This window comes from Takifugu flavidus, chromosome 16 (assembly GCF_003711565.1).
Source record: "Takifugu flavidus isolate HTHZ2018 chromosome 16, ASM371156v2, whole genome shotgun sequence".
Lineage (NCBI taxonomy): Eukaryota > Metazoa > Chordata > Actinopteri > Tetraodontiformes > Tetraodontidae > Takifugu > Takifugu flavidus.
The window spans coordinates 5,540,742-5,612,830 of NC_079535.1; the positions used below are offsets into that span (position 1 = coordinate 5,540,742).

The window sequence follows — 72,089 nt, forward strand, 5'->3', positions numbered from 1 at the left end:
TTCGGAGAAATCCTCACAAGTGCAGAGCGTGACTGCAGAAGTAGGACATGTGTGAAAGCATACCTTCAGGAAGGCTCCTCCGTCTTCCTTGTACGGGCCCAAACTCATGAGGGACCGAGCCCATTGTCTTCTGCGTGTGTGGGAAAACTCAGAGATGGCTCCTCCCAGTCGTGGAATTCTTCAGACCCCATGAGAGGATGGGGGGAAGGGGTTAGAGAAGCCTTGATGTGACAGGGAAGAAATCACCAGAGGAAGCTCCAGGATGACATTTGCAGATCGAGCCATGTGAAAACAATTAGAACGCAGGAAGTCTAAACATGAAAGCAGCTCTTGTCGCCGTGTAGCCCCCCCGGCTCAGATTCAGAGGTGGGCTTAAGTCCCGGTTGACGTCAGCCCTCTCAAGGAAAGTCGAACTCTTACTTGCTGCAGACGTCAGCCACGACGGTGCAGGTGAGGATTAAACAGTTTCAGGTAAGCAGGAGTTTGTAGTTTGTACTTTTAGGATCCCGTCTATCCCGACTTTACTTTTGGCTTTTTTTTCCAAGGCCAAAAGTTTATTGGTTCCACATGAATGCATTAATAAAACTGTCCCATGCTTTATTGCCACTGTCTGGCAAAATTTACATGTGTTTCCATGGAAACAGCCCAGTCACGGCTTAACACGGAAGACTGCCAAGACTCTTGTCTCACCAGTTTCTTAAAAAATTTTCCCAGGAGTTAAACAGGTTCATTTTCCTGGAGTTGCCGCATTATTGGTCACATTCAACTGTACTTCCATCATCCGTGGCCTTGTCTTCACATCCTCAGCGCGTCATTAAATCCTCATCCTCCGCTGATGAGGTCATGCCACGAGATGAGCCTGACGTCTGCATCGCCACTTCCTGAAGCGCGCCAGAGGTTGCTGGCACATCCAGGACGTGTGAGAGGTAGCAGATGTTGTGTATCGCAGCGCGATCACATTTGAGTCATGCGTCTCCTCTTCAGTGTAATCCTCTTTTCTCTAATTGACCTTTTTTGGGGGGCTTTTAGCACAAAATTGGGTGATTTGCTTCCCTCACGCGCTTCAATCTGCTTTGTTTGGCTTCGTCGTTGCTGCACATCTGGAAGAAGAAAACCATTTGATTGTCTCTTTTCTGGTTTCCGGCAGGGGTGGGGGAGTCTATCTTTGCCCAGGGCATGATGGGAGCACGGCTGACAGGCTGGGTTTTTTTGTAAAAGGAAGGCTGAATTTAGAAGAAGAGGAGGAGCAGATTCCTAGAAACCAAAGCTTTTGTGAAAAACACAGTGTTTTTAAACACATTCCCATTAGAGAGTGCTTTTATCATCCACTATTTCCATTACCTATCTTCCTTTAATTGCTCCCAGATGTCAACACATAACTGGACACATCTGTGAGTCTCAGTGACCTGCGTCCACGCCGCAGGGAGAGGAAGGGTAATGATGAGAGGAACGCCTCTGGGCCCCCTGACACTTCTGACCACGCGTTTTGCTCTTTATACGTCCATCTGTATTTACGGAATGCTCCACACCTCTGCAGCTGCACGGTCTCAGCCATCATTCAGCCGCCAGCAGACGGCCGTGTCCAGCGGTGCAGGGTCCATTATGGAGGCTTCTGCCTGGAAATCTGGCCTGAGCTGCACCCAAGAGTGTCAGCATTGATTCAAAAAGCCAAAACAACCTTTTCCACTCCTGAGTTAAGCTGCTGCCTGTGGGCAAAGTCAGATGAAATGTTTCTCCGGTATTGCTGGAATGTTACTATGATAGCATTAGCACGTGGGAAGAGAGGGTTCAGAGAAACACACACTAAGGTCTTTCTTTTATTAATCCACTCTAGGCTTTGAAGTTCCTCTCTTGTAAAGCAGCCGTCATCTCCCAGTAAGTGATTTCACTTCCCTAATTACGTTTTCTAGTTTCTCTTATTCATCATCTGGCAACGCTCGATAACCATCATCATGTTCCCCTCCTTCCCATAACTAAGGAATTCAACATTTATTGTGTATTCATCGCGTTTGATGTGTTATTTCTAAACTAATATTGTAAATTTAATGAAATATTGATTGTTAGCTTGAAAATAGCATGTAATTGACTGAAGAACTAGCTGATATTAATAACACAGGAGAGATTGTGGCTGGAGCTACAAAGCCTGGAAAGCCAATCAAAAGTGTGAAATGAATGCATTAAAACTGCCTGTCTGTTTGTTATGGAAGGTCCAAAGTCTACTATTCACTTGGTAGCTTAATGTTAGATTCGAGCTGTAAATATTAGCTTATTCCAAGCAATCTTAATGACATGTTACACTGGACTTTGAAACTAACAGTAAAGTCCACGTGTCCTTTTTATACGCCCTCCATCTCTCCATCTCCATCAAGTTCCACAAATGTAGCGAGAATGACACTAAAGGATTTTGGATGACTTTGCTTTGATCCCAAATAAAGCAAAGAGCTCAAAGCAGCGGCTCACCTCAGGCACGGATGCCTGGTCAGAGTCGTTTTTTTCCTCCAGTGAGCCTCCATGTCAGCAGCATGTGATGTGAGTCACTGTGAGGAGTAAACAACGGAACCACATGAACTCGCTGTTTGATTAGCGCAGCAGTCAGACAGAGAAAGGAAAACACGCAGGCTAATAAGAAAGAGCGCGCCAGCCATCTGGCCATATGTGGAGCGGAGAGGCAGCCTGCGGTCGTGCCGAGGGCCCATCGCGCCGTTCCATTCCTCTATCGTCAGCTCCTTGTGTTTACCTTCTTCACCATAGGGACTGAGGCGCCTCGTTCTCCTAACGCAGCCAGGATGTTTTTAACATCACGTTCTGGAGGGATGTTTATGCCTTCCAGAGTTTTTTTTCCAGCTAGAGGGCTGAAGGGAAGGTAAAATGAAGAAAAGAAGTTCATGTCATTGCTATGGTAACGATTACGTTTACGTAAACAGCCGTCGTGCAGTTACTGCAGATGTAGCTTCCTAACACTGTTGGGAACACTGTTGTGATTGTTGAGCAGCGTGACATCACACTGTGGAGGACCTGATTAGGCAGGAATGCTCCGACGACATGAGAGTACAACCCCAACGCACCTGTGGACAGGTAAACGTGAACGTTCCAGTAGGGATCTCCATTGCTCTATACCCCGCAAATACACAATTGATTTGGCTTATTTAGCCATTTTCCACCAACATTCCCAGGAATTTTATTTCCAGTTAAACAAGTTTTTACGCCTGTGGTGGGTGAACGGAAGTACAGAAGTGCTGCAAGCGTCCAACAATCAGGGTTCTTCAGCACACGGCGCCGCCCCTGAAGAAGTTCTGGGAATGGGAAAAGTCCTACCCTTGTACTCCGTTCTTTTTCACGGAAAGCTTGTGGTTGGGGAAACCTTTTATTCTGGGTAATTTAGGTTGAAATACAAAGAGGTGATGTACAATTCCAGGTAGAAGGGGCACTAGTCAGATACACACTGTACCTTTAACCTTGCACAGAATGAATAAATCCCAAGTTTATGGAATTATAGAAATTCCCAGACAAACCCTCCCTCCTCCGATGAGCTAATGCAAAGTTTTATCAAGCTGCATTAAACGGTGCAACTGATTAAAGGAGACTTATAACAGTATTAACTTTGGTGAAAATTCAATAAATAAACCAGTATGCAAATAAACAGCAAAAGTCAATAATGTGTAAAAGGTCATTTTAGGACTAGTTGAGCACATTGAATAGAACAAACAAACGGCTGCCCAGGTCGGTGTTTCCCTGGAAACGCTTGGCTGTTAAACATTCCAAAAGTCCCTGGCAGGAAGCTGCCGCTGGCCTTTTACACTGCTCAGCTCGTCTGGGAGAGCTATTTTTCTATTTTATTTACCTTTTCTTTAACCAGATAAAAGGCCCATCGAGATCAAGACCCGTTTCACAAGGGTGACCTGGCCAAGAAAGGCAGCAGGACAGACAACAGAAAAACATTAAAATACACATATATCAGACAAGTGCACGAGCCACTGCTACAGTGCAATTTAAACATTTAAAAACACTTAAAATTTAAAACACTATTCTATGGATTTCCGTCCTGACAGTCTCTCTTCAGATTGGGGGAGAGGGGGGAGGGAAACGGAACGCTTTTTTCCCGTTTCAGTTCAAACACAATGGGCAGAGAAGTATAAAATGCCATGCGATCGTAAGGCATTATGGATATCACTCCTCCGAAGAAAGGCGCACAAACAGGTGGGAACCAGATCAAGCTGGCTAAGTTTAGCACACAGCTCACAGTGGTGGGTGAACCCTTGAGAAACCACGAGTCAGAGACTAACCACCTGGTTGAAGCACACTTACCTGCAACATGGTCATGATCAAGTCACAGGAAAAAAGGTATCTGACATCAGAAGCTTCCAAGCTCTGAGGGAGAAACACGGCTCATTTCTGAAATCCAGCTTCAACCTTAATTGGGAGATCAAATTTTTAATGTGAACTTTGAACGAAAGCTTCCCATCCATTATTAATCCTGAGGGGTGTTCTCCGAAGGAAGAGGTGACCTTGGAAAAAGCATTTATTTCTTTTTCAGCATTTAAAACTAGTTTCTTAATCTCCGTATGTCAAGGGTGACTGGAGAAATTCAAAGGCCTGAGATTGAGCGTGAACTGTGAATTACAAAATCATCCACATAAAAATGGTATGAGGCAAGTTTGCACACTTTAATGATCATTAATGCAGTTCGTGAACAAATGGGTCCTGAGATGGAGCCTTGAGATACACCTTTCATGACCAGAAGGAAGGTGGTAATAACTCCAACCATCGGAAAACATTGCGTCCTACTTTCTAAATACCAAATCAAGAGGCAGTTTGTTTGGAGATGCCAAGCTTGAAGAGAATTTTTAACAAAAGATTGTTATCCACAGTGCCAAAGCCTTAGATATTAGGATCATTAGGATCCATAAACAGAGCAACACAAAACCTTTACAAATCCAATCCATCATTAAAAACATTTCGAGCATCAGCAGCAGTTCAGCGTCTCTTCCTAAAACCTGACTGAAGAGGGCGGAGAATGTTGTTTGATTCCCAAAATTCCTTCAGTCTCCGATTTTAGTGGAAAATTAGGGATTCTTTTGCCCCTGTTTCCCAAATTTACTAAAATAAGCATGTTTGTTGATTATCTTTTAGAACTCCTGTCCATGCAATTCCATAACATCCACAAATTTATGTCCAGGCACCCCACCACCACAGTTCAACAGCGCCGATCCTTGAGGAAATGAAAACACAAGAAACGGTGCAAAAATGAACTTCACTCTGACTGTCTCTGGATATAATAAGGAAAGCAAACAATAAGAAGACATTCAGAGCACAGCTAATGGCTTTGTTTCAGCCCACGTCCTGGCAGCCAGCGGCTAGCCAGCTCCAGGAGCCAGCAGGCTCCAGCAGATCAGCAGGATTCTGGCCGGCAGTGAGATTTCATATGCCAGCAGACACCAGTAGCCTAGTTCCCCGATGGCTCAACAGGCTTCAGCCCGACTGTACCGCAGGATCTCCCAACAGCTGATTACCTGTCTGCCAACGGACAGCAGCCCACGGACCCAGGAGAATGCACCCCAACATGCAAGGCCAAGAAGAAGACCAAAGACCGGGTCTCACTGGAACGGAATAGATTCCAACAAGATTAGAGTATGAAACGTGTCACACTAGGACATGAAAATGGGATTTGTAACTGAGCTACTCAGAAGACGGAAGTGGCAGGTCGGCTACCAGTGGCAACACCTTGCAGCCCCTTGGTGTGATTTATATATATATGTATTTAAAAAAAGACATTTAAAAAAGACTTTAAAAGCGACAATAGTAAAAGATACTAATGGGTCATTCTGGGCGCTTTAAAACCCTTTTGAAGCAAACGTGACAGAGAGTCAAACAAATGCTGACTTGTGCTTGAGGCCGTCTCGGAGCGATGTGCAAGAGCTAACATTTCCCCTTTCGGCCAGCGTGCCGTTATCCCGCAACCTGGAAAAAGTGACTCATTCCAGTGAGAGCGTTTGCTCATGAGGGAACACAGATGGTACAGTTCAATAAAGTGTCACATTCTGTATACAGTATTTCCTCGAAGCAGCGTCCCAGAGCCCAGAAACATCCCCCATCCAGATCCCCGTCCACAAAAGGACCTGCGTAAATCAAAGTGGATGCTCTGAAGTCCATGGTCTCAGGAAATATTTTTCAATACTGGAATTAACTATTTCCACATGCTCCAGCAGATGGTTGATCTGGCCGCCACACTGGGGAAGCGCAAAGCCTGACAAACCGTTACATGATCCTGAGGATATTTCACGAGCTGGGGGCAACAGGAATATCGGAATCTTATTTGCTTTTGAACCATTTTTTGGTAGCACAGATAAAAGGTTATCGATATTTTATGACAAATTCATCACATTTCAACAGCTTGGGTTCTATTTCTTATCCCATATTTGCCTGGACAGTTATATATGATCTGAACATTTATTGGTGTTGCTGACCCAGATATGAGCAAATATGCTTCTGCCCACAACGGCACATCATATAGCTTTGCCATTTTCCCCCCAGAAAATGCTAATGATCAGCTGCTGTGACCCTGAGGGCAAAGACACTGAAGCATGCAAAGACTGTCTGAGAGAATAACCCTGCGACTTAAAAATAAAGACAGAGAGGACGCCAAACCAGTGAGGAGAGGAATTAGAGCTCTGTGGGGAGCGTGGATGACTCAGCACCAGTCCTGCAGAATGTTTCCATACAGTTTCACTTCTGTGTTTGAGTTCCTAGGCTGCAGGCTTCTGTTGGCACTGCTGCAGACGGCAACACTGATGGTAGTCACAACAGCTGCTGGAGGTTTAGTGCATTCTCGAGCATTAACACCTCCTTCGCCTCACATAGCAAGTCTTTGCAACAGGCATGTCTAAACAAGCAATGGCACAATGAAAGCTACTTTCTTTGAATCTCCTGGTATGACTACTATGACGTCCAATACTTCCTGAGAGAATCCTTGCTCTCTTAGTCATATCCTGTGAATTAGGACTTGTTGATCACTAATGCAATGCTATCTAGGCTTGCGTGGCTTAGCTCGGAGAAGCCAAGAGAAGCCTACTTTATTGATGAACATGTTTGCTGTCTTAAACTGGGCATCTACTGTACACAATGAATATAAGATAAAGACAAGTAAGCAAAAGTAAAATCACTCAATGCAAGGATACGGTCTTTAACATGTTACATTTGTGGCATAATTTACAGACAGAACGGAAAGAACTTTATTGGATCAAATGTTTCCATGAAAAAATGGAACAGTACATGCTGAGAAGTCTCTGTGGCGGTGAATGGGAAGCGGAGGCATGTAATTCGCATCCAGGTTCATATGTCCAATTGCCCAAATGCAACACAAGCTGTCAATCATTTTATCTGATCAGAGCCAGCAAATGAAAACACTGGCTGATGCTTTGTTTTTCATAAATACGGAAAAACTAAACCAGATTACCATCTAGTTGTACATTCTGCACATCTGGAATTTTCCTGAAGAAAATATAAACAAGTGGGTTCACTATTTTCCTCCAGATCCCCCAACCTACTCACAGCCCATAATATTACCAAGGTGGTGGTTAGCAGCAAAAATATATCATTAAGATTCAAAATTCTGCTAGCTAATATGAAAAGCCAGGCATATAGTTTATTTTGAAGATTCTATGCTATAAAGGTCATCCTGACACATTAAGGTCTCACCAAGTCTCATTGTTTGATCACCCAGAACACATTAATCATAGTGAAATAATAAAGCTGGTGACCTTTACACCAACCAAGGTGATTTAGCTCAAACAGACAAATATGCTGTCTGAAAAACATAATAATCCAAATCGGGCTATTAGCATTAGCTTCTGGTTATATGGAAAGTTTAAAAAACAACCACACATTTTTGCGTGTGTACTAGTACTAGTTACTCTAAATTATATTCATGTTTCTTTGTTTGCACAGTGTCCTGTCGTCCCTTGAAGAGAGTTTCAATAGCAGGTGTTACCTGCCGTTAAAAAAATCCAGAAAACTATTGTACGTGGAAGGGTGGCACGGTGCGTAATGGGCGGGAGAGTTGATGTTGTGGGAACCTGCTACTGGCCCTCCCTACACGCACATTCACACACTCACACACACACACACTCACACACAGTCAAACAGACGGAGCCACTCTGCTGGAGCTGCAGCAGGGAAAACAAACTCTCCCCACGTCGCCCACAGACCAGCGACCGTCCCCGAACGCGCGGGTGTTCGAAGGAAATGCGCCCGGGCAGCGCGAGCCGGAGGCTGCCGGAAGTGTCCCAAGTGTGAGAGCAGCTGGACGGATTCACGAGCGCTTTTACGGGGGTCCGCACGTGGAACGCGTTTGCTCGCGCCCATCGGTAAGTGACGCGAGCCGCACCGCAGTTTGTTTGATGTTGCGTCGGAACTCTTGCACGCGGGTTTGGCTTGTTGACTGTTGACATTTCTAAGGTAAGAAACAAAAACATGTGTTTTTGCCCACTTTTGGGTCGATAAACACACTCGGGCATCTGTTCAGGTCGGTAAAATTAGCACCGATCTTGCTGGTTGACATGGTGGTTATGAAAGTGAATTTGGGTGTTGTCCAATTTGATTGCCGGCTGCGTTCCGTCTTTTTCCCCCCTTAACGCTCATTTTGCGCCCCACGTTTTACTTTAAAGAATCGTATCACAGTTAAACATCATTTCCAAAGGGAGTATTTCGGCAGAAATAGTGGACCTTAGGTGCTGATCTTCTGGACTGCAGGTGTTGAGACTAATCAATATTAATCAATATTTCAGATTAACCATGAATACATCATTTTGCTCAGAGTTGTCAAGTAGAAGTGCAAGCAAAGCAGGCTGCCCAAATCGAGCAAATTAGAAATTGATTTTCTTATTCAAAACTGTGGCTTTTTTTTTAACTTGGGGAAAAAAAAATCACGAGTTTGGATGGGGCGTGTGTTCATTTTTATCTTAAAAATGACTGCGTGGGAAATGATCTGGCCGACTTTGAGGATCTGCATCGAGCACTTGACACAAATGTCTGACGATCTATCTCTAAAAAACACTCTGCCTCCCAGTGATCTTAAATATTCCACCAGGAATACAATGTTGCTCCTTGTATGCAGGAGTTCTTGCTTTAATTTGCTCCCGCATGCCATGAAAGATAAGCTCATGCCTCCCCCATATTTCAGTGTCCAATTACAGTTATCAAAGTGTCGATTTGGCTCCCTCTCATGTGTGTCCATCAACACCATTTGTTCTCTCCCCGAATAGATGTCAGAAGAGGGACAGTAGTTTCTCTTGTATGTTTGCATTAGTTTTACTGATTATTGTTCTTTTTAAGCGTATTGATTATTAGCACTGTGCTTTAAGCTCACCTTTGTCTGCACATTATGCAAACACATTATGTCTCTACCTTGTGATTTTTTTTCCAGCCATTATGGTTTAAAAAAAGCTATATGTAAGAAGCGAGAGTGCTCTGTGTTTGCTTTCCTGCAGTTTACTCACTAATGTTCAGCTCCGCCCGTGTTTATCACCAGGAGGTGCACAGGTGTAAAGGATAAGCTCACTCGGGGGGCCTGTGGTGTCGCTCATTGATTCATGGTCAGACCCTGTGTCTGTGGTACAAACTAGCCTGAACCAACAGATGACTCCACAAGAAAGCCTTTATGTTTTTGTCCCCTATCAAATGAGAGAGATCTGCTTTTTGCCATCTTTTTTTGGAGAAGAACATTCCAAAGTTGACTGAAAGTCCACATTTTGAGGTGTAAATTTTTGCATGTGGACCTGTGGTAAAGTGTTCTGCATCTGTCGTGCATGTGGATTTGATTCAGATGGAGGGATTTGGACCTGGATAGCGAGGTCAGGCCTCAGACTTGTCCAGAATGGAATATTTTTACCTTCTTGTTTGTTTTCAAGCAGAATTTGGCAACTACTGTGCTTCCTATAAAGTTATTTCAGGCGTAGCGTTTCACATTCCACTGTCCACTCCTTTACAAATATGAAATTTACTGGCTGTTTCTTGCCGACTTTATTGTCTTGTCTTCTGAATTACAATGGGATTTTTTTTCCCTCAATGAACTGAAGATGGGATTCTTTCTGCTTTTGGAACGCAACACTTGTAAAGGATCTGTGACAGAATTATTTGTGTTTTTTCTTTCTTCACCTCCAGAAGTCTTTAATTTGTGGTTTGATGTGCTGTGCTAATCGAAAATAACATTATGATGCATCACAGGCTGAAGAGTTCCCTGAGGTCCCTCCATTATTTCTTTCAAGGCACCATTTGACATATGTGGATGTGGTGTGTTGGACGGCTGAGAATAATCTCCAAATATGCAACCTATGTGGAAAGATGAAGATAAAATGAATATTTTGCAGAGCCATAAGGCAAAATAAAAGGACTCTGTGTGTCAGCTGAAGGAAATGAAATAGCTTCAGGTTAGCGTAATAAGGTCCATCCACCTGTGTCCCCCCCCCTTCTGCAGGGGCACTTTCCCAGGAGCTCTCGAGTGTAGACAACGTGTTGATGAAAAAGAAAAAAAAATCCTGTGGAGCTTACTCAAAGGGCACACTCCAGGGAGTTCCCTGGAGAGCTGTGAGCACAGATCAAGCAGTTTTCCCATAAACACGCTGGGCCAGAGCCGATCAAGAGCCGGTACCTCTGACTGTTTGGCAACGTAGACACTTTTAATGACGTGTTTCTGAATGGGGCTGTGAGGTGAAATGGGCTGTAAAATCCAAGTACATTGTTTTCACTGGTGGAGCAGCTCCTAGGTTCCCCTCTGATACAAGTGCTCGACCGTGCACTGCGAATGTTGCGTAAGACAGCTGAAAGTCAAACCATAAGCTATGTACTGTGGCTGGCTACATTTCACTGCCTGGAGGCTCCTTTCTGCCTCTTTCTTCTTGGCTTTTTCCTTGCATCCCCCATCGCCTCATGCCTCCCGCCTGTCATGCTTCAGTGGGCCACCTGAGGGGGGGGATTTGTGCTCCCCTTTGCATGGTGACAGCTTGCGGGATGTGTGAGGGGCTTCTCCGTTTGCAGAACAGGAGCGACACAGGCTTCAGGGAGGAATCGATCAGTGACTTTTCACGAATTAACCGTGATTTTTCTTCTTTTGTTGTTTGTGCCATCCCATAATTGAGAGTAGGAGTGAACTGGAAAACAAACAAACAAACAAACAGACAAAAGTGGCAGAGCAAGAATAAAAATGTGAACAGTCCATGCTTTGGTTTAGATGTGATGAAATTCCCATTTCCATCTTGAATCCAACAAAAACGGGTTGTCACCATTTTGAATTGGTGTTGAAATGCTTTGAGTTCAGCCAATTCTCTAGGATCGTCATGGAAATGATGTTTAGGGGAGGTAACGTCAAAGGCGTTTTCAATGCTGCACAGTTGAAGCACTTTGGGGTTGGACTGGCACAGGCTCGCAGGCTTTGTTAGAGCCCAGTATGACATGCGTCGCACAAACGAGTCCTACATGGCTTTAACTGATGCCTGAGTCCATTCAGCTTGATTAAATAGGCTTTTTTACACTTAATATTTCATTTTGAGGCCCTTTCTAAGTCTGTTTGTTGAAGTGTTGGGGATGTGGACATCCTCTAGTCCAACCAGAAGCCGATTTACTGTCCTCTCTCCTCCTGCTTGCGCCAGTGAAAGAGCAAAGTGAAAGGAAATGGGTTGTTATTGTATGGTTTATGATGCGCTGTTTGTGTCTTTCTACCTGCTCTCACTGTGAAATCCACAACTCTTGACCTCGTCCTGCAGGTTTTTGCATGTAATGAAAGTTTATGAATCAAATTCCTCCCTCAGCCCGTATATCCGAGCTGGCTCGCCGTCCCTGCTGAATCCTTTGCTGCACGGCTTGCTCTTCCTTACAGTACACTAGTAAATCATTGACTGGTTGAGCGTGACACTTTGGTGCGTGGCGGCCTGTGAGGCATGTGCTTGTGTTCCATGTGTCTCATGTGATTGCAAGTGTGACCCAGAGAATGATTAAACACTGTAGTCTTCCCCAGAGCATTTGGGCCTTGTTGACCTACTTCTTCTTGACTCCATGATGTGTTTTAACCCACAGCCTAGTTTTGACACATCGGCCCCACCGCTGCGTCCCTTCAGTAATTTCCCAGCCACTCAGGAATAAAGTCACTGGTTCACATTGGTTTGCGATAACAAAGCGTAATTGCTGCTCTGCGTCGGTGAGGTGGACCAGCACTGTTAAGAGCTTTACCCAAACTCATTTTTCCTTCAAGCGGTCCCAGATTTAGGGAGAGCATAAGTGCCTAGGGAGATGGAGCATGAAGAGGGGCTGCGATATTGAGAGAGGCAACGATTCTGACGCTGTCGGTGTCATTATAGGAACAAGCGCTGGTATTCAGACATGTGTTCTCCTCTAGTCTGAGGGGAGGACACGGGCTGGACTGCACTCATAAAAGGTTTTAAGGATTTACCTTTTATTAGATGTTATCTCAGGCTTGCACTTTAGCCTTGGTGTCTTTTATTCTATAATGACATTTATTATTCTATAACATGCATTTATGTTGCAATGACTTACCGGGACATGATGTACATACAGTATAATTAAGAAAAAAAAGTTGCAAAATGTTAAATTATCATCTTTCTGCTAAACTCTCACCACACTGCCGAATTAGAGTAATGAATTATTGTTTATGTTTTACCTTTTATAAGTTAATCTCTTCTCTTATGTCCATATTAGGAAGAAATGTTTGCTGACAACTTTGTTGACGGGGCCAAAAACACTATTGAAGTTTTAAGTCACTTGGTTTGTGTTGCCAAGGTTACTAATGTAAACCATTTCAGTTTTCACTTTTAACGAACAAAAACGTGCTTTGTGTGTCCTCTCTACTGTGAACATGTGTTTTTATAGTCCTGTTAATGATAAAAATGATAGTCTGTGTACTTGTGTTAACAGAGTTAATACTATATATGCCTATTATGAGTTATGATCGACTGACATTGTTTATTTTTCTCTTCAGCGAAAAGTGGATCTGGTCCAACACTTCATTTATTTGCCAGCTGATCATTTGGGCCCAGAGTCAACATGAGTGCCAAGTCAGCCATCAGCAAGGAGGTGTTCATACCCCACGATGAGAAGATGCTGGCCGCTGTGCAAGTGAAGAGGAGGACGAAAAAGAAGATACCCTTCCTGGCAACTGGTGGTCAAGGAGACTACATGACCTTTATCTGCCTCTCAGGTCAGTGGACCAACCTCTTCTCTTCTCTCACATCATCTTTAATTTTTTCTCCAAGGCTCACACTAATGAGCATGTTAGCATTTAAAGTGTCAATAACATGAAAGGCTAACTGAATTTACTGTTGGGCTGTAGGTCAATCCTTCTTAAACACATTAGATTTTTGCCTGAAATTGAGCAGCTTTTCTCCAGACAATGAAGGCTTAAATAAATTTGTTTTCCCCATGTTGAAACCCAGCATAGATATTGCTTGTTAATTGAATTATCCATGCTTATCATTCACTGGCAAAATAGCTACTGCTCATTAGTTCCAGTATCCACCCTGAATGCTAATGAAGATCTGTGACATTTCTTAATCTCAAGTCTTTTTAATGGCTGTGGCAGATCGCACCATATAGATTCAGGCTGCCGAATATCAGTTTAACAGGACAAAATTAAAACATTTTGTTATTTTATTATTGTCATGTTCTTGCTAATATTCACCAGAAGGAGAGGCTGTTTTGTACTGTAGCCAAAACTGTACAAAACTACACTACCAAGTCATGAGTGCAAAACCGTGTTGTGCCCTAGCACATTAGAGACACAAGGGCTGCTGTGTGTGACTCCCAGAGTTGGCCCTGTACATAACTGTGAAAGTGTTGTATGTGTTTAAGGACGTGGGAGTGGGCGGGGGGTTGCTGACAATCTCCCGGTTGCAGCGGCGGATAGCTGAGGCCTGAGGGCCGTACAGTGGCAGAGTTATGTAATGTGGTGTATGTCACAGCCAAAGGAAGCCTACAGTATGAGGAGCCACGCTGTACGGAGAGCCAGGAGCTCTCTACTTTAAAACCGAGCAGAGTAAAACACCAGCTCATTACTGCTGCTCTAGTTCCACAATCGTATGCCTTAAACCATTTGTACTATTGAAAAGAGTGCAAGAGAGTCATGGTAGTTTCAGCAAATATACTGTACCTCTTTATCAAAAATGGACTACCGGATGTTTCTTATGTGGCCATTGTTTGTAATGTTTAGTGCCATTTTGACTGGAATGTAAAATGGACGTTATGCAACTGACCTTGCGATGACGGCTGTCCCTATGAACCGCTGAGTTTCCCAGTTCAAAGTTCAGCTTTAAGGTATGTCAGTGAAACAAGGCCTCGAGGACCAAGGTACTGCTGCGTATCAGACAGGTGTTATCTAATATTTCTGATGTCTGGATGTGAGCAGTCACTGATTAAAAATAGAAACAATAAACAAAACTGTGACAACCCTCTGTTTTCATTGAGAGGCACAAAGATCAAATGTTGCCTGTAGTTTTTATCTGACATTGTGCGACTTTTGTGACCTGTAGATGTCCTTTGCTATGCATGCGTGTTCACCCAGTGGTGGCTGTTAAAGCTCTCCCAGCAGCATCAGGGGTCAGGATGATGCATGAGTGTGTGCAGGAGCAAAGCCAGACGTGAACTGGGTTGGACAGGGAGATTTTCCTTTGATCGCTGTACTCCATGCGGTGCGTTTATGGCTCGACCCCGGGTGTAAAACGCCGCAGGGCCCACGGAATATTTGGCTGGTGTGATGTGAACCACTTGAGCTAGACAAGACACTGTGAAGGTCACGTGAGTAACCTATTGGTCTACATTGTTTTCATTCCAGGAAAATGGAAACATGTTGGATATTTCCCACAGGAACAGGCCGATCATGGCACCATTTGCTTGAGGTTGCTGCTTATTTGCCCTGTTTGTTCCTGCCATATTTACAATTTTCAGTTTGCGCACGTTCAAAATTTGGAATGATGAATTACTGAAAGTTGCGGTGACTTAAGACATTTGGGATGAAGACCTGCCAGTCCGGTGCTGATGGCAATCCTGACGTCAGATTGCGCAACATGGCTTTGGTGAACAGATGTAGCAAGCTGGGGGAGGCAGGATCGATCTGCACACAAGGTTGTTGTTATTGTTGTTTGAAATGAAAAGTGGATTTTAGGCACCTAAGGGATGAGTCGCAGTCAAAAAAAACAGCAACTTCGGAAACATGCTGTTCTGCTTTAACCAGCTGGTGTCACATTACGCACAGCAGCAGATGTTGCTCCATTATCTAGAATATGGATGTATATTCAAACCTGGAATGAAAGCCAGACATAAACCAGAGTTTGAAGTTTATCTGACACTAGAATGCACACATGCACTAATCTAAATGCTGGGGGTGGGAAGAATCCTGTAACGGCTTCTTGATACCGTTACGTTTGCGGTTTCTCCAGCTCCTTCTCTTTGCACATCATCTTTGTGAGCTCTCAAGGTATCCAACTTTTTAAACATGTCTGACAGTCTGAGCAAATGTTGGTTACCGAGGATTATTGAAGGAGTGCGCGTGTGTGTGTGTGTGTGTGTGTGTGTGTGTGTGTGTGTGTGTGTGTGTGTGTGTGTGTGTGTGTGTGTGTGTGTGTGTGTGTGTGTGTGTGTGTGTGTGTGAGAGAGAGAGCCCTGTCTGTCTTTATCTCCACTAATTAGGGCTTTTTCAGCAGCAGCTCCGTCCTTTTCTCTGCCAGACGGCTCTTGAAAACATGAAGCATCTTCATCACTCATACTCTCCCTTTCTTATCACGTCTGCTCCCTCTTCAACCCCCCCTCCTCCAGTCTCCCGGCCAACACGAGGATCCTTTTGGAAGCCAAAAAGGTTTGAGATGCCGAGTGACCTGAGCTTCCCCTACAGGAGCTAAGAGGGTGGATCTAGAAGACACCGCAACAAACAAAAGTTTCCATTTCTTATTCAAACTTGTTGTTTTCCCTGTAAAGAAGGTATAGGTGTCCTGTCCTCCTCCTGCTGACTCAGAGTAAACACAGAGCAGGTGGAGGGATACGGATGAAAGGCACAGGTGTACTCAGGCATGCCTGCTGCATAAAGAAACCTCCAGTGTCGGTCGGCCGGCTTGTGTGTGAGAGAACAGGCTCATGTGGGAAATCAGTCCATGCCCCAGCGCCTCTGACAGCTCTCTTTACTATCCAGCCAGACCTGTCCATCATCCCCTCTCCACCTGCTTCTCCAACAATACTTCATCCCAGCTGCTGGGGCTCCTGCCTGTTTGTATCCTGACTGCCGTTGTTTCATTGACACGCTGGTCGTCAGTGGTTGCTGATTTCCCTCAACTCTAATCCACTCTTTCGCACCCTCATTAGTTTTTCGGTCTATAGCTTCAGCCGCAATCTCTTAAGACTCTATGGAACTTTGAGGAAATTTGTTTTCGCATCCAATCGTAACAGAAATGCCGTTATAGCAGCTACCCACCAGGAGAATGCCCCTGAGAACTATTTGACTTTTTTTTTTGGCTGCATTTGCACCACCAATAGAAATTAAAGTAATGCGAGTCAGCCTGAAGGCGACTTCACCTGGTGCTTCTACCTGCTGTTTTCATCTTTAAATTATTCCCCTTGATCATTCTCTTTCCACTCGACGGTAAAATCTGAAATTGGACAATAACTCCTTTTTTTTTTCTTATATAAATGGCTGTTTTGTGTTCGCAGCACAATCTATGTGGTGCTGCTCAATCGTTACTGGGTCCCTGGGCACTGCTTATTATAACAGACTTTTAAATTTGATATGCACTGAGCCGACATACAGTATCAGTGCTGTTCACAGTATAAACTTGCCAAGTTCAGGACAGGAAGTGGCTGTAAGAAGGCTGATAATATCACAATACAAATCGGGGGATTTGGGGGATTTCAGGGGTCCTGGCATCCAGTAGTCTTAAATTCTAATTGCAAACAATTTCCATTAATCTGCAGGACTTATTTTTTCCTGGCTTAGAAGAGTCTTCAGAGGTTAACGTGCATGACAGAACCATGACTGTTAGATTTTGTTTTTTCTGGCTTGTGACCTAAACCTCTTTAGAAACAAGTGGAAAACACGCTGTTGTCTTTTACAGTGGATGCAACATTAGTAAGAAAGAGACATAAATTATGTTGAGACTGTATTTCCAAGTCTGAAACTATTGTGTGGAACCAAAATTCTTCATTCTGCAGCAATATTTTTTTTTCTTTTCCAATCTCCTGTCAGGGTTTATTGTGGTTAAGTACATTTCCATTGCCTGTGTGTTGGTGTGTACCTTGCCCTTTTCTGCCAAAATGTGTTGTGCAATCTTATTTCGTTTCCTGAGCATTTTTTTTCCATTTTTCATCTCTGTCTTTGCTCACAGGGAGTTTGTCTCTGTATCTCTTGTTAGCTCCATGCAGCCCTGCGCTGTGAGGCTAATAAAGCTCTGAGCGGTGCGACTGCGTCCGGGCCAGCACAAATACAAAAAGCTGCCAGACTGGAAAGTTTGCACATTAACCCTAAGGACTGCTCTGCCTTGTTTGAAAACTTTAAATATAACTGAGGTGCTCCTTTGTGTATCAGCATGGACCCTGGATCTCTAATATGGACATTATTTGAAACTTTACTGGCTGAGAATGTCGGTGAGAGTGAAGCCAAAGTCAAGCTTTTGATGAAGTCGGGAAAAGTCTCATTACCTGTTAAAGACCTCTTCGCTGCCCCTGTCCAAGACGGAAGAAGGCTGTTGGAAAAGCATTAGCCTTATAGTAGGGAGCTCAGCTGGATTAATATCATCATATATAATGAATTCAGTGTCATATCTGAGTCCTAGTTGTAAAACTGCTGAGCCTGATGATTTTTCTATCATTTCAAGGCTGCCCGTATTGATTTTGAGGCTCTTAGATTTGCTGAGTCAGCGCCTCTGAAGTTAACTCTATCAGTCTCTTTAAAGGGAGAATACATCATCCACAGTCCAAACTGGAGACGGATGCTGCTTTCCATTAAATCTAAATCTAACTAACTGGGTAGCTGAGCTGCCGAGATCTTTCTAATGCAATGGTAACCATTTAGAACATTTCAACAAACACTATCGTATAAAAAGCCTCTCAGTCATCACATGTTGAAGTTTCCTTCCTGTTGTTTCTTTAGATAAATGTGCATAAACGTGTACGCGAGTGGAAAAGCCTGGCAGTGATTTCTGTTCATCACTGGGTTAGTTCTATGATTTCTATGGTTGTACTTGTTTGAGAATCATTTGAGTTCTTTATATCCACTTCCAAGCCATCAGAACATCAATAATCCGATCTACATTGTGTCTCTTGAGAGGTTCTTCTCAACACATGACAACTTTTTGATGTTGAATCCTGCTTATTTTACCCTTCTAGTGTTTTTATACGGATCTGTCAGAGTTAATGCAGTGGAGATGTTTTTGTAAAGGATACTGATGCTAAAACTAGCCTGTATGGTAATAAAGGTAGCTGACTCTTACTGATTAGATTTGTCTTTTGTGGAGGGACAGTTAATTAATCAGTTCTTTATTTCCACATTTTTATCAGATTCTACCTTCATACGTGTTGTCCTGCCACGATGCCAACTCCAACACCTTAAATTGCTAGTTTGGATGCGTCGGATAGAATTCAACCCAGGATTATGCAGCTGGGGACATTTTCAATCCTTCCTCCAAACGTATATGTGAATCATCCCATGTGCGTTTTGGCAGATCAGGCCATGAGACCCGGAGCAGACGGGACTGAATACAGTGAGCTTAAGTAAACAGGCCCCGTTGAGCACATCAGACATTATTCTGGAGAGACGCGTAGAGGACGCCAGGTTGTGGTGATCAGATAAAAGCTAGCCTGTTGAGATTAAAATAAACGACTTTATTGGACAAAGGCATTGTGGGTTGCCAGAAACAAATCCAGGCAGCACCGGTTTCCTGTCTGACTCAGCTCAGCCAGTTTAAAAAAAGCATTTTTCTCTTAAGTCTTTGGAAGGAGGACCAGTTGTTTCCACTTGTTTCACCAAAGCTAAACGTTTGACAGAATCTTCATAGTCTGAAGACATCTCCAGGGCAATTCCACAACAGAAAACTGCTGGGTGTGATTAAATGTGTATTCTATGCATTATTAACATCATACAGTATCTATATGTTGACACATGGGATGGAAATCTGGCTCAAATATTCTCTTTGACTTGTTCAGTATGAAAGATTTTCTCTCGGTCAGTGACCTTAAATCAGTAAGACAGTGAGGGTCTCAATCATGTTTAAAGGGCAGAAACCCATGCAGCAGGAGAGCCGGCGGTGGTGCTCAGAGGTGGAGATCACCGCAGCCTCGTATCAGTTCAGTCCTTGTGATCATATCTCTGGAATGCTTTGAGGGCCGTTCTTCAAACATGAGACCACCGTGAGTCTGTGACGCTCGGCCCCGTCTCCCTCTGCTGCCCCTGAACTCTGCAAGCTGAAACGGTATGCCCCCCCCCCTCCCCACTAAAATGCAGGACGTAGGTGTCCATACTGGTGCTGTCTGTTAAACAAAACTGAATTAACCTTTTAGAGATTTTCCCTTTTCTTTAGAATGACTTCATCCAGCTGCTGAGAGCTCATAGCACGTGCCCATAAATGTATCTGTTGTTCTAAAACAGCTTTTATCTATGTTCACTCCTTTTAATTGCTCCGCTCCCTTCTCTCCTTTATTTACTGGAAGACCTTTGGACTTCTCTTTGTTAGATGAAATATTTGTTACATGTAACATCTGTTTGTCTTCATCTCCTACATCTCCTCCAGGCTGTACTTCCTCATCTGGCTTATTATCTCTAGTAAAGAAGGACTAAGCTCAGAATTTCAGGCTAAGGAAGACAAATAACAGCCTCCCTTCCAGGGTCCATCACATGAGCCAGGAAACTGTTATCTCTGATTATTTACATGCTTATGTTTATAACATGTTCATTTTCTGTCTGGCACAATGTACATTATAATATATAGAGCAGCCTTATATTGATATTTATGCGAAGTCTTCAGGTTGGAAGCAATTATTGCTAATACTGTAATGTGATTAATGAGCATGCTTTTTTTAAAAAAAAACCTTATCAAGGGTTGACAGATAAATAATTATATGATCTATGATGCCTTTTCTTGCATCTGCATGTTGGTATTGTGCCATCAGGGGGTTCTTTATAGTGTTTTTGTGGCTGGGGAGCCAAGGTTACTTAACCTAAGAAAGCAGCGCTCCACTTTCCCTTTGGCTTGGCTGCATCTTGCATGTCAATAAAACTATGGTGGTGGCCAAAATGAACAGTATGCTCAACTATTACAGTGTCATCTGAGCTCCAGTTACTGTTGAGACCAATGTGCTCCACTAAAAATCCCCCAGATTTCAGCCTTTTCCTTCACAGATATTGACCTGAAGAACCCGTGGCTTTTCTTTTCTGTGCTTGCACTTTTTCAAGCGAACTGGTTTCCTTATGCTTGTTGATAATCAGGTCGGCAAATGAATAATAAGTTCGTGAGGTGCAAATCGGAGTCTCCCGCAGAGCGATGAAACCAAGGCTTTCTCCACCCTGTATTTTTCCTGGATCGGTCTGTGAAGAAATAGACAGTTTGCGATGCGATCTCTTCTAACCTTGTTTGACCTCTGTAGTCCTGGATCGATCAGTTTTACTGGAGAAAATAAAAGTTCCTAAATAAAGGGCCTATTAGTTGTTGTGCAATGAGCTTTTTCCTGTATTGATTTGCTTTGCAGTCGGGATCATGACACAAAGCAGGAGCAAACGGAGGTTGGTGGGCATTTAGAACATCCAACCTAGATCTTTCCATGTCTAGATCAGAAGCTAGCAGCACATTTTATAAAGTGATTTCTGCATCATTCTTTTCACTTTCTTCACCAGAACAAACTTGGTTCTGCTTCTTACATCTAGCCAGACAGTTTCCCCAGTTCTGAACCGGTTGCTTTGTTATGGCTATAGAAAGTAAAGAACTGCATCTATTCCAGCATCGTCAACTTCAACCGTTTTGTTGTTTGACAGTTTATCGCGTCTCCAGTGTTTCTGCTTCAAATATGACACTTACTTTGCATTTTCAGGTTTTTAATTTGTAGAAAATGTAGATTTCTCCCTATTTTGTTATTGCAATAAGCCCAAAAGTATTGAGTCAGGGTTGTTTTTGCCCCTCCCCTTCTTCTGGATTTGATATTTTACGGTGTTTCTTTGGTTAGGCAGGTGAGTTTGGGATTAGGAGTTCTACTTTATTAAATTTCTCATGCACAGCAGGCTCTTGGGACCAGAGACAGCAGCTTTATAGTCTTTTCTAATATGGGCATTCTTATTGTTGGAATATAAATTCAACAATGTAGGTTATTTGTAGCCCACACACACCACCTATATCCTCTAACCTTGCTCATAGTGCCACTCTTGCCCCAGCCTAGTGTGCCTGTGAGTGGCATGCGTATTAATTGTGGTAATGAAGGTCACCCAGAGGAGCTGTTGGAGTCCTCCTCTGTATCTACAACAGACCTGGTTGGGAAGTTGCTGCCTGTTGGGAACCTCACTAGGCCCCAGAAAAACACCATATGTTCCTCACCCACCAGTTCACCTCTCTCTCAGCGAGGAACTCTGAGACGTCAGCCACGGGCGACACATCCATGGAACTTTAGGTGCGCGTTGTAGAGTGACGTCTGCCCCCAAAATCGTATCTCTTTGCGCTCCCGTTTCCTCTCCCATGTGTCTGGCTGTTGTCTTTGACTGCAAATCTGGGGTTGTAAATGTGAGCCTTGTGCTGTATGACAAGTTCATTTTAGATTTTTAACAAAGAAAAAGCAGCCTGGTGTCAGCAGGGCGACAAAGCACCTCTACAAAGATTTTTCATCCTTTAATCCCTCCTTCCTCCATGTACAAATGGACAAATCTTGTTAATCCGCAGCTGCATGGATTTGCCCAGCAGCCGTGTTTTGGCAACCTGATGCATCCCATCAATAGTAAAATTGTTCACTTGTATGCATTAATGCACTTAAGCGCTTGAGTAATTTCATACTTCCTGTGACCAGATGGCAACGTTGCTAATAAATCAAATCTGATTGTGACATAAAAGGTGTAGGGTCTATGCATTTTTAATCTATTGCATTTAAAAGAAGTGTATAATCTCACAGCAGGAGCTCAGGAGAGCAGCAGGCCCTTGGCAAACTTTTATCATCAGGATTTAAAGGTTAAAGAGGATGTAGACTGCTGCGATGGCATCTCGGCCTCACCAGGCAGCGGCGTGGCTGAACAATCTGGTGACAGCAGACTGCAGGGACTCTGGAGCTCCACCGTTAAGACTTCCTCTGTCAGCCAATGGGTGGGCTGGGCTCTGGTATTTCACAATAAAAGCATGGCTCCACACCTCGTCGTGCTCCCTGACAGTCCCGTATAGCTGCACACTGTGACTGGTGGGGCGCCGGGAGGAGAGAAGATGTGTGATGTGCTACAGATCCGAAAGTCCTGCAGAAAAATGGTTGTTTTCCTGATTCTGTCAGGAGTGGAGATAAATACCAGGTTCGTTTCTGTCCCTGCCTGAGAAGAGATTAGCTCGTATTGGGACTTTCCAAAGATGGGAGCACTTGTTTCGGGTTGAATTGTTTTGGACAGGCTTTTGCTGGTAAAGCCAATTTATCTTTCTGTCCAGAAAGGCACCATGACCCAGATTAGATATATCAATGGCTGCAAATGAAGCTATTATCTTTGTCTGAGTTTCATGGTCATTACTGTCTGTGCTGAGCTTCAGTTCTGATTTGTTGCACTCATGAGCCATGTTATTGCATACTGCGAACATTAAAAAGAGTCTGCTGCCTTAATCTCTGTATAGCTGACATGCAGCCAGACAATGGAAATTTACCTCATTCATTATCTAGTGTGTCTAGTTTATTCTCATAACATCAAAAAGTCAAATCTTTGCTCAAACCTCGATAATTCAATGCATAAATGTGTTGCTAGTGTGCAGCTTTGTATTCCAAAGGTCAGGTCATCCAGCCTTTCCTGTAGCCCCATTGTAATAAGCTGGGAATGTTTCACGCTGCTTTGACGTAGCTAGGACTAATGGGTTTACAACAAGGGCAGAGGCTACAGGAGATCCCTGGCTCAATACACCGTTTATCAAGTTAGGAATTATTTTGGGGGATTTCCATCCCCTAAAGTTGCTGTTTGGACCAGGATCCTTGTGAGCTACATCTGAAAATGAGTTTCAGTGATCTGATACAAGTACTGCAACACACACTGGCCTTACATCACGATTACCATATATTATAACCATAATAACTCATCATGGAGATGAAATCAACCAGGCTGCGAAGATTTAATTGCTACGATAATCATTTTAATATTCACCACTCTGGATTGTACTGAAGCTGGAGGTAGACAGCTGTTGAGGAGCCTGCAGCAGATTTCGAAGACCGATGGACTCTTTCTCCAGCTGTTCCTCATCCATCCTTCCTCTTTTTGACAGTCCATCTATCATCCACCTCAAAATGCCGCAGACATTACAGTCAGTGCTTTTGCAGGCATCCATATGCATGAAGCATACATTTGCAGGTCATCAGATGGAGATCTTTTAAAATCCCAAGGAATCACATGTTATGTGTGACCTTTATTAACAATGGCAGTATTAAATGAATGTTGCCTCATGAGAACTTATTCTTTTCCAGGCTGTATAGGATATTTACGGGAAAAGACATTCTGAACATTCCCCACCCCCAGTCCTCCCAGTACACTTGAATCCACTCAGTGTGGAGCAGAAACAACAAGAACATTTTTTTGGTCTCCATCTAATAAAAAAACAAACAGTATATCAAAGATGAAAAAACAAAGGGCCCTGCGGCATCGTACACAGAGCACTCGTTTTCATCGCTGTTTCAGAAACCCAGATCTTTACGCTGAAATCCACCGTTACAGCCACATCCATTAAACTCGTTGCCTCTTTATGGCGTTCCCAAATGCAACAAACATTAAAAACAAGCCTCTTCTGGAGGTCCACAGCAGCTCCACAGGCGTTTCATGCAGAATGCTGCAGGTTTTTGTAATTTTACATTTTTAAGAGATTTCTATTGCAGGCGCTTGAGTTTATGTCATCTTGAACAAGTAAGTGTTGAGGAATGCATTTTATTAGGACTGTTTGCAATACCAGCACGTGCTGGTGTGTGATAATATCCAGATTAGGTTGTTATGAAGTCTTTTTTTTCACTAGGCAGTCAGCACAGTCATTTACTGTCTTTATCCAGCAGGTTCAATCTAGTTGTAGTGGCTGAATTTACCTTGTGTTGTTGGAAACTAACTTTTAACTTCCATTTTAATACAGGAACTGACCTGTCCCACAGATCTGAAACTCATCAAACATGACTGAAACCTCTCCCACACATGTGAAAATTGTCCCACAGGTTTGCAGTAGCAAGAGAACCACAGGTTCCTTCTGTATGATTAAATATTTCCTGGTATCTGTGGGATGTGGCTCTGGGGAATGTCTGCTATGTAAGCTGAGGCCTGAGCGTGAATAGCTGCGATATTAAGTGGTCCGAGGAGCTCCGGGTGATCGATGACTATTGGGGGTTGTAATGTGGAACACAGGCCACACCTTGTGCTGTCCTCGTGAACGTGTGCAGCAGCAGGGGCCAGGATTTTGAACATTTTGATCTGCTGATGGGATTGTTTTTTTCATGTTTTTGTGGTCTTGATCTCACTTCAGACTTGCAGGATGACAAAGTTGCCTATCCTTTGTAGTTAGCGAGATTTGAAACCATGCTTTCTCTGTTCCTGATAAAAAAAAGAGTGCAGGAAAGATCAGAAAACACATTTACAGTCTTGGACTCTGGTGAATTTTGCTCTGTTCTGGATTAAAATTAGTAACGAGGCAACAAACTCAACTCAAAATATGCCATTAATCACTTTGTTTCTCTCCCTTGTTAATGACTTTCTCCCAGACTTTATTAATTAGCTGTCGAGTTGTAAACTACAGCACCAACATCAAGAGAAGTTTTTAAAAAAATAATATACGATCATTTTCGTCCTTAATGAATGTGGTTATTGGGTAAAAATATTGCTGTAATAATTCAGTTATATAGCGAGTTATAATATGAATCTAAATGTTGCCATTTTGTTCTTGTCAGCAGTGGTAAATGGTTAATTTAGACTTGGAAGCCACACCTCCCTTTGGGTTAATCATAGAAAATGCTGAGAAGAAAGAAAAATGCACAAGATGTAATTTGTCTTAGTCGACGTTGCATGTCCAACGTGTGTGTATGGACATGCAGGATCCCAGTACTGGCGTCATATTACCATACACGTTTGTGTTCCCATGTTACACTTCAGAGGGTTTTTGCATTCAATTTCAGTTTAATTAATCTAAAGGATATTCAGGGTTGAAATGCTGTTGAAATAGTAAATTCCTTAAGACCTCCTGACTCTTCTGGAGCCATGTTCGATGCAGAGTTGAAGTGCAGATGATTGATCAAGTCTCTGGAACCCTTCTAATGAGCCATCCTTGGGTGAGCGTTTTAATTGAATGGATATAAGATTTGACTTGGTGCAAAAGGCAGCCATGTTCTCAGAGCCCAAAAGGTTCTTTAAGGCAGCTCAGATGAACAGGATGACTTATAAACCCCCCCGAAAGACTCAAACTAGCTACCAACGTGATTCTCATATTCAGTCAGGGTTAATGAAATGCTAATTTTCAACAATAATTCCTTATTTCCTGGTCTTGTTGCTGTGTTGTGCTGTTAAAAGCGTTGCACAATCACTCAGTGAAGATTTACAGCTGTCAGAAATATAACTGTTTTCCTCTCTTTTGTAAATTCCACCCTTTGCTTTGACGGAATGAAGCTTTTCGCTGCTTGTTCTAAATCGCAATATATGCAATACTTTGGTGTGTTGAGTGCTTGTACACAGCAGCCACTGTTCCACTCATGAATAGACTATAGGCGCCTTTGTTTGTGATGCTGCTGGTGGAACCGGTGCCGCGGTTCGCTCAGTGACAGCTTCTTTCTGACAATAACGGCGAGTTCCAGTTGCAGCGGGGAGGTGGGGGGGCATGTTAAAATAGACCTGTAGTTACAGGCAGAGAAAAGTGGCAGAACGTGTTCTCAGATGGCCAGTTCAATAACAAGTGGCAATACAATAAGAGAGCTGGGAACCGTGCACTTTGAACGGTGCAATTCCAAGACAATGCCCTCATTACCAGCATATTAAAAGCTTTTATTTAATGTTTTGTCTGCACTGTGTTGTTTTTCCTCTGCGAATGCCGATTCATCTTTTCATTAAAACTTACACATGCCGTTAGTTTTTTTTCCCTGTCGTTATTAGAGCATAAATACTAAGGATTTCAGCTTCTTTTGCACATGAATATTGCATATATTTCATACTCACCTGATTATAGTCATGCATTGACAGCAGTCAGACCTCATGTTGCAGCTTGCTTTTTCTTGGGAACCCTACTTGGTGCCAGCTGCAGCTTCTCCGGTGTCTTCTGGACCGTGGAAGGAGGGAAAACTTTCTGAGAGTCAGATCGAGGCAATGCAACACTCAAAACAGAAGACAGTTGGCAATTACTGTCCTCGTACTCATTCTATCCCCGTGTGGTTAGTCTAATCCTCAGTGTCTGTTGATAATTTCCCTTCCAGTGTTATGATTATTGATGCGTTATCGTGTTCATTCATTCCGATGACTCAAAAGAGTGTGTGACCGGTTGTGGTAATAATTCTTCGAGGGAAAGCTGATATTCGGAATGTTTGCTTTGCAGAGTCTGCAGCACACGATTGCTGCAGTTCCCTTCGCAGCGCGCCTGCATAGCCAAACACAACATGTGACCGATCCACTGCAGGAAGTAGCGCATGTCAGCATCAGCGCATGAGAAAGCAGCAGAGCAGGAACCCCAGCGTGGTCTTCCTCTGATATCTCACATGGAAACAAAGGATTTTGCATCCTCTCTGTGCTTTGTGGTCGTTTCCTTGTTCCCAGGCTTTTACGGAAGGGTTGTTCAAGAAGGCGATCCACTTCGTACTGTAAATGAGGAGCGCCCTGTGACACTTGTTAACACATGCATGATGTAACTGGTGTGAAACAAACCTCAATTTTATAATAACATACATGTCAGAATTAATTGGATTTCTTTGCATTGACAGCAATTTCAATTTTGGAGAGAACAAATTAAGGGTCTACTTCAGTGGAAGGTGTCGGTGAGCCCCCCCCCACACACTTCAATAAAGCTCCTCTAACCTTCATTAATTGTTTAGCATAGGAAGACCCAGGCAATCTGGGTGTCAACAGCTACAAGTGAAATTGATTTGAGAGAATCAAAGTTTGCAAAGGCGTCTCGCAGTTTGATTAAGACCTTAATGTTGATGTTCGGTCGACTTGATCTCCAGATTAGGATGCATTTTAGCATAGCATCAGTCAAAGGCATATTAAGAGGTGAGAACTAGCCAACTCATTAACATATTAGCTCCCAGTGTGGGACTTGATGCAGTTCTCGTGTGTTTCATGTCAATTCTCTGCCGTCTTGCAGCTGTTGATCTATTTCTGGAGTCGGGACGATTGTTTTCAAGGCGCCTGATGCCTGGTTGATTTAGACACGTCAGTATGGTAACGCAGGAACATGCCACTCTCATGTTCAGCCTTGCGGCTTACTGATATTAATAATCACCCTTTTATTGTTTTAAATCTATTATAAGTATGTGCAGTCACTACAATTATTATTTTACATTCATGTAAATATTTATACCTCCATGAGTTCATGTTGGTTTATAGTTTTTTTGTTTTCTCTGCAACTGAAGGTCAAGGTCACACACTCAACACAGCTTCTTGTAATCCAGTTTATTCATATCATATACAGAGACGTTTGTGACCTCAAAATCATACTTATTGGTGCGACTAGTTTTAGTTGCTCACCTTGACAGACATCCCAAGGACAAATTCACTATACTTGTGAGGTCAGAAACAGGTTAATTTGAGATGTGTAATAGAACCCTGCCAAGATGATCTCGTCTCAGTTAAATCAAAAAACACACTATAAACTTCAATAGTACACTGTTTAAATATATCTTTTTTTGTGGAGTCCTCAAAACGGCACCCTCAAAGCAAGAGAGAAGGTGTCAGCAGGGTAATTTAAAAGCACTTTCCTACAGTGGAGTGAACAGTGCGAACTAGTGCAACAAATTAAGAAAATAATCATTATTCCTGACTCCCGACTGCTCAGCTCATCGCTTTATTAGCTTCAGCCGTCACCCACTTTATGAAATTTCCTGGTTTCTGGAGCTTCCATTAGCTTTCAGCGTGACCCCAGACCTGGTCGGATCAGTCTCATCTATCATGCTTGTGACTTTGTAAGAGGGCAGAAAAATACATCAAATAAAAGAAAACTGTTGGACCACCTGTCCTGAAGCTGCCCGACACTCGGATCAGCACCTCGGCTATCGGCTGCAGCTGTTCAAACTGATGAACAAAGAAAGATCCAAACATCTCTCCCTTCTGGAGCGTTTGCTTACCGACTACTGTTAATCCAGCCCAGCCTTTATTTTCTGAATCATTCCCGAGGACGGGAGTGGGAGGCCATTCACAGGGCTTCCTGAAAAAGGCAAATACTACTTTGTTTCGATTTGGAAGAAGGAAAACGGCGCACGACAGCAGTGGACGTGACCCAGCTCTGTGCTGCTGAGACAATGGAAAATGTGGTTGAGATGGGAAACAAGAATTAATGCTCAGCAGTGCATTCCAGGCCCGTGCCTGGAATGTGAGCTTCAGCCTGTAAAGACGTGCTGTTCAGCTCAGGAAGGCAGATCTTGACGGGAAAACTTTGGCTGCACATCTTTAATATTTGTTTGCATTGCAAATGAAATCATGAGCAGAAATTGTGCTTTTATTTCCACAGTAACGAATAAGAAGCCCGCCCACGTTTCCCTCACTAAGGTGAAGCAGTTCCAAGGATCTTCTTCCTTCGCCAAAAGGTCACAGTGGACGCTTGATCAGCTGCGGCAGGTCAACGGCATCGATCCCAACAAAGTAATGAGCCTCCTTATTCCCTTTGCTCACTGTTTGTGCAGCCCAGAGATGTTTTGGGGTGAATTTAAGCACTTCTGTTTGGGTCTTCTCTCCCAGGACTGTCCAGAATTCGACCTGATGTTTGAAAACGCGTTTGACCAGTGGAGCGCTGGTTCATCTGGGGACAAGTGCACCTTCATCCAGATTCTCCACCACACCTGCCAGCGCTACTGCTCAGCACGGAAGCCAGAGTTCATCAACTGCCAGTCCAAACTGCTGGGGGGTAAGATGGTTGCTCCACTTTAACCCAGCGTGATGACAACAGATCAGAACGTTGTGTTCCTGTCACATTCTGAGGTGTCACCGTCAGCTGGTTTCAAGCAGAACGTACCTCTGATATGTGCCTGGCTCATTATTTGTTTGAATAAATGTTTCCTGCAATTAATAATGTCCCTGAAAACAACAGCAAGAGCTTTAACAGCTAACTAGAAACCTGAGTGTTGCCCTCTAACCTTTGCTTTTGAAATGATTGGACAATCTGTAGCCCACCAAGCAAAAGTGTATCCAATTCCCAAATGTCTAGGCGTTGTTTTCCGGAAACTGCGTAGTTGGTCATTTCCTGCCTGAAAATGGCATCTGTTGTGACAGTGGTCTCAGGAGTGAAGGACTGTACAGCATTTAATCTGATATTGATCTGTACACCTCCGCATCTCCTTAAGCACATTCAGTCTGTTTTATCAGGAGTTATTCATGGAAGCTCATGTAAGTCCTGCGGGTCATCCATCAACCAAACAAGACTAAATCACGAAGCATCCGTGTCTAACAACAACTGTTAACTTTGGAATCTTCTCTAATTAGTAAACATTAATGCTTCTGGTGTGTGCTCTTTGACCTCCTCCCACCTCAAAAACACATATAGTTAACTCTCTAAGTGACCTCAGGCATATCTGTATTGATGTGTGCATTTGTGTGTAGGTGGATTGTGGTGCTGTGGTCCCACAAGAACCCTCAACCCAGCGTTCTCTGGCTCACACAGCCTCCAGTAGAGAAAGAAACGGCCCTTAAAGCGTGATGTTCTGCTGTGTTTCAACAGGCAGATATGTTAGAGTCAGGTGATCACCCTTTGCTTAATTTGCTTAGAGTGGGAGAGCCGATTGGCCTTATCTGCCCTAGATTATTTTAACTGGTGTAAAAGCACCTGGTACCAATGTGCTCCAGTAGACACGGGTGCATCCAATGCCAGGATTTCTCCCTTCACTTGCAGGCTAAAGCTAGCTTGCATGATAATTTCTCAAGTTTTCGGATTAATTTACTGGCATCATAATTCGGTCAAGATAGTCAAATACTTGAAAGCATTGGCTGTCTTTAAATACCAACTTTTATTGTTTATAGGGGTTGCAAGTGGCACATTTTAGCATATGTTAGCTCAACAGAGGGAAATTGCTTAACATCGATTGATATACCTGCAGTGCAGTTTATTTTCTGGAGGTCATATGACCTGACGTCACTCCTGTAAAATTCCAGCTTGCTCCCAGCTCTGTCTGCTCCAGTTTAAGTCTCACACCAGTGCAAAACAAAAATCATGACGCTGCTCAGGTGTGGGACCATAACTGTGGGAGGCGCTCATCAGCTGAGTTGATGCCCAGAAGATTCAAAACCTTTTTATGGTGCGAATATTATAAGTGGCTTCAGCCATTCGTGAGGTGATCTGATATGGTTTTCATGGAAATGGGAGGTTTAATTCATCAGAACAATAGTTTATTGCAGCTTAGGGCAGTGTTTACCCTGGGCTTATGGCTATTTTTCCCTGTTCACTTCAACAATCACATCAACTTTTACAATATTTTATGCAATATTTTCTTCCTACAACAGAACATTTATTTACAAAAGGAATCATATTTGCTAACGGTCCTTTCAACTCTGAATCACACACGTTACGAGAGGAAAAATGTTAGCCCTTGTTGGCATTCGGCTAATATCAGCTATATAACTCCAGTGAAGATGTTTACTTGGACAACCATAAACAACAATTTGAAGCTATGTGGCCTGATTTAGAAGAGACTATGGTGCATTAGTATCGACGATAACCTATTTATCATCGACACTTTTAATTACATCTGAAAATGTAAACTTGGGTTTAAAACCCTTTGGGGGAACAATATAATGGGAGGGTAATGACTTTGCCGCTTGTTTAACAGACGTGGGCTGTGTGGGTAGATTATTCTGATCTGGGGGAAAAAGCTAATATTAACAAACAGTCTCAACCCTCAGGACCCTCCTCATAGAGCAAACTAATTGTTTTAAGGATCATTTTAACACTTTTTCAGTTAATAAATGCAATAACAAGTTTGGCATGAAATTTCCCGAGACCCATAAAACTGTAATATCAAAACAGCCCCCTTCCATTAACACGCTGCTAATTGAAGCACAACAAAATTGACTTTTTATATTTTCTCGTCACGCTGTAGATTCAGTCATTTCCCATTGCAAGGTCTATTTGAGAAAAGCCAAGAAAGAATTTGTAAGTGGACGAGGTCGTCTCCAAGGACGAGGTAAGCAGACGCGGCGGCCTGTTTTTTCCGTGCAGCAGGTGCTCTCCAGTTAATATTTACAGCGCAAACACTGAGCTTTCCTCTGTCGGGTCACAAGGTCAGCACTCACAGTGCTAGTCACAGTGTGGGAGTTGAATACGTGCTGAGAGGGTTTTAAAGTTTGTATCCAAATTTGATTTATGCCGGCTGTCCTTGCCCTTTTCCATATATCCTTACCGAGGAGAATAACAATGGCGGTGACCTGCAGAATTCTCAAAAACGATCAGCAGTTCTCTGCGTGCTGCACTTAGGAGGAGTGTTTAAGGTAGAAATCAACAAATGCTGACGATAAAGCTTGAAATCGGCCACTTTTTTCTGAATTAAAGGTGTGCGAGTGCCCATTGACGGGGAGGAAGAGAACTTACCCCGTATGAATGTGGGTAAAAGTGGCTGGTAAAAAGGTAATAGGCTGATTTAGGGTTACCAGGGGAAGGAGTGCTCCCTGCTCTAACCTTTTCCATAGTTTCATTACAGAAACTGCAGATAATTTGCATTAATTGAACTGCAACAGACTTCATCAGAGAGCCGGAGCTGCATAACCACGTCTGTGTCCCCTTATAATATTGATGATACAAGTATTTTTAAATCCAGCATCATTTTAAAATGTTCATCTGACTCACTTGGCAGCTCTCTTACTGCATAACGCTGCAGCTTTTCTCTGAGTGCAACAACTTCAGTTAGTTTGTATTAATATTACTTTCTTTATCACTTCGGGGCCATGGAGCATCACAAACTTCCTCTACTCGCATATGTATTGATCAAAAACATACCCTTTATTAAAACGGCAGGTGACAGGAGGCGGGGATGCACATCTGAGTGAATAGGTGTCAGGATATTTGCTGGAAGGCGCTGTGAAATTTCTTAACACTAAAAAGAAATGTCAACAAATGTTTACCTCCAGACGCCCACATGGAAACTCTAAACGGATGCAATGTAATCCAGCGGAAGCTCAGGAGCATCCTTTCCTTGAGGTGCTCTCTCCTCTCTGTTGATCCCTGACGGGTGTAGGGTCACGGCTGCTGGTGTCTACGTGTTCACGCTGATGACCATCTGCATTCAGTAATCTGATGCTTCCCGCCGGAAGGCTGGACATGGACCATCTTTCCTCTTCCCGGTCGTGTTCACCTCTGCTCATTGTTCCTGTTCTGTGTGATTTGGTTGCCAAAGCTCTGTGCCGGATGTCGATTGTCTCAGGAGCTCCGGGTGTAATAACAGTGCTCGGTGCATTATTGAGGCAGCCGCGCCGCGTCTGCTCAGGGATTGGACCTTTGCAGCAGTATAGATGCAGCCCGCTGTGTAAAAGAGGCGCTGCTCTGCAGCCGCGGAGGCTTCTCGGATCACGCCGGAACATAATCGCCTCCCACACGTGTTTTATTCCGCTGGTGACGCCGCAGCCTCTCTGCGAGCCCTCCGTAACGTCTCCACCCTGTCTTTTTCGTAATTACCTTCTCTTCTGGGGGAGCCCACGCTGCGGCCTGTTGCTGGTCTCTGAGCACAGGGGAGGGAACAAAAAAAGGTGCCGGGGAAAAGGAAATTAGTGTGCACTTAAAGAAAGAGCGCTCCGGGCTGAGGGTGGGAGATTTACCGAGCATGATGGGAATATTACTACCCAGCCTCCTCCAGAGAAAGAGGGGATTAAGAGGAATCTGTCGGAAGGTGAAAAGGCCTTATCGTTTTTGAAGTCGAGGAGAGACGGGTTCTTGCCACAGCGGAGCAGAACTCGGTTCTATAGTGCGTAAAGCAACTTTTCGTGTGGACTCTGAGTCCATCTAAATCTGCCTTTGTTGTGTGCAGTGATGTCGGCATCAACATCCAGACATCCCCTCGTCTGCTCCTCAGAAGGCTCTCGACCAAACCCGCTTTGACTTGACGGTGCCGACTCCTCCTGCAGGAGCACCAGCTGCTCTCGCCGTCTGCTTCCAGGCTGCCGGGAAGCTCGGCGATGATCAATTATCCGTCAGAATATATCAGCCCACCCGCCTTCGTGCCGTCATACACGTCCTCCCAGTATTGCAGCTTTCTGTGGAAGCAGATAGAATCTGGAGCGTCAGGTCTTAATACAGTCGGCCCCTTCAAGCTTGGCCCAGCCTGCTGCTTCCCCTCTGTCATAAACTGGAGATCTGATATGGATAATGGAATACTCTGCCAAACTCTCCCTTAAACTGGGTTAGGTTCAGGATAGGAGCTGACGGCCGTTTATTGCGACGCTAAATTTGACCCTCATACTTCACGGATGCAGTTTGCTGCAGAATTAGTCCCGTTTTCTGACCTTAAAGCGCTGCTGATTAAGTTTGCTTTTCACCTTTATCGTGACCCATCAAATTTCCTTCCTCTGGGGCCATCGTATTAAATATGGAGCTAACCAAGGGGCCACCTATCCTGGCACCGAGGCTCATTGATGGTAATAAATTGAAATAAATCTGTCACACTTAAGAAAGAAAAAAAATCCCGTCTGCTTCAAATGCAACTCTTTCGATTAGTTACTAATGTTTTGGTTCGGAGCGGCGCTGTAGGTCAGGGACCAGACTGGGGGCTATTGGTGTTGCTGGTTATAACGGCGCCAGCGTCCCCGTGGCCACGGATGAGGGCTGGTTGCTCTCGCCTGCTTAAGGGTTTACATCATGTAACTAAGGCATGTACTGATTTTGCCGTCATGAGACGAGACATGGCTGTCGGGCCGGCTCAACATCAGTTCACGGTTCGTCCTGGCAGAGCGACTGCAAGCAGAAAAAAGTCTATCCTTGTGGGGTCCCCCCCACGCAGAGCAAGTGCAATATTTTGAGTTGGAAACGTGAAGCTGGGCTTCAGTTTGCGTTGCTTTGATTAACATATCTGACCACAACTCCACAGATGGAGGAATGGGCTCATTTAAAATCCGGTGCTGACCTCCCCCACCTCCCTTTAAAATATAAAATACTGTGTTGCTGACAAGGGGCGAGCAGCAGGAAGTGGAGTGCTTGTCGTACGGAGCAGCAGAACTCCCGACGTGTGGCAGATTAATGGGTTGTCGGTGGAAGCATCCGCAGGGCTGCCGGGGCGATAGGAGGACGAGCTCTGTCTTCTATCCTCGCTGGCTCTACGGGGCGGCCCTGCCGAGGCCCGCTTTGTTATGAGACACTTCAGGAGAGGGGAGAGCAATAAGAGAGGGCAGGAAAAGTGAAAGTTTGAAGGAAAGCAGCGCTGAAATGCTTTCCTGGAAGCGGACCTTAAATCACCTGATCCTGCCTTGATTTGGATCAGCTGCGGTGCAGCTCCCCTCTCTAATGAGGCCGTCTGTGGTCCCGCGTGTTTTGCCGCCACCATTAACCCCCGAAAGCGTTGGATTCCAGGTTTGTGCTAACGATTCACAGGAACCTTTCCCTCCCGCCCCCGCCTGCAGGTAACAGCATACTGCACTCGGCTGCGGACAGCGTGACCAGCGCCGTGCAGAAGGCCAGCCAGGCCCTGAACGAGCGCGGCGAGCGACTGGGCCGGGCCGAGGACCGAACCGCTGACATGATGAACAGCGCCGAACAGTTCGCCGTCACCGCACACAAGGTGAGGTGATACTTCAGGGTACCTTACGGCACGCGTTACTGTCCCCATGAGACAAAGGCGAGTAAACGGGGCCTCCTCCTCCTCCGTTTAAAACGCCGAGTCATTATTGGCGCAGCCGAAACATCAAACAGTTGACTTCATACGCTCTCAGCGGAGCCCTCTGCTCTGAGAAGATAATGTTCTTTTTCTCTCCCACTCATTTGCCCCCCCCCCTGCAGTTTTCTGCTGCTTCCATCAGTCACCTCTCCATATTTCCTCCTCGTATGGAAAACTTAAATGCGCCCGGTTTAATGAGGCTGTTAGCATAATGACTTCAGAATATTACATTGGTGTATTATGAGTGCGGCTGATTATCATGATTCCTGTAGCCGCCGCCGTCAAACCTGCCGGGCTGCGGTGTTGACACACTCGTGGTTAGTGACAGCACAGTCATTGAGATGCATCTCAGGGGCAAGTAAAGCCCATAAGAAGAGAGAGGGCCTTACTGGCTGTGCTGATTATGCTAATTTGTAGATTTCTTATCAAGTGAAGTCAACTCGATTGAATCACAAAACCTTTTAAGCCGACAGAATTTCAAGGTTTTTTTCCTTTGGTGCAACTTATTCTTAAGCGATGCTAAATTCAATAACATCGACATTTGCGTGGACGATTGTTACTGACTGAAAAGAGAAGCAGGTGGGAGACGCTAAATTTCTCTTAACCTCTAAATCCCATTGACATTTTGAGCTGAAGCTAATGGGGAATACGCCACCACAATCATGTGTGCTGCCAACAGCAGGTCACCAGAGAACAATGCCCATTCAGCCTGAACCAGGTGCCTGGAGGAGCAAACCAGTTAGCATCGATGCTACCAGAAAATCAATATCATATCTGGTAGAGCTATTGATCTTATTTACTGTCAGTACATCAAAGAAAAAAGCTTGAACATGAATCAGTGCAATAAGTTGATTTCTCTACATTAGAGAAATGTTGCTCCTCTTAATAAACTCTATCAGGCTGCTGGATTCTTGCCAAGCTTGACCTTCTTACACCTCCGCAGTTCAGAGATGCTCAATATTTCATCGTCAGTTTCTTTAAACAGCAGCTAGAACATAAAACCGGTCCAGTTCCTACAGCTGTCAATGAAATATTCGGTTCTGTTTAATTCCCGGGAAAAATGTCAGCAGCTGGATCTTATTTTATGGTTTTTCCACATTTCATCAGCTACTCAGGCAACGTGGGCAGAAATCAGTTTGGATTTAGATGAAATTTGTTCCATGCAGACATAAACATTCCTCCTTTTTATGAGACGGAGGTGTTTCACACTGTAAAATCTGTAAAACAAAATGACAATCCAAAGGAGTGACAGTAAACGTCTGTTATTATTGGAAAAAAGAAGCCCCGCTGTGAATTCTACCCATTTTATTTGACGGAGGCCCGACAGACGGAAGCAAATGCAGTTTTCCTGTCTTCGCCTCCGCCGGAGCCGAGCGTCCCGCTGCTGCACGGAGGAGTGTAGCGGGTCACCTTCAGCCCAGCTCGTCCCCATGGATCACTTTTGCAATCCTGCGTCTCCTGCTCGCTGTGTGACAGCGGCTGTTCCTTTTTCCCATATCTGACCAGCTGCTGTCATTTCTGTGCGGCGCTCTTCTGCCCCCTCGTGTTCCATCTGTAGAATTTAGCTCCTCTCTTCCATCGCAACGTGCTCCTTGTGTTGAGACACTTTTTGCATCGTTTAAAATGATTTTACAACCCCCCCGTTTCCACCACCCCCCCCACAGCTCGCCATGAAGCACAAGTGTTAGACCGCTGCCAGGGACGAGGGAGACGCCGACGGCTGGCCACTGTACAGAAGGACGCAGATTTTCTTCTTTTTAAAAGGTTTAATAACTTTTGTTCACAGTGCCACAGTTTTAATGTCTTTGGAATGTCGCATCACAGGAGGGGTCAGAATGCTACTTCAGAAGGCTCTGATGCGATCAGAGTACCGAGCAGTCTGTCAGCCGTCCGTCCAACACCAGAACCGGCCCGTCTGGGGCTCATTCACGGACAGATGCCAGCTGATCTATGAGCGATGATCTGTGGCACCCACGTGTGTCATTTTACCCTTAGCAGGAGGTGATATATGTTGACAGCAGACGTAAATACATTTCTGCATAGCGCCACTGACCTTCATTAACTTCAAGTATTTATTTCCAGAAAATTCCATTAAAACCAGTAATTCTGTCCATTTCAAACTGCATTAAACCAGTATTATGTATCTTTTCCATAATGTGCTAAACTGTATATTAGTTAAATAAATGTAACCCTCAGAAATGACCACGAAGTCCAGCTGCCAACACAGTTAAATGTTCTTGAAGTGTTTTTCTCAGTCAGAAAATCGTTGAAGTGACACACTACCGCTCTCTCTAGCCGCAGGGCTAATTTCTCATCTCCAAATAGTTTTAAATGACTCTTTTATGCGTTTGCTATAACTTGAATAGTTGTTCTAATGAAGTGTGTATTGCTAAATTGCAAACAGCAGCTGTGTGAAGCAGTCAGAACGTTATGTCATCGCTCTGGCTGCTCTTCTAGCTTTTCTTTACCCTCGCGTACAAGCTGTTTTTGACAGTTTTTTTTTTTAAAGATTTCAAATTTTATAAGTGATTTTGTGATTGTGCAGCAGCTTTACTTGAGTTTGAATTGGAACATTCCACGTGCGTCCGCGTCCTCGTGTTTTCCTCACACTTTTCTGTAGTTTAACAGAAATCAGAATTTGTACTTTTTGTTTTTTTGTTTTGAATTTTTACAGTGTACTTTGTCCTGTTCGTCATTTTTATGTTTTATTTGCATTGTTGTATAAGCCAGTAGTTGCCAGGTTTGTCATTTTATGTCCTGCTCAGTGAAATTTCATCACAATGTTTTCAAATATTTCAGCTTAGCGAGATGTCAAATAAAATCTGATTGAAACAAACTCATCTGTTTTTTTTGTCTTTCTTTCTTTTGCAAATCATTGTTAATGTGTTAATGTCATTTAATGTGATGGCTGAGGCCAATAAGGTTCAGGAAGGTTTTTGTATCATTAGTTTCCTCCCACAGACCAAAACCGTCTCCAGGACCCTTCAGTGACCAGAGCCTTGCATCCGTTACTCTGCTCTGACCTCAATATTTCTCCTCATTATTCATCTATCACAGAATATTAAGTACAGGATTTATATTCCTCTGCACCCACTTGTATTTTAATCTCCCCACTAATGATGCTGATCAATCTGCTGTGCAGGAGCAGAGATGGTGTAGTTGGTGCATGATGGTGGAGAGTGAGTACATTATAACAGCCTTTTTTACTCTGTCACCTTTAGCAAATCTTTGTGGCCCCTCAGTCAGCCCTCTGACATTGGCAGCCCAGCAGGGAGACCAGCCGGAGGCGACACTTAAAGCTTCCGTGTGTGGTGTTGGTGGAGGTTCTGCAATTGCACATAAAAACCACAAGAGGGCGGTGTTTCTTTTTTTCTTTTTCTTTTTTTTAATGTTGCAAACCATCGAATGCCAACATTTTACACTGGTTTATTGGTTATTGACCGATTAGCACAGTATTTTTTCAGTCTGATGCATACATTGATGCTAGTTTATACCTGCTAGTGATACCTTGGTGCTGATTGTAACATGTTTGTCCAGTCAAGAAATGGAAAAAATGAATGTACACAGGTGGAAACATATTTATGCTTTGGCAAACACACTCTCATGTATGAGCTTTATTTCAAGTCTTCAAAAATCTAGGTTTAGGTTTTTGTCTAGGTGGACACCTTGTCCACAGCTATAATAGCCTGGATAGCCGAATGTGCAGATGAGGCAGCAGAACACGACAGTCCTTGTCTGACCTTGAGAGGTAGATTCTGCTGAGTGTCACCTCGGGAGAACCCGGTTCACAGCCCGAATAACCGGCCAGCCGGCCTCAGGGCTTTTCCTTTTTAATCTGCCAACATCCCCATAGATCCACAGGAGTAATTACAGTGTTACCACTCACAGGTGAGAAGGCCAAGTGATTTGGGACTGCATCTCTCTTTCTCATTAGTACACACAAAGCTCGGCAACAGTTCCCCAACTGGCACAAACCTGCTTTTGTTTTTCACAGCTAAGTCAAGAGCTTTGAGCTATAACTGGATTTTTCCTGTTGCTAGGAATTCCAGACAGGAGAAATGGATATCTTCCGTGAAAAGAAAGTAAAGCTTAATATTATGCTAGTCATAAATCACTTTATAGGCGCTTTGGCCAGCCCACAGACTAATTGTGCTGCCTTTATTGCGGGTAAAGATTTCTGTGTTGTCAGGTTCTGCACAGTCTTAATCTTTGGACTTGGCAGTAACTGTGGACTCGCTGCTCTCACCTTTGTTTTTCCGATTTACATCACAGAAAGCTGCCAAAGTCTGCCTCTATGTGCTGACGGTAACCTCGCTGCACATTTTTTTCTGAACATTTAATTCCAGGACACCTGTTTTGTGATTTGGTGATTTGGCTCATGCGCCATAAAGTTGTTATTGCATCGATTTGCGGGGGTTTATTTCTTTGAGAACACTGTAAAACGGCTGAGGCGGCATCCTGGCTTGCTGCTGTGCAAGCTCCATTTGGACCCTGACTCTTAGTTTCTCCTGATGGGTGATTATTGTCATCGCTGACAGAACAAGACAATACAGCCGACCTTTGGAGAATCGCCTCCTGTTTACTTTGTTACGTTCTTTTATGTGTTTGATTCCAGAAGTGAGCGCTCTGTTTCCCCGAGTGTCTGACTGGGGCTGATTGTGAGAGGACTCGCATGAATTTAAAATCAGCCCTGGCCTTGGTGACCCGGCAGCTGTGTCCAGAGGTGATGAACGGCTGCCTCCTCCTTCCTGCCTCTGACTTCCTGTCGATCATGCATCATTAATTACTCTGATGTAGCCATAGCACTCCCACCACATATGAGACTGGTTTCAGGAGACGAATGGAGGCGGAAGCACGCGATCACCTTGCTCAGGGGAGGTGAAAACTCGCTGCCTTCGTCGTCACTCTGATGACCTTTTCCTGTCGATTCTTCAGTCATACGTGCTGTTAATCCTTTCTGAACACCACCTTATTTACCTGTGTGCGTATTATGGCTCGGCGTGGCATCATTACTCATCCGGCAGCTGCTCTCTCACTCCATCTCAATGCTACATTCCCGACCCAGAGAAACAGATTGGCTCCAAACAGGCTGTGACAGGCAATCATTCCCTCCGTCCTCAGGAAGCGGTCAGAGCTGCTGCTTGATCACATGGATACAGTACTGGCATGAGCTGGTTCTCCTGTGTTGATACAGGTGTTGTGTGCTTTTAGTGCTGGTACATGCACTCTTTAATCGCTGTGTGGTGACTCGCTGTTTTACTTTCGTTATTCAGTATTTTTATGTGAGAAACTGTGAGATTGAGATTCTGAGCCTGCTGACTTAAAGTGATCATTACAGGCTGCATGGCCACAAATGCCCAGCAGCATAATAATGAAATCTGTCACTTCTGGTTTGTCTATGATGCGTCAAAGTGGTGATTTATGTACTAATATCCTCCAAAACTCACCAGAGGTAAAGGTGAGCAGCAAGCATGTCATTTTTTGCTCCCAAATATTACTATTTGACACTTCCTTTGTGCTGTGTTCTCCTTTTAATACACTTATGAAACCCGTCGTGCTGCGGTCATGATCCACCAGTAGGGGGAGCTGCAGGGCAGGATGAGCCCCGTGCTGCAGGATCGTAGAACCTCTGAGGAGTGAATTCGCTCCTCCGTCTGACCCTTAACGTGTACTCGGGATGCTTCATTCTGCTGAGCTGTCTCCCTGATGCAGCACCCCCCCACCCCCAGTTCCCTAACTTCTTTATGTCTTCACACTTCCAGCTCTCCTCCTCTCCCTGTCCTCCACCCCCTCTCCCTAATATCCCCCACTTCCCCTCTCTTGCTTCGTCTGTTTTCTTTTCTTCAAGGCATCAGGTCCGATCCAGCTGCAGTCAATCTAATCCCTCTAATTCAGTTAATCTAATTTTCTGGGTATGGTCACACTGCAGATCTCCACTGCTGGCCCTCTACAATCTCCCTCGCTCACACTCTGGTTTGCAGCTCAAATCCCCCACAGCCTTCACTTCCTCTCTTCTCTCCCTCCACTTAGAAAACTAACTGACTGACTGGCGTTAATTTCATTTGGTAAAAGTTTACAAAGTTGGGGTGGAAGGGATATCAACAGCTGATCTTTCCTGATGCCTCCTGGTGTCTTCTGCTAGCGGCTGTTCTCCTCAGGGGTCGCCACAGCAACGCATCAGCACCACATCTTCTCTCCCACCACTCGTGTAAACTCTTTGGTCTTCCTCTGGACCCTCCTGTCTACCAGTTGGAACCTCAGCTTCCTTCACTGGGGGGTTCCCAGTAGACATCTCTGCTGATAGCTGATGTAGCTTAATATTAATGTGGCCCTACATCCACTTTGACTCACAGTCCCACCTGAGAAAAAAATTAGCTTAGCTTAGCTTTCACCGCTAGGTCCATTTTACACAACAAATATCATCAGATGTGTTTGTCATGTTTTTGATTTGCATTGAAGTCCAAATGCAATCAAATTTTCTTTCGTTTTTACATGTAATTCAATAACCTGGTCAGTCCAGAAGATTTAGGGGGGGTGAGTTTGCACACGGGGGACTGCAGGAATGGTGCCAGTCTAAGAGAGGGGATTAGGGCCAGGACGAGCCAGACAAGCGCAGGGACTGCTGGGGGAAAAGTGGGCCGAACAGGACACACCCTTGTGCCACAGCTCTCTGTCTGGGTCCGTGTTTGTCCTGCCCGACAACGGCGAGGAATAAGCCCTTAATATTTTTATTCCACAGGCAGCTGCCTCCTTTTCCGTTTTTGTCATTTTCCATGCAGATCTTTATTTTCATTTATTTTTTTTAGCGCTCTGCACGCTTTGCTCCACACCCTTGGCCCACTTGTGGATTTATAGGTCAACTGTCTGATGATTTCAGGTCCATCTTATTTAATTCCCTCCCTGTGGATGTCGGGGAAGTGAGTTCACCGCTGCGGCTCAGTTTGCAGGAAGAGTCAGTTAAAGCCTCCTGACTGCCCAGATGATGCCTCTGTCCACGCAAGGCAGGCCTGTAAATTAAGAGCTGTCTGGTTTAACATATAGTTTAGGCATCGACGTGTTGGGGCCACCTCTGCTAGTGTAGCAGAAGCTTCCCTCCTGCTCTGCATCTGCAGCCAGAGGCTCCTTTAGAGAAAATTTATCTTCAAACTTCTGACTCAGAGTGAAAAAGACCTTCAGACCCTCAAATACAGTTTGCCCGTAACTCTGTCTGGCACCTTTTCTCACTTTCTGTACTTTTCTGTCTCGTTCCTCAGCCTGGGCACTGTCCTCAGCTGCCTTTGCTGTTTCCATCCATCTTCCTCCCCCCAGTGAAATATGACTGTTTCTGAGAGGACTGCAATGCAGCTGAAATATCAGCACTAGTCTTATTCCCAGATAAGAAAGAAGGGGAGGGCTAGCCTGTCATCCAGCCTCGAGTGGAGGTTTAAAGAGCCCCCGTGCTTTCAGGATCCGGATCACAGCGTCCCAGCTGAGCTGGCGGGTTGTCCGGCCTGGGAATGTTAGAAACATGTCACTGCTGTCTCAGCGAGTATAGAAGGATGGAGATGAAACCAGAGATAGAGAGGAAGAGACAAAGATGAAGCCCGAGGAAGGAATTCAAAAATAGAAAAGTAAAGTTAAGATGCAAAACAATGTATGGAGCCTCAATATAATGTTAGATGGAGGCTTTTCTCCTGCTGATTTTGCACAGGAAAAGTCGGAACTGGTGCAGAGGAAAAAGTTGGAGCTGCATCTGGAGAAAAGCCTCATATGCAGCGTCTCTGTAAACCAGCACCGGACGACCGACTGTTTGCCGGCAGTGGCATCACAAGATGCTCCCGGAACACTCACGCCTCCCCCGAATCCCCCCGTCAGGGCTTATTGGGCCGCAGCAGCACGAGACCTGGATTTGGGAAGGCGGGGAAGCTACAGCACACATTCATATTTCAGCAGCCACCCAGGCTGGGTGACTGCAACACACACGTGCACACGCCTGCACAAAGTAAACTATCCACAGCAATTCATGCCAGCTATACACACCCATGCTGCTCTACTCTGTGTGTGTGTGTGTGTTGTGATGATGCTTGCGTTTATTCAGCCAGACCCCCCCCGCCCCCCCGCTTGATGAGGGAATAAAGCAGAATGCTGCACTGAGCGTCGAGCTGCTCTCCAGCACAGCATAAAAGCTGCTCACATCCTCGGCGCACAGAAGCAATTAGGAGGAAGAGAAGTTGCTCGGGTTTCTGTTTATTCTCGGGTTTCTGGAGCTAATTATTTATTGGCACCTTTACTGTCTCAAAAGAAAAAAAAATCCAATATCTTTAGGAAGTCTGATCTTTGCGATGGGGCCTTTTGGGAGCCTGGGAATGAGTGATTAGCATCAGATTAGCATCAGAGGGCAACCTTTCCTTCTATAACCCCTCCACCGCAGCATCATGGGTTTCTATATTCTTTTTGTTCCTTTCTACATCTATTAGCCACTTAATGAAAAACATTAAAATCTTTAAATCTGCTCCCAGTTATCGGTGCGTGCGTGACCCTACATTTGCTGCAGGAATATACATGTATGTTACACGCTGGGGGGGGTACATCACACCACAGGCAGCTGAGGTTGTCCCATGCTGAGAAAGACATAAAAGATTGAATGAATAGTTAATGGGGCACCCGTGGACCCAGTAGGGACCCACACTGGTGCAGCGTGAGCCACAGGGGTCGCCGTATTAAGTCTGACCTTTTGCGCTTTGATCGGGCGCCTCTGTGAGGCGGCAGTGCTGGATTGTGTTCGCTCAGCATCCTGCCGCCAGATACAGGTGCAGCTGAGGGGGTGTTAAGGATCAGAAGGTCAAATAAGAGGCGGCACGCCTCTGAGACCGGCCTTGATTCCCCCACTATTGCATTATTGCTTTATTCTAATGTAATAAGTAGGTTTAAGACCAATACAGGCAATGTGTTCTGGAATTCTTATGCTTGAGACGCGATCACCTTTCCTCATCTGTCCAACACAAAGTGTCGGTCTCTCCTGTGTCTCTATTATCCATCACAACCCCCCCATTCCTCCATCCCTCCTCACCTCAACCCCCTAGAGGCGAGTGATACTGCTGATGCATCACCACCCGGGATAATTTGTTTAAATGACAGATTAGGAGGGTAACTCGATTTGTGTCCGATACAGTATGTAGTGTCTGGTACCAATCTAATAAAGCCAACATCCCCCCCCCCATCTGCCTCTTCCTCTCAGCCCCTATGGCTCAGGCGTGCGCCGTGCCATCTTGCCTTTATCTGTCGAAATAAGCCCCCGGTTCAATGGGAGAGAAATGGGCTTTTCTCCAGGGCTGTAACACGATCCCGTGCGGGGGCCACCAAGGCCTCCGCATTAATTGAATCGTGAGTCCGGGAAGCTGTGAGGTTTGGCAAGGCGCTCATTGACTCATTGATCGGCGCAGAGGTGCCGCAGAAATATGCCTCGCAGTCTCGTCCAATCAATCAAACAATTAAGCCTGGTCTCTGTAGCTGGCTGTGGTCCATTTAAGGCTAACCTCGCAGGCCCCAGTGAAGCGCATACCAAATTAATTGCTTCTTGCTACAGAATAGCGTGCTCCCCCCACCCTCCACCCCACCCCATGTCTCCTCCGGTCCAGTTTTCTACCCAGGGAGCTTTGAATCTGCAGCTTGAACAAATCCCATCTACACCCAGTGTCTCTCTGCGTATCCTAGTCCAGTACCCAGTGCTACTAGCGTAGCGCTTGCCGTTAGTACCGGCTTCTATTGTTGCAGCACTATGTATAAAAACTATAAATAAGAACCGCAACCTGATCAAATCCCTCTTGCCAGATGGCGTGAACACTTTTTTTCCACGGTAGCACACTCTGTCACCTTAAGAGTGCGCTTCCCTGGCACGCCGCCTTGGCTAGCATCTGTCAGAGGGCACCAGTGGGGGTTTTATTCCTCATTCTTGCCTCCTCTCTTTCCTTCTCTCTCCTCCCACCTCCCACATTCCCTCCCTCAGACAGTCCTTCTCTTTCCTGTCTTTCTTTGAGTTGGAAGTACCCTTCTAAACCTCCTGGCTGTCCATATCCCTTCTTAATAACATCATACTGCTGCTCTCCTGTAGCCATCACCATGGCAACTGGCGTGGTATGATAAATCAAAGGAACCTCTTTTTCTAAGGACCCTGTCCTTAATCTCTTTGAACGGCCACCTGGCCTGATTTCCGACCTTGAAGATATTTATTTGTGTGATGCTCGGAGAGTGTCGGGACGTCGCCAACTTTTTACGTGTTCACCCACATTTGGGATTATGACACGCGCTGAATGTGCCGCGTGGGTGTCCTTGGCCTGTAAACAGACACAGTCGGAGAGGTGAAGGGCCTAGGATGCCACCACAGCAGATAAAGAGTGAAGGTGGCGTGAAATTCTGTCACACACGCACTCACACACGGAGTTCTGCAGGTGTTGATCCCCAAGCAGATGTGAGCCCAACAGAACTGTTGGTGTTCTGTTCCGTTAAAGAGTGCGTCACACTTACTCTTATAGTTATTTTATTCGGAGAGGACATTTAATGGGACAAGGGATTCGACTCCAGCTTTTGCTGATGGAAAGTCTCCAAACAGGGAGAATGAGGAGGAAAGATGGCAGCCCCAGACTGACTGTGCCTCCACCCTTCCTGAAGTAGAAGCTTTGCAACAGACTGGAATCATCCCAGGCATGGTGGCAGCCTATTTTAGCGGGGCCCCACTGATCTAATGCCAGGTTGTTTTTAGAGGGAGGATGTGTCCTTTCTCTGTACCTTTGGCACTCAAACCTCAGCAGGAGAAAAAGCTTCGAAACGAGCCCGGAACCAGACTGTTCTCGGGTTCTGTTGCTGGTTCTGTCTCTCTACCTCCCATAGCAGCTTTTCCAGTTTCATCTAAGCGGGATAAAAGTAAAATGACATCCAGAGAATCTAATTTAGCTTCAGCAGATGAATTCCAAACACACCGTTCACCCCTTTTTTTAGTTTTGCTGAACTCCGTTGGCAAGAAAATGGGAGCTGGTAATGACTATCGCACTTCCAATCTGCAATTAGCTAAAGAGAGGAGCTGGTTAATTACTTCGTATAATGTTCACCAGCCCGTCCTCCAGGCTCGGAGATACGTCGGGTTGCACTGGGAGAACAATTCTGCCAGCTAATGTTTCCACGTCCTCTGTGCAAACCCAAAAACCCCACAAACGATCGCTAATGTTTGACAAGCAGATGATTTAGTGGTCGGGCAGTTTGATTCTGTTCGAGCTGAATCAAGCTTAGTTTCATCATCACTGCTTTAGTTTTGGACCGACCGCTTGTCCCACGAATAAGTGTGTGACGACAAAATGGCCCAGCATGGGTCAGGCGGGGGAGAGGTAGAATTCTGGAAGGAGCGAGAGGATGCCGACATTTAGCAAGTTCAAATAATCACAGATTACCTGACTCATCTCAACATTCCCCAAACGCTCCAGCGGGAGCTGACGGATACGTTTGGATGTCTGGTTGTTGTGTGTGCCGGGGAATTAAGCTAGAGAGTGTGTGTAGGTGTGTGTGTGTGTGTGTGTGTGTGTGTGTGTGTGAGTGTGAGTGTGAGAGTGCGGGGAGAGACAGCAGGACGGACCAACATGCCCCCTCTTTGGGTTTGGAATCCGGCTCTGTCAGCGCTGACTGCTGATCGTGCTGCATCCCTGTGAAAAGCTGCTGAGGAATCCCACAGGGATCCTATTAGGAACACTTTGTCTGTGCTGCACTGCAGCCCTGAACCAACCACTGATGAAGACATTCCAGGCTTACGCTTAGTTTACAACTCAAACGCCCCTCCTGCTCTATTTACCCCCTGCTACCACCCCACAGCCGAGCAAAAGCCTTCAAACCCACAACCCCATCCCAGTCCTCTCGTGCATCCTCCAGATATCCTCCTGGTGTGACTTTGGATTTGCTGTCATTCTGTTTCTGGATCAGCAGCTCAACCTGTGGCGGTGGCCTCCTATAAAGGATTGAGCTATGTCAGACACACAATCAATCAATGATGATGATCGTCAAAGGCAGATCAATACACCACCCCTGTTGCCAGAGCACGCATGGACACGCAACCTGCTCCTCACGTAATCACGTCATCGTGCAGCAGGGACGTGACAGGGAATGCATGTAGTGCAGGTAGGAATGGGGAGCAGAGCCATGCAGTCAGAGCAGAATCCGAGCCTGCTTCCTGTTGACGCGCTGCAGAAAAGGCTGAAACATGAGAGGGATTACGGGAGAGAATGAACACAGCCAGCGAGCTCTGGAGCTGCTAAGTCTTCCCCGAGGTCCTCTCTTACATTACTTCAGAGCGTTTGGGGGGCGAGAGTGTGAAACATAAACTGCCTGGTTGACTGATGGAGGGCTCGTTTTCTTTATTAGCGGATTTAGAGTCATTAAGAGCGATTTGCCCTGTTAATTTTCTTTCTATAGGCCGAGACGGAGACGTCCGTGGGCCTCTGGGGAGAAAATGAATGCACAGAAAGCTGCGTAATGCGACAGAATCAAAGAATTAATTGTGCCGGCGGGCGGGGCGATTTACTTCTTCACCTCTCTGGAAGGGGAATAGGAGCGCTGCTGCCGGGTAATTCCATACAGTCATTACATGCAGATGACTGCAGCTCTTCTCTTCCACTGGAGAATCCTCTGATCGTCCTTCTGGGAAGTTTGTGGACCCTGGTGAGGATTCCAACTTGAGGATGATGGATATATGTGTATGTTCCTTTATGAAGCTTTTTTTTTTTTATCTGCATCAATTACGCCATTACATGCTGCAGCCACAGGCACCCAGAGCCCCCACACACGCCCCCCCCCCCCCCCGTATCAGTTTACTGCAGGTGACCACTGATGTCGTTTGCCGACACAGCTGCAAAAACAAGGCAGCGCGTCACTGTTTGAACTGCTGAGGAAGAGCAGCGGCACGTTTGGCTCTCAGTCAGCCATGGATGACCTTCATCCACTCGCATCCAGACAGCACGGAGGTGGGAGGGGGAGGGGTGGGGGTGGGGGTGGGGTGGGTTCTAGCTGTCCACTAGCTGCTTCTCTCTGTTTCTGCCTCTGAAACAGATACTGGCTTACTTTCCCATAAGAGGAGGAGGAGGAGGAGGAGGAACCCCCCCCCCAAGGTGAAGAAGGTGAAGGAAAAAACAAAGTGGGGTAGAAAAATAAAAGGGAAAAACAGAGATGCAACTAATAAGAAAATGGCAGCTGACCAGATGGGAATGCAGACAGGAAGACAGAGACTGTCGCAGTAGATCAGGGTGGGATCTTCCTCGCTGACGGAGCCATGGAAACATTCCTCATCTTAAGATCGGGAAAGTGAAACCCATTAAGATGCCGAAAGATCGCATTCCTGGAAGTCAAGAACCTCACACTTTTGGCCATTTCTTGAGTTTTTGATGCACCTGACCAGGTTTCATCGGCTGGAGCTGGAACTGATGACCCGGATAAGCTGGACGGGTCACCCAAACACACCAACAGACACACAGGAAAGTGAGGAACGAAGAGCTGAGGCTGATTTAATGAGGTGTTAGAGCGCAAATTAACGCACAGACAGGGAGGGAGGAACGGGGGAAATGGGTCCAAGATGAAAGGAAGGTGCCGAGTTTTCTATCTGGATGTTCAGGTACAGGAGAAGGCGCCAAGGGGGAAGCAGAGGAAGTTGTCATCATCGTCCAAGCTCATTTAATAGAGATAAACGCACAATTTAATGGAGATAAACACAAATCCAGTTATAGTGTGCGAGCAGCAGGTGAAAGAGTATCTCTGGGGGTAATCCAGTGCCGCATTATGGATGTTGTCCAGAGCATCGGTGCAGACAGAGAGGAGGGAAGAGAAGACGTGTGTTCTCTGTGGTGCACATCCCCATATCGCCAAAGTCGTATCCAGCCCATATTCCTGCACTCCACATTATGTGTTATTATACCGTATGTCTGTGTTTGCTGGAGAGCTCGTGTTGACACAGGGGTAGCTATCGGTGGCTTGCCTTTAGCGTCTAAGCTGATTGTTCCTCATTAGATGTGTGGATTAGCTCAGGACTGCAAATCCCTTCAAGGACTCTCTGACCTTCGTCGGCAAGCTTTCTGCTTAAAAACGAGCCAGTGCGACCACGGCTGCAGGCTTCACTCACCTTTCTGGCCGTTTGCCTCTCACACCTGCTGTGACGTTTTGGTGCACGTGTGGGCGGAGTCAGGTTGCAGTTTGGTTTCCTGATTGGGCAACAATCACATCATGGAAAAATGACCAGAAATGTGGAGTTTCTGCATCTGAACTGTGCTTGGATGTGTTTCATCTCTAATTATTATTATAAAGTTAGTTACTTAAATACAGAGCTCCTGTAGACATTTAAAAAAACCATTTTCAACCTCACAAACCACTAAAGGTCATGTCTTGGCCAGAAACGCCAACATGACCTTTTGCTGGCAGGTGCAGGGACGCTTTGTCCCCGTTCCGAAGCTCCAGACGGGGGTTTGTGATTTTCATCAAATCTCTTCATAATCACCTTTCGCTCTGAAAAGCAGCCCCGATTTACCATCTTTTTCAGCAGCATCTGTGAAAGTATTAAACAGAACAGGCTCCAGCTCGGAGATCGGAGGCTTTGTTGGGGAGGGGGCATAACGCCTCGGTGGGCGTGAGAGGATCTTTGCTGCTGCTTTTGTACCGAAGAGTGATGCAAACCTGTTCAGCTGTGTCCATCAGGTGTGTGGTTTTCAGGTTAATTGTACTCTGACCAAAAGAATCTGACTTTTGTGTGTGGAGAAGCCCAGAAACACACCATCTGAGGTGTAAGCTTGGTGTAAGCTTTCATTAAAACAGGGTTAGCTAAGATAAATCCGGTCTGGCAGTTCTGTGAGAACCATCGATGACCCCAGCACATCAAATCATTCCTCTCTAGGCAGATTTCTTTATTTCCAGAGGATATTTTGATAAGAGAATAATGTCAAATCCGATATTTGCATTTGTGAATCCGTCTTCAGTGTCGCCGCTGCTGTGTTTTCACAGACTGGACTAATGATAATATTCCGAAGCATCCGTCACTATGACAATTCCTGTAATCCCGCAGCTACGCCGTATCGCATCATAATCATCAGATTACCATTTTCAAAATGAATGAATTCAGTCTCGTGCGATTAATCCCCATTTCTGCAAGTAGTGTGAAAACAAAACTAACAAAAATCCGAGCACTCGTTAAAAACACCAACAAATTAGCAACATCAATAATGAATTAGAGCTCTCCGCAGCGTTTGGTTCGAATCACATTCATTTGTTTCAAAGGAAGAAGAAGGTCGGAGGAATAATCTTGACTCAGATGTGATGTAATGCTGCTCCCCGAGCTGACGGAGCTGTGGCAGGGCAGTCTTTCGGTGCCCGTGGTGACTAACGTGGCTGTGAGCGCCGAGCTGAGGGGTCGTGAGTTCCTGCACACGTGTCAAACCAAGCAGAGACTCCAGCTGCTCGCGGACGCTCGCCGCCGCTCGTCTCTTGAAGGAAAACGGAGCGATCCGGTATGAAACTTCCGACTTGAGATGGGCTGAGAGGCTCCCAGAGCTGACGGGGCCTTTGGCTCAAGCCTTCAGGATCAACTGCGAGTTCGATTGTGATCTGCTTTGACACTGGGTGCCTTTGGTGACCTCTGATCCAGCTGCAAGATGTTGATTGTTTGTGTGCACGTGTGCTGGTGCGTGTTCCAAAGGGCTGGAGTGACTAACCCCACACAGGAGTAGAGCATAATTACACATGCTGGTAAATGTGGAGTAACAGAAGAACGAGAGGAGGAAAAAACTGCCAGGAAACTCGGACTGGATTGGAATGAATCTGGTCGGCTGTAGATGTTCCTTCATGAGGTTGTGCTAATGCAGCTAAAAAAATGTCCACACAACAATGTTATTCCTACAATAACAGTCAATATTTTAGATGGCAGCTCTGGTTCTGCCAACTTTACACCCGTCTGCAAACTCTCAGAAGATAGCGTTCAATTTGGGTTTCAGCTAAAAGGAAGACAAAGTTTTAAATAGTGAAGTGGCTGCAGGCAAAAACAAATGATGCTCGGTCACTACTGATGCGTGCAAAAAAGGTCATATGTTTAAAACAACAACACCATTACCCACGATCCTCGTAGGCGACACTCCCGGAATCTCACTCCCAATATTTTTAATAATAAATGACAAAGCGAACAGCACCATAAATACGGTATGAAGGGGGAACGTATGCAAAATTTATACACAAATATTGTATTACATGAATAAAAAATGAATGGCTCGGATTATTTATGCACACATTATACGCGCTGTATATGCAGAAATCAAAGTTGGAAGAGAGGATTTTTTTCCCAATCTATTTGACGAGGAAGCGGCCCTTTCTTTGGCCATCTGCTGCTGTCCGTCTATCTGTCATCCTGGTTCAGCATTTTGCACAATGGCAGAAGGTTTTGTTGGAAAATTTCAAAGCTCAAGGAGGATTCTCCTGCTCTAACGTCGCTGCCGTGACCGCTGCATCTGAGGCACAGGACATAAAAATAGTTTGGAAATGAAGAGATTAGATTATAAACCTCCACATCAGCACAGCGGGAGCCTAAACCTCTGATGAACATCTGTCGTGCGCTCAAGACCCGCAGCTGATGCCTGATACTGTGGGTGGTTCCGATGATCTGTTCATTCGGCCGTGGAGGCCTCGCAGACCGGCGTCTGCCTGTCCGTCTGTCTGCGTCTCTATCTGCCCCGGTTGGACATTCATCAGCTCTAAGTCGTTTAGAAGCCATTTAGACCCAGTCTGTCATCTTCCTGTGCCTGCTCTGCACGTCTGTCCAGTCGCTAACAGGAGTAGATCTGGAGAGAGAAGGCTGCAGATGTGTGTGAGGCGGGAAGTGAGGGATGCATTTTGGCACGTTAAATGGGCCTATTGGGAGGATCCTGTACTGGAGCGCTGATTCTCTGGAACAGCCAAATCACCGGGTTTTATCCGGCGTCCTCTTCAATCTCTCTAGCAAAGTGTAGCCAGCTCGAGCGCAGCTATCCACCCTCAAAGTCCCTATTTCAAGAAAAGGAAGCCAAAAAAAGTGCATGTGTGGAAACACGAGTGTGTGTGTGTGTGTGTGTACAGTTTAATTGCAGCGCCGCACTTCTGTGTGTTTCACCCCTTTGGCCCTGATCCTGCATTCACCACCAAAACTGCTTGTTGTGCATTCATGTAAAAGCCATCGATCGTTTCCCCCTCTTGGTTCCTCCGGCGATCAATATCTGTCCAGGACGGTGCATGTGAACACGCAGCTGAAATCACGGAATGAGGCCCTTTGATGTCCTGCCTGCGTGGATTCCTCCACAAAACCACACTAATTGGCATCTATGGTCACGCGTGGGTTACCTACGATGGAGGGGACGCACCCCCAGTTACCCAGAACTCCTTCTCTGACCTGCAGGGGTGTTTAGCATATAAATGACTTGTTTACCTTCTGCGTTGTTGTTCTAGTCATTACTGGTATTTATGTGGCGCGTAAGCAGAATAATTGGTAAACAAAATGATGAAAAACAGCACATGTGCATCATTTTTTCCCTTTCTGAGTGAGTGTTGTTGCGTTCTTTTTCCCCGCTGTCAATAAAGGCTCCAAGTTTTAATAACTCCTGTATTAAGGAGGTTTCACACTGTGCTTTAATTAGCGCAGTTTCACTCCGGAGAGCCATTTAGCCCCGCTGTGCTAAATTTACTTCAACACAATTTCATTACTGTGTTGCATTAAATATTCATAGAATCAGAATGAGAAGCAGTTGAGGGCAATTACATGTTTGCTAATGCACAGACTAATCCTTTGTGAGGCGTAAATCTCTGACGGACAGCTGTCAACTTAATGCTTCAATCCACTTCTGTCATGTTTGTTATCGATTGTATCCGACTGGAGTGCGTTTTACTCGTGGTCATCAACATTCCAGCTGTTCATACAAGATACCTGCACTCAGAGTCATAAAATCTCCAGCTGTGGGCACCTCCCAGGTTTACAGCTGTTACTTGACTGTACCAGTATTGGACTGGTATTGCCAGTAAGACTGTGCATCTGTATTTGTACTCTAAAGGTCAATCACCTTGGACATGGGCAGAGGTCGTGTGTCGTGTGTGTTTTTCCATTCGGTTTTACACCTGTTGTTACCCTCAAAGGGGGCAGTGGGATTCCATCCAGGTGGCAGTTTACTGTTGTTGTTGACTGATGATCAGAAAGACAGTGTGAGGGAGGGCTGTAAATGAAGTAAAACAAAACAAAAAACAACCCAAAACAGCAACCAAGGATGACCAGAGGTGCTGCTGTTAACAGGAAGATTCAGATTCAGATTCAGATTCAGATTCAGATTCAGATTCAGATTCAGATTCAGGGCCTTTATTGTCCCACACGGGGAAATTTACAGTGCAACAACAGCAAGAGCAAATAAGATAAAATAGAATAGAATTTGGAATATACAAAGAGGATGTATATTTACAATAATCCAGGTAAATGGATACTCAGCCCCTGTATACCTGTACATAGTACAGAGGGTGAATGCAATATACATATCAGAATATATAATATTCAGGTTGTGCTAGCGGGCGTTATGTTTGTTGTTTGTTGTGTAGTCTGACAGCAGCCGGCAGGAAAGATCTGCGATACCTCTCCTTCACACAGCGAGGGTGGAGCAGCCGCTCACTGAAGGAGCTGCCCAGTGCTGTCAGGGTGTCCTGTAGGGGGTGGGAAGCTGGTTTTGAGTGCTGGCATGGAGGCAGCATCTAAAATGCTGCAGGTGCTATGGCTGAAACCCTCCAACAGTGAGGGAAGCCATGAAAACAAGAGCCAACCGACTGTTTGCTGCACAGTCAGCTGGAATGTTGCATGTATGAGGAATATTTGAGACTTTTTTTAAAAATAGGAGTGAAGTGTCAGGACACAGAAAGTCAACGCTGTAATTCAGAGCTTCAGGCTGGTGTCTGGAAACACGTAAAACATGGCGAAACCGTGACAAACCTCTCATTTTAACATGCAGCTGTTCCCTTAAATGTCAGAATCTTGTCCCTGTGTTATATCACATATATATCATGATATGTCACATTCATATGACATATTTGACTTTTTCTTTACATCTTTTATACCCTGGCCTGTGGCAATCCTACTGCATCTGTTGTGGTGTTCCTCCCACCTTTATTTGCACACATGACAGGGATGCTTGTTAGCGGGGGTGGGGGTGGAGGGGTGGGGGTTAAAACCGTTCAAAAAGCCAGCAGGAAGCCGGCAGAGTGCGATAGCAGAAATAAAATGCTGCCGCTAAACTCCGCACACACACAGGTGACGCCTGGTGCATCATGGGGCACCAACACGCTCGTATGTGAACGGATTCAAACTGTTTCGAAGCTCGGCTAATGTCGGTGGTGCGGATCGACCCATTTCGGCAATGGTCCGATTTTTCCAGCTCTCACAAATGTTGACTTCATGAAAGAAGCCTGCGTGGGAATCCACCTTGGCCGTCTATACTGTCAAGTTCGCACACACAAAAGAGGAACCCAAAGCTGACGAGCTCAGCAGGGCCTCCTTCCTCTTCCTCATTTATTCACCAGCGCAGCACACTGTGGTCGGCACATCCTATAGAGTAAACATTTATTCTCAGCATTCTTTTATTCTCCCTGCAAAGCTCTTTTAAAGCTTACCGTAGCTTTTTTTTTACTGCTACATGCAGGCCATGCTGGTTCAACAAACCCATTTTTGGTGCTAGCATATTGTCTGGTCAGATTAAACCGAGAGAAGATATTAGTGGGACTGAGTACACGCGTGCGCGGCCAATGTTGTGGATGAAGGCGCTGCTGTCTCGAAGGAGGCAGGCATTTGTGTCTTTAGAAGTCATCCCCAGAAGGTCTTCATTTGGCAGCTACAGACGGGGAGCCTTCCATGCTGGAAGCAGTTCAGGTGTGATTTCCAACAGCACCATCTGTGGAGTTCCCTTCAAACTAGGAAATTCTAACAACAAGGAGCTGGAAGAGGCAGCGAGTAAAAATATCCACGTTTATGTGGAGCAAAGTATTAGAAAAGTGGGAAAAATAGAGCTTCAGTGTTGGTTTTAATGCACGGATTCATATTAATAAACCTCCTGCTTTGGTTTGTCTAGTTGTGGTTCATTTATTCATCAACTGCATGATGAAGTTGTGTTTTCATCACAAAACTGCAGAGCCGCCCTTCGTATAATGGAGCGTTTGATTGTCTCCAGCTGCCTGAGGAGTTGCGCAATGACCTCCGTGCTCGTGCACCAACAGCACTGTAACGCAAACGGCATTAAAGCAATCATCAGCGCGCCAGTAAAGTGGCGTGATTGGCAACTTCATGGTTCATTGGCGTTTTGGGGCGAATGGAGAAAGAAACTGGGGCAGCAGAGAATTATTTAGTATCTGTTGCATATATTGTGATCTAAATCAATATTGGAGTTTTGAGTGAAATGAGCTGACCTCACTCTGTCATAGTGGGGGCGCCTCCATTGTGTCTCTGTATCCATGTACACTTGCTTCAGATTGGAATATGGAAATAATGGGAACCACTGTTGGAATTTATGCTACAGGTCATAAAAGGTCATGCTAACATCTCATGTCACATGCTTCTGTGCAGATGTTACGTCTCCGTGACGCCCTGAGACAAAATGAAAACATTTGCAGTAAACAGGAAGCCAGGTGTGACTCAGACCGAGTCACCACCGAGATGTTCCGGAGCAACGGCGCCTCCGTCCTGCAGGGGGTGTATGAGCTTACCCCTCACCCGCCTGTGGGAGGAGCAGGAAGTTGCTTCCCCGCAGCATCCCCTCCCTGCAGGGCTACAGTGATGACATTGTCCGTCAACTTGAATGCCGCTGCCCCCCCCCCCCCCCACTCCGTGTTAACCTCTGACCTTCAGCTGCTCACTCCCAGACAGAGGCCATAAACTTCTCTGAAAGGAGGGATGACGCCGCAGACTTTCGCTCGCAGCCCGTCTGAAAACTTTGCTGCTTCGGACGCAGCGTGGAGGGTGCTGAAGGACCAACTTGTGTTGGATTAGTCAGGATGTCAGCGGCTGAAGGCTGCAGCTGCCCTGACATGTAGAACGCAGGGTTACGTCCAGGAGACGCTGGAAGCTTTGAGCTGGAAGGGTGGCGGCTAATGAGTGCTCCTCCACACAATCACTCTGCTAACGTGCAAACATTTGTGCTTTTACCAGCTGACCTGCAGTCAGAATGGCGTCGAGGTGCTTTCTGGCATTGTTGCCATTAGATAGAAGGATGGAGAGAGATTTTCTTGGGGAACCTTGATATGGTTCTGCAGCATGACTGGGCGTGGCACCCTGGGGTAATGGCCCTCAGTGGCACATCCCCCTTCCTGGACAGGATGGGCGGAAGTCCTGTCGGAAGCCGCAACTGTCCCCTCACACACGAATGGCAGCAGACCCCCCCCCCCCCCTCCTTCATGCGTGCAGCTCGCCGGCTGCTGAGCTTCTTGTCGACCTTGAGGGATCGATGCAGAGATGGTACAGCAGAGTGACCGTGTGGAGGCTCATAAATAAGAATGAAGGATGGCCCAAAGGGGCTTAGGGTGAGGAAGGTGTGTGCATGTGTGTGTGGGTGAGGGGGGGGGCATCCTGAAATGCCTCACCGAAGAGGAGCATGATACAGACACTACGCCCCTCACCTCACCCATCTGGAGATGAAATCCCCCCTCCCACGTAACACCCTCCCCTCTCCAGGAAACCTTGACTCCTTCAACCCCAAACACACGGTCTTCCACCACCTTCAACGCCATCCACCCACGCCCTGTGGGCTGTTTATGGGAAAGAAGGGAGGTTCCTCTCTTACAGCTCGAACATGAGGGGGGCGCTGATCACAGAACAGAACCATCAGATATCACGTCTCCTCACGTGATCGCGCGTACGGCGCAGAAGGAGGCAGAGGAGCCGGGTCCGCGTTAGCCTTCCCTGCGTGGTGACGGCCATGCCCCCATCACTCACTCCTCTGCCTCTGGAGCCGGGGCTGCCACGGGGTATTGATGGGGCCTTGAAAAATCACCCCCACAGAAAACGCTTCTGCCAACAAGGTCCATAAAGTGAGCCGCGGATCTTTATAGAGGGTTAATGATGCTTCACGCCGCCTGCGCGGTATATCCGATTTATCTACAACCAATTATGAGGCAACCGTGTTGGTTGAACGGGTCAGGAATATTCCGGAGGCTCGATAAGTCGGGTTTTCTCTGTGTGGTTTGTCAGTTTTAATGACTTCCAAGTGCCTGTTTTTGGTGTCTTTTGTTAATTGGGTCTCATAATTTGCTTGAATCAGGTAATTATTTGCATGTCTTACTCTGAATTAAAGCCTGGATATTGAATTGGTTACATTTTTCTTATCACGACAGCGTCAATTTCTGTAAATCACAACTCCATTTTGCCGCCACCCCTCTGAAATGGAAGTAGAAACCCTGACGTATGTGCGCGACAGCGCGAGCTATGCTCCAGCCATAAAACTAAATGCCACGACAGCGAGAGCAGCTGACATTTTGGCTAACCTTGTAATAAAGTATGAGGTGACAAAGGATCTATCATTCGGTTTACTCCGTCGGAGGAAAGGGACGGCGTGCTCTTGTGAGGTCTTTACGGGCTGCCGGACCTTTTCTTTCCTTGAGGTTCCCTCCTTGCTGTTTAAAGCCCCTCTGCTGGTGTAGTTGATGTCCTTTAGAAAGCACTGTCGAGGGTCACAAAGCCCGGCGTTGAGGTGTTGTAACTGGATGAAATGAAGTGACCTGCCAACATGTTCTCATTCTAAACTCATCAGATATTGAGGCTCGGTGTGACCTCAAACGCCAGACACCTGTCCTTTTCCCCGTGCGTCGCCCCGAGCGGCCTATGTCAGCTGAATTTCACAATAATACGTTCCATCACAATATTTCTTTCTCCTTTTGTCGTGCCACAGTGATACAGACCATAAAACAAACTTGGTGGCACTCAAATGGACAACACAATTAGCAACATTAGTGCTAATAATTGTGAATGTGTGTTGAGGAAAGATCAATACTCCTCTGTTACTTCCTGGACTGGCGTCCTGATGACAACAGCGTTTTCTGCAGGTCTAATTTAAAGCTTCTGATTGTTTGAATCTAATCTGTATTTAATTCGATCTCTGTTGTTAGCTGAGAGGTTTCTGAAGGAGAAGTGTTTGTACAAGACAATCTCATCAAACTCATGCTTTTACTCCACAAGAAAAATTTAAAACAAGAGAAAATAATTAAAATAATAATGATAATTACACCAAAAAAATGAACCAATCTTTGTGCATGGAGATACAAGGCACCCTCCAGGCTGATGGGGCGTATTAATGCTAAGCTTTTGCAAGGAGATTTAATCCAAACCAATTTCAAGTTTTCAAATCCAGCAGCAGCGCAAAGTTGACGCGATCGCGCGCTGATCTTTCCCCCGACCCGTGAACCGAGATAGCGCTGAGTTTTGCTGCTGCAAACAGAAAAAAATCTCGACTTTGTTCTGGTGCTGATGCTGGAATATGCTGCATTTATCTTCCCACTCCTTCATGCCCCAGGGCTGATTTTTACAGCGCTCCCTTTTTGTCCAGATTGTTCATTTCTTTCAGTTTGGTGCTCCTCCTCGGTCATTGACATATCAGTTGTTTTCAGACTCCCTGAAGGTCTTATACCATCTTAACAGCCATTCTCCATTAATTCCAGACCAGAGTGAGGATGTTTTTTCAGATCTTCATTGTGTTGAACTGGTGTTCTTGCTCATTTAATCGCTTATTCCGCCATCTCCCCCCTAAATTCTCATCTGCCGCTCTCTCTTTAATAGCACCTCGGCTCTCTGAGGCTCTCTAAAACGGATGGTGAGATGAAGAGGAGCAACTTTTAAGTCTTTGCCTGACTGTCCCCAGACTTGTAAACCCCGCACAGACGTTAGGGACAATCTGTTCCAGGACAATGACTTAGCACTCCTTTCATCCCCCTCCCTGCACTGCAGTAGGAGGGATACATGCTCGATGGGTACCTATTGATCTCTGTAAGCAGGCTGATCTGGAAATAGCAGCGACTGAGGAGCACAGAGAGTCGAACACATTCCAGGATTTGAATGGAGAGCATTGCAGAGAGAGCCTGGAGGGCACACCCCCTCTCCCTGCTCCATCTCTCTAACCTTGACCTTTCACTGCTCCATCAGTGGTTTACTCACCACCGGTTCATGAAGCTGCAGCACAAATGCACTCTTAAGGAAGGCTCCCGCACTATAAATCATAAGAAGCATCAGTTACTTCTGGCTTCCTCTGTGAGGTTATTAATGAGGCAGAGCTTAGCCGGACAAAGCAGGGTCTGCTGCTGCCACGTATCCCCTCTGAAGTCCCACCAGAGCCTCCGCTTGGTTTTAAATGAGCTAATTCTGGTCTGGCCATGCAACATTTAGCATCTTTCTTTAGCATTGTTATAAAAAAGAACCTAAAAACCCTCCAGTCGCCTTTATGTGGAAACAATGCAAATCTCATAATCCTCATATTTGTGACATGGTGTGATTAAAATGAGAGCTGGGAGCAAAAGGGAAGGAAGTATTGAAAGGCTCTGTGATATCCAGAGCCGGTAGCTGCCTGGATGAAGGCACTTGACGGATTCTTGACACACACCTAAGGGCAGTGAAAAATAGTGTCTTGTTTTTTCTATGTCTGCAGGCTCCACTCTGAAACGTTGGTGATGCCGTCGGGCAGCGAGGCCGTCGTGTTATCACATTAGCGGCGCTCTTATCAAAGAGTGGTGACTTCAATTATACGCATTTAATGTGCTACATAACTGTTCTGCCTTTGGTAAAAGGGAGTTTTCTTTTATCATCTGATGGACAGGCGGGAAGGACATTAGCTAACAAGTTCCAAGTGTTTCTTTGTCCCACTTCATCAAGTAATGAAGCTAGTAAGGACCCTCACATGTCAGATAACCGACTGTAACTGGAACCCTAACTGTGGATTATATACAGCCTATTTATACAGCACGTGTGCATAGATCCATACGTCGGGGATGCTGCTGATATTTATTGAACACTCCCTGCCTCAGGGTATATGGACTGTTTTTATGTTGATGTTTCTTAGTCCTAGAGGTGCTTTACATATAAGTTAATTCACAGTTACTCATCCACACAAAACTGCAGCTTCTGGATTCAGTTGGAGTTCTGAATCTTGTTCAGGAGGACGTGAAGACTGTAGACTAGCGGAGGTGAAGGTCTTCTACTGACATCTGATACATTAGGAGGGAAAACATGTTTATGACGGACAATTGTAACACGTTTAACTCATTCGTTATCACGGAACCACAAAGTTAGCGGTTTCATTTGAATCTATTTCATTCTGTGAAGCTTAAATCACCCAGGCTGGCTGGAGCTCGGTGGAATCTTTGGTCTAGTCTGGATTGAGTTGCACTGATCGATGTGACAAATAAAGAGTCACAGATTAGGACTGTGCGTGACCTTCATTCATGCCTCTCCCCATCTGACTCCCACCCAGATCTCTGTCCTGAGGTCAGGTTACCCTTTCACAAAGAGACGGGCTCTTAGAGGTCTTGGAGGGACCAATAAGGTCCTGAGGGTCCGATCTTGGCCGTTAACCTTGGTTCCTGTCTGTGAGGCTGTAAAGAGTAAATCTTTGGCAGCAACAGTTGCAGCAACAGTGGGACTGTGTTATCATGTGGTGGCCTTTCAGCCTTTTTCAGGTAGCTGAGTGGCCGATGGGCTAAAACAATGACATCATACGCGTGAGTAAATTTTAGCCTGTGTTTAAAGCGAGCTTGTCATCTAAATGATTGTGAAATCCCATCTTGACAGATCGCTTGTTAGTCCGCAGGAACAAACGCCATTGATTTATTGATGAATGACCTTTAGCTCATATGTATAAATCATTTTGACAGTTTACGGCCTCGGGCCAAGTAATTATATTCCTTCTCGGGGAAAAGAAAAGCTGCAAAAATGAGAAATAAACAAGAAATGCTGCTGTGCTTAGCGCTGGCATTTAGAAATGACGCGTACTAATGCAACAAACCAAAACAATCTCATGTCAAGGGCAGCGTCGGTGCAGGGTAGCAGCATATGAATCAAGCTATCCATGGTTTCCACGTCCGGGCTTCCAGGACGAGCGCTGGCGCCGCTTGTGAAGTGGCCACCGTTCCTCCTATTCATGATAAACTGGTGGAGCTGCTGCCTAAACGCGAGCCTTCAGTGTTGTTGACGGTGACCCATGTCTGCCCAATATGAGGCAGCAGAGCTGGGGGGGGAATCTGGCAGTTCCCAAGTTAGAGATGCAGAGAAGGACTCGGAACAGTCCGGCCCATGGAGTAGGAGGACCCAGAAACGGTCCAGTGAAACCGGCTCTGCTGATGCTGCGTAACAGATGATGACGTCTGCAGGTGTCAGCTGAATTTTTTATGGCCTCCCCACCCCCTCCCCACATCGGGGTGTCACGTCAGATATATCACGTCAAGGCTGGATCTCTCTGGTCCTGTCATAACCTCTAAAACTGGGGGGAAAAAAAGGGCCGACATCAGCAGGACGACCTGTCACCCTCACGCTGGTGACCGCCGACCTTGCTCCTGCTGGCGGGACGTGGCGAGAGGACTGTATCTCGGTGTTTGGCCCCCCAAACCTGTGCCAGCTCTGGGCTGGCTGAACTGGGAGGTGTGACAAGCGCTCCGACTCGGTCGGCTGCACATGAATACCAATGTTGAGGCGGATGGATATGGGAAGAGACTCGGGCGTCAGGCGGCGCCATAAATTAACTGAGTAATTTAAAATGAAAAGAAGGGCGGAAAGTCGCATCTGTGCTGCGACCGTGTGGGAGGAAGTCAGGTCAACATTTAAACATTTGAATAGTGCCGAGGTCCTTAAACGTGAGATGGTTGTTTAATAATATAAAATCTCTAATATTGATGCTGACTGTTTTCTAGCTCGTGCAGGCCTCATTGCCGCCCATCGTCCTGTTTACTCTGCACATCTGGTCCTTGTGTGTGTGTGTGAGTGCGTGTGTGCACGTGCGCTCTGATCTTCCCCTGCACGTCTCCTGCTGAGCGGGTGGGAATCTCATTAGCTGTGCCTTTCACCTGTCTGTGGTGGACAGCAAGGAGGAACCGTCGCTGATTGAGTCACATGGTTTTATCAGCTTGAACGTGTAGGAGGCGTGTTTAGTATGTTCCCACGGTGCCGCTCTGAGGACGATGAGGGACAGAACGTTGACAGAAGGTGCATTAGCATGAGCGCAGAGCTGCCCTTGACTTGTTTTCAGTATTAGGACTCGATATAACCTTAAATAAATGAACAATTTTACACAAATCCACTCCTCACTTATACATTTATTGTAATTTTATGCCTAATTTGTAGACGTACAAACATAAGTCATGCTCATGCATCATCATTTTGAGCGCCGCCCTTCGCTTCCTTCGCTAGTGGCTGTGAAACGGAGGCTCAGGTAAGTGTTTGCTGTGACTGCTGTTTTCTGCGAGCTCTGCAGAAACAAGAGGAAGTATGTAAGCAAAGGTTCTCCTGGCGTTGGGACGGCGCCCCGCTGCATTTATCACCTGCTTGTCCTTCCTCCCACTGAGTGAGGAGAGTCACGCCTGTTCTCCGCAGCAGTAATCACCTTTGCCACTGACTCTTTTCTTGCCTTTCCTTAGAAACTCTCTCATGGCCTCTTCATAATCTTCTCGCCCTGCTCTTTCCTTCCCCCTGGACCCAGGAATAGGCTTTTTTCTCCCACCTGATGGATGAGAAAGCCTCTCACGGGGGGAAAAAATGAGCATTATTTCACCAGCTTCCTCCTCCTGACCTGGTAAAGTGGCAGGAGTGGAGAAGAAAAAGGAGAAAAGGAAACAAAAAAGGAATCTGACAGGGGAGGGCTGAAAGAGATTGTACATCAAGGGGCCCTTTGTACATTATTAGGTCGATAGCTCAATAGTGGTGTCTGAGATGCAGTTGTGCCGTACTGTCTCAGACTCCTCGGTGAAAAGCCCCCGAAAAAACCATTTACTCTTCTTCTGTGATGCAAAGAGCTTAATGTGGTTCTGAAGCATCTCTCGCCCCATTAAAGATTCCAGCTCTCAGATTTACATGATAGTGGAGCAGAAATTGTCACGGGCTTAGCGTGCATGTGCAAACCTTTTTAGTTTTTGTGTAGCCGTTAGCAACGGTCAAGCGAGGCGATTTTTCTTTGTACTTCAGGGAAATGACCAAAATGAGAGAGATTCATTTCAGGAGATGTATTTTTGGCAGTCTCCGGAAGCAGCTAATTACTGCTAGCTTTAATGAATGCAGGAAGAGCTGGAAAATTCCCATTACAACCGCGGGTCACGTGTTCGGGATTTGGTCTTGTCACAGTAAAACAGTAATTAATTACACCGCTGACTCCGCCAGTTGTTTTGAATCCACGCACATCTTATCTTTTTTACACGTACGCAGCAGCTACGAAGGCTTCCGTTTCTTTTTGAACATTTGCCGCCGTTATCTCGCCGTGTACGCATGAGCTTCCCCGCGCCCCAATCATTCCTTTTCATCCTTTGCCAAACTGTCATTTCAGAAGTATGGATTAAAGAATCGCGGGATGTGACAGCGTCAACACAAAAGCATCTTCTCCTTCTCTGATGAAAGTAGTGGGCTGCCAGCCAGGACACAGATTATGGACATCAAACCTGACGTGGCGCTGAAATGCGCTAAAGATGGTTGGCGAATCCTCATGCAGATGTGTTCCCCCGGTGTGTTGGCATCATCCCTGTGCTTTTAAACATGAGTAGATTTCTCCATGGGGTTTTATATTCTTCAGTCATAGCTTGTTTTAAAATAAAAATGTCTTCCAGTTGTCAGCACGCTTCAAAAATTCCTTAGTGCACATAACTTTTTAAAAATGGTTTTTCTTTAGTTAGGAACTATTTCCAAGGGTTACAAATAGCTGTTAGTGCTAATGTCCCCAATGTTGGTAAGTTTTAAAAATAATAATTTTTATTTTTTAGAAAGTACTCAATTTGTAGTGATGTTACTTCATTTGGAACGGCATATTTTTGGCCGCCTTACTTCCTGACCCCTGACACAGATCCTGGCCAGCCCAGTTAGTGATTTCCAGTGTGAAGAATTAGATTGTTGTTCACTGTAAATCTTCAGCTGCTCTGATTTAGTAACCATGGAGCTCTGACAGCTGTGATCTGTTGATTTCATCCATCAGATAAAGCAGATAAATGGGTTTGTTTCATATTCACCATCCCTGCACACTCATAAAACATTCCTTTGGTCTTTATTACACTATGAGTGTGATCTCCCGTACACAACATTGTTGTTTTTCTTTAGGAGTTAACGGGCACTTTACACATAAATCTGATAAATGCCTGCTTGTGGTCGGACCCATTTGTGGTGGTTTTCAGTCCTTCAAGCTCATGTGCTGTAGATTGTAGTCATCTGGCTTCCTTAATTGCTTAAGTGATTAGTTAAATGTTCAAAACCAGACTTGGTGAATCATTTATGATGCTAAGAATCACCATAAAAGCATCACCGTTCAGCTGATAATTGATGAAAAACCATAAAGGATGTTTTTTGTCTTTTCTACCGTGGTTCAAATGGTTGAACAGGATTGATGGATCTAGATCGGGAGTCCGTCACACCGGCTCTCACCGGGTCACCTGGTAATGAATTAAGCTCCCCAGGACCCTCTCAATTCATATTTGCTTATTGATTTTAGGACGACATTAATCTTTAGTATTGAAGCGTTGTAGCGACGGCTGCCATGAAATCACATCAGAAAGCACCACCAGCTTGGAGTTACACGTGCAAAAAGGGATATTTTGAAGAGCCTTGAAAGAATGCTTCACCCAAAAGTGGGGGCTGCAGCACCACCCATCTGCTCAGTGACATTTCACTAAACACAAATCACCAAATTAGAGACATAACATAATATACCACCCATGATTTTTGTAGACTTTCCTAAAGATGGAGCCCTGGATACAAGTTCAGATTTTACCGGACTTATTACTTGCTTTGTGCATTCATTTTATGGAGATTTTAAGCTCCACAACTAAGGAAATTGCTATTGAAAGCCTGTTAACTTTAGCCTCTAATTAGTATACATTAGAGCTAGGGAGAGGTCGTTGTGCAGGAGCATCACATCATTAGAAGAGTTGAATTCAAACTCTGGGGACTTTGATTCAGACCTGTGAAACTGCACCTTTTCTCTTCCTTTTCTCTGCAACTTTGTTGTCATTTAAAAAAGAAATCCCTACTGGTGCAGAGCAGATTTGTCTAATTGGCTGCCTGACACATTACATCATTGTCAGAAAAATGACAAAGCGCTCTGTCATGCTTTCGCATGAACAAGAGCATGAACATTTGGATCAAACCTCCTTCGACGCGCGCTGAACATTATCAGTTAAACTGCGCCGACTGCACATGTAAAACGGGCCTTCCACACGAACGGGCTTTTGTTGCTTTGCCATTCTCTGGAAGAGATATGCTGAGCAGGCATGCATAATACATGAGGAAATGGGTGTTGTTGTAATGCCTCGGCAGTCCCTTTTGCATCTGCAGTCGACGCAGACTCTTCCTTGTCCTAAAAGGGCCACTGTAGCACTGGAGGTCCAACACCAAGAACTCGGAAGCCCAGAGGTCTAACTCATTATGGCTCGTCTCTCTTTCTTATTTTCCTGTCCTCCCTCCAGCTGTTTTGCGAGAATCTTCCTCTCTCAGCGGGTTCCCTCTCAGTTGATCTGCCCTCGATGTTGGTACCAAGGCTTAATTGCACCATCTATTCCATAAGAGAACATCTCTGCTCCATAGCTGTGAAAACAGGCAATATTTACCACCATCTCCCTGAATTTTATTTAGCCGAAGGCTTTTTGGGGTGTTTTTTAACATATGAGCATCCCATTATTCTGCAGTCCAACATGGATCCCAGAATATTTTCTTCCATATTTGTTGTAGATACGGTGGATGCGACTCGCTGTCTCGTCTACTGCGGAAAATGTGAGTGATCTGAAACAGGAAACACGCGAGTGAGTTGGTTCACATGTTAGCTGTTCACTTCCTGGGTTGCGTAACACGCCTTGCAAATCAGCCCCGAGATGCTGATGAGTGATGAGACATGAGACAAGCTGGTAAAAAGATCCCGCATCATTTACAGTGTAATCCACTTTACTAGCCCTTGTTCAGAATGTAAACTCCCTCAATCCTTTTACTTTAAGCCTTCTTTTCCAACCCGAGGCTGCAGGTTGCCAAGCTTATTGCCCATTAGCCTCACATTCCCTGCCAGGTGTCCTGAAGGAACCGTACACCATGAGATAAGGAGTGTTTGTCGTTCCTCCTGCAGGTTTCCACGTTGACCAGCTGCCCCGTGATTCTATCTCACCCCCAGAGAAACATGTGTTTTCTTTTATTCATTGTGCACTTGCATGAAGAACAACAAGCTCGATTTCAGGCCACACCAGCACATATTTAGACCACCTTGGCCCATTTCATGCCCCCCCCCCCCCCACCGAATGTTTATTAAAACAGCACTATTTTTTGAGCTTTGATCACAAATTTAATTATGCCGGTGAATTGAATTTATTTATATAGTTATTAATGGCAGTTGATTCTTTAAACAACACATAATTTAAGTTCCTGTCTGTAAAAATTAGTGGCATGATTGTAGAAGTTCATGCTGTGAATTCCCAAGGCTCCATTTTTAAAAGGAATATTTCCTGATGTAGCTGAAATGCCAGGGTGCGTGAACTATTCCTGAGTTGAGCCACTGCTCAATGTTCTGAGCAAACCGACTATTGTAAGGGACCGTTTTTAGTCCCAAAAGCTACCCCGGAACTAATTTTAGACTTCCTGTTGTGGAAAAGTGAGTTGAAAGTTCCAGTGGTGGAAAAGAAGCTTATTCCAGCCTGAGTTCCTGGCACCACGCTAATCCAATTTTCCTTCCAGCTCTATTTTTATCCACACAAATTCCTCTGGAAAATATATGGATCTTTAATTGTTAGCTGGTCTGTTTGTCAGAGAGCCCGCGATGTGTTCTGTAGCTGGGCCTGTTGTGTAGCTGCTTTAGTAGCTTTGTCAGATGAGTCCAGAGCTACCGGATTCAAGTATAAAAACACACCAGACCAAAATAGTTTCCTGAGGGTAACTCTGAAGTATTGTACAATGTGTATACACGTCCAACTATGTAATGGATGGACACGGCGCTCCCTCAGAAGTCTCCGACCGGCCCTGGCTGTCATGGAGATCTTCTAACCTCCAACATTTTTTGTGTTGTGCCAAGGTCGGAACAATTAAAGGAGCTTTATTCGGACCTTGGCAGCGATTGTGCATGTGGAGACAAAGTTATTTAAGAGGCGCTCAACGACAAATCTGCCCTGCTACAGGTTCTATTACTGCTGTGCGTGAACCCGGGGGTGGGATATTGCTGCGTGGAATGTGGGTTTGAATGATACCTTCTGTATATCACCTCCCCCTGAGGGCGTCTTTTCAGCAGGATATACCGCCGCCATGACGGGAGTGCTGATCTGCAAACGGAGACGGGATAAATGTGTGTGTCATTCACAGCCACATGGGAGCCCTCCTTCAGCTGGAGGACGGGGAGCGGGGAACCGGTCAGGTTGTGACAGTAAATCACCGAATGCGGGCTGAATAAAGACGGGGAAACTGGGGAGGGGCGCTTTGAAACAACATGCTGGATACCCCAGCGGCTGCTGGGGGGGGGGGGATCGGTTTGGGTCAGCTCCATCTCCTGAGCCAAGGTGATGTAAAAGAAGCCGAGTCCTGTCTAAGTGAAGCCCTGCTGACTGCTGACCTTTGTGTCTTTTCCCATCTATCATGCTGCGTGTGGGAGAGCGCGCGTGCACGTGCGCGCGCATGTTGGGAGCTGCGGCGTGCCGGTCTGCATGCCACCGGGGGTGCATTGGGTCGTGCGCGTGCAGGGGAGGAGACTCTGAAGGATCTTGCCTGTGTTGCCACGTTGCATGAATGAGCAATCTGTCCAGCTCATATTCGCCCGGCCCTGGCTCCCGTCCTCCCCATGGTGACAGGAAAGCAGCGGCACTTTGAGTCACTCGACATTGTTCTGGCACTGGGATGTGCTTACGCCGACGATACGGCTTCATTTTCTGCCAGCTGCTGCATAAAGAGTTGCAGCGGTGATGGCAAATGTAGATCCAGGTAGATCATAAAGGAGAGGTGAAGTTGCAAAACAAGACATTAACGTCAGGCGCCGCCCAGTAATTCTCTCAATGTGTCGGGAGGAAGGTGGTAATAACTGGGATCTACTTTCCGACAGAATGCCAAGGTGGAAAAGTTCCCTCTGGGGGAGATTAGCGATGTTCTTTTCTTCCCGCTGGGATAAGAATGGTGTATAGAGTCCAGCTGAGCAGATAACAGAGCTCAGACAGCGGGCTGGGGGTGTTTGTCAGTCCCAGAGGCGTTCCCTGAAGCTCCGGAATCATGCCAGTCTCCTGCAACATCTTTACATGACTGCTTTGGATGGAGCCCAGCTATTTCTACTCTTTTAGTTCCGTTCTCACTCACTCACTTCTCCTAATTCTTTCACTTTCCTCCGACCTATCCCGTTTATCCTTCAGCTCTTCTGCCTGTGCGTGTCAGGTTCGCCCCTCTAGCTTGATTTACTGCTCTGTAAGGGAGACAAAGGTGCAGGAAATGGAGGTCAGCACTCATCATTAGTGGCCAATGAATTCTTAATTAGGTCAACAAATGGCGCAGTGCCTCGAGTGTGGCTGGAGCCCTCCCAAAGCACCGGGGCTCACGGGGAGACCACCAACGCCTCGCGTGCTCGCCGATTACGGACTGCGGCAATCGTTCCGTTCTGAAGCAGCATCTGCTGCTTTCTTCTGCTGAAGCAGGTTTGATCTTCAAGACATAAGATGTTGAAATCTGTGCTGGTGCAGCAACAGTTTGGATTTGAGCCTTTTCAAAAGAAGCGAGTCCAATATGTGGCCGAGGCAACGCTGCAAGGCGGAAGCGATGGCGAACCACCGAAGAAGACCTGTTGTACAGAAGCTCTCAGCAGGCTTTAAATGAGCCATCCAATGCAGTGTGGTGATGATGGAATATGACTGTGTGAGTCTATTTGTGTACATGGAATGAGGCCACCAGGAATGCAGGCATTTAAAAGTACCACAAGACGGTTCTATTTCTACTCTCTTCTTCATTTATTTAAAGTTTAAATAGTCGCAGCCTCTCTGATTGAAATCAGCGGCGCAGAGAACATAAATGGTCTGATTTGATTGCAGACTTTGGGTCTAATTCCCAGCTAATTCCCAGCTACCCTCTGCTTTGAGTCAAATAAAGGCCCCTAATAAAGTTGGACCTTGTGTTTAAATCAGTTGCACTCTCGTGTTACATTGCAGGCCCTGATTTGTAAAATTGTTCCTTTTCAATGGCTTCTTCACACCGAGGTGATGCAACAAAGGCTTTTCAGCTCAACATTGGTCAGATTAGCAAGACCACATCTATCTTGATGCGTGCGATGACGACAAGGCCCGCTGATCTATTCATCTATTCCTGTGGGAACGCTGCTCGTCTGCTTTGAAAACCATCTGTCACATAAAAACCCGTATTCCAAACACCAGCCACTCTTGTGCCAACAGTTTTCACCTGTTCTTACCTTCCTCTTTGGTGTCCCTGCAATCCCTTTCTCCCGTCTGCCCTTTCATCCTCGCGTGGCACATCAAACGTCCCCGGCCTGAGTGTGTGCTGACAGGAAGCCCACTGACAGGCTCCCAGGCCATTCTGAGAGGAGCTGAGCCTCCCTTCACGAGGCCCCTCGAAGAGACAGCGTCACAGCAAATCCACTCGGCAGGCTGGGCGGCACAATCTGCTCCCTTCATGGAGCAGAGAGGCAACAAAGGAGGGTTTGCATCTGTATCATGTTGAGTCTCATAGATCAACAGAAATGGGATCTTAATTGGATATTGCGTAAATATAGCTTATAGCTGCACCCTGGTTTGTTCGTGCCACTCTGCGTTTGCGTCTAGATCAGTATATTGTGTGAGTCTGTTCGTGTTTGCGTGTCCATTTTCATTTGATCAGCCTGTCGTCGAGTCAGGCCGTTTATTCTACACGTAGGAATGAAATAAAACAGAAATGTGGAGGAGGAAATGCATAATAAATGACTGGACCGATCTCAGATGCTGCAGCATCGATCAGAGGTGTAGGTGCGCGCCCAAGCACGCTCGCCTGAGCAGCTCTGTCATCTTGTTAATTCCACTGCGGAAGGTAGCAACTCTAGCTGGAGAGTACGTTAACAGACACATTATTAGACACAAACTAATGTGTCAAGACAATTATTATTATCAAGACAAGACATGTCAAGACATAGTGACTTAATGCCTTGTTTACAACAGTTTCGCGGGCTAAGCTAACTGACCCCTTGGGCTAAATTTTTTTGCCATAGTTGCAGGGATTTCCTTTTTTAAGAAAAAATAAATACACATTTTGTGAACATGCTGAGAATATACTTTCAATTCATTTGCCAAAAAGAATATATTATTGGCATTCATTTAGCTATTTCTTGAGTTTATAGCACATCATAGCTTGCTGGTTTGCCCATCATCAACACATATGATACCCAGACTTGCTTTTATACTATGTGTGTATAATTAAACAGCGAGCCTTGCATATTTGATTCCCAATTCATTCTTAATTATTAAGTTTTTCTGTGAAAAATGTGAAAAAAATAGTGACATTACAGCCAAGACAAGAGACCTGCAGTTCAAAAAATGACAGGTCGAAGGCAGATATAATTGAAAGAAATGGAATGATGTCTGATTTTTCGGGGGAAAGTGAGGCGAGGCTCTCATCCAATCTCACTCTGAAGATTACTAGATTACCTCACAGGCCCGAGTGTGAGGACAGGCTGGAATAAGAGCAGCTCCCGCGGGCCTTCATGTAATATCATCATGTTGGTGGGAGTGGGAGCCCGAATCTTTTCTCCTCCTCGTCTGAACAGCTGCGTGGATGAGTCACGTGACATCCCTTCCAATCTATTATTGAAAGCTCTGCCACACTCTGAGAAAGTCATCGCTGATTAATAGGTAAAGACAAGACCCCTGAGGCTGAGGCGAGCTCTGAGCAAATGACGGGGAAACAATCTCATTACAACCAGACCAAAGTCTTCCAAAGTTGCACTTTTCCTTTGGAGAGTTTCGGCTTTTGTTTGTCTCATTTGCTGTCACTTGTCAACATTAGCATAAGGACTGAAAATCAGGCCTGCCCATTGGCTGCCTCTGCATCTGTGTGCAGGGCGTCTGGAGCTGAAGATTCCCCCAGTGCAGCTCCATATCTCTGCTTGTTTATAAAAGGTAGCATTAAATATGAATATGTGACAGGGAGCTACTGCTAACAACACACTGCTGTCTCACTATATCTGATTAGACTCCCCAACACACACACACGCACGCAGTGTCATCTTTAAACACACCCAAGGGCAGCATGGCCAGTGTGACAACAGCCCCTAATGAGCTCGCCTGAGTGGGTGACCCCATTGCCTGGCGAGAGGACTGGAGTCACCATGGAGATGCTGAGGCGAACGGTCTGACTCAACGGTGCCACACAGGTGTGAGCTGAGGAGGATTAACGGTGGCGTCCGCGGGAACTTTTCACATGAGTACACCGAACGTCGTTACTGTTGGAACGGCAGCCGCTTGGTGGATAGTATGAGGGCTTGAAGTGCAGCGTGAGGTCACATGGTCTCATATCATCAGCATTTATGGCTCAGCTTTCACATCAAATTATAAACAACGTAGCAGCATTGTCAGCTTTATATGAAAGTGCAGTTCCGGCTGGTGATTAAACACTTGGAAGTGACTTTTATGTAACCTTAAAGAGGCTTTTGAACTGCTCTGCGTTGCCCCTGTTGAACTGCAGCTTCTAACACTGGATTAAATTCAGT

General features: G+C 45.5%; 1 protein-coding gene across 3 annotated transcripts; it reads left to right on the plus strand.

The window, feature by feature from the left end:
* Window positions 1-8,094: 8,094 nt before the first annotated feature.
* Window positions 8,095-38,035, plus strand: stxbp6 (syntaxin binding protein 6 (amisyn)). Of its 3 annotated transcripts, none has more exons than XM_057059086.1 (7): window positions 8,095-8,363; window positions 12,986-13,204; window positions 28,866-28,996; window positions 29,093-29,258; window positions 31,444-31,527; window positions 34,946-35,103; window positions 36,864-38,035. In XM_057059086.1, the coding sequence occupies exons 2-7, from the start codon at window positions 13,051-13,053 to the stop codon at window positions 36,885-36,887; spliced, it is 717 nt and encodes a 238-aa protein (XP_056915066.1). In that variant the 5' UTR covers window positions 8,095-8,363; window positions 12,986-13,050; the 3' UTR covers window positions 36,888-38,035. The 3 variants fall into 3 exon arrangements, with proteins under 3 accessions (XP_056915066.1, XP_056915068.1, XP_056915067.1); XM_057059087.1 differs by having other exon boundaries at window positions 8,105-8,454; XM_057059088.1 differs by lacking the exon at window positions 31,444-31,527.
* Window positions 38,036-72,089: the final 34,054 nt, after the last annotated feature.

Bases quoted from the DNA above. Each gene is read 5' to 3' on its own strand.
- stxbp6 (XM_057059086.1), top strand. From the start codon at position 13,051: ATGAGTGCCAAGTCAGCCATCAGCAAGGAGGTGTTCATACCCCACGAT. The intron at 13,205-28,865 runs GTCAGTGGACCA...TTATTTCCACAG, and splicing joins GACCTTTATCTGCCTCTCAG to TAACGAATAAGAAGCCCGCC. The intron at 31,528-34,945 runs GTAAGCAGACGC...CCCCGCCTGCAG, and splicing joins AGGTCGTCTCCAAGGACGAG to GTAACAGCATACTGCACTCG.